Genomic DNA, 56,988 nt, shown 5'->3' with positions numbered 1-56,988 from the left:
TAGATAAATATCCAAGATAAATAGATAGCTGTAGATATCCAAGATTGTAGTTGGAGACTGCTTAGGCAGTTTCCAGAGCCATCTAGATCCAAACAGTCACACAGAAAATATATTAATTGCAACACTGTTTGGCCTTTTAACTCCAGATTCTTATTAACTAATTCTTACATCTTAAATTAACCCATTTCTATTAATCTCACCACAAGCTTGTGGCTTATCGGTAAGTTTCTGTTCTTGGCATCTTTCTGCTTCAAAAAGTACATTGCATCTCTTTTACTCTACCTACTCTCTCTCTATATCTCTTCCAGCCTGACTACATTCTGCCCTGCTGTAGGCCAAAGCAATTTCTTTATTAACCAATGGTAATAAAACATGTTCATAGCTTACAGAGAAGAATCCCACATCATAGGATAACTTTCCTTCACAGCTATAGGTATAGGCTGATTTCTGACAATCAGTGTTGTGGGGAGGTCACTTGTTTGGTTCCCAGCCTCCTGGCTAGCTTAGATCTGAAATAACCACACAGAAACTGTACTAATTAAATCACTGCTTGGTCCATTAGCTCTGGCTTCTTATTGGCTGACTCTTACATATTAATTTAACCCATTTCTATTAATCTGTATGGCCACATGGCTGTGACTCACTGGGTAAGATTCCCAGCATCTGTCTCCTGTGGCTCCATGGCATCTCTCAGACTCTGCCCTTCTTCCTCCCAGCATTCAGTTCAGTTTTCCCCACCAACCTAAGTTCTGTCCTATCAACAGGCCAAGGCAGTTTCTTTATTCATTAATGATAATCACAGCACACATACGGGACCCCCACATTAAATCAGGGTAGTTTTCCACACCATGAAACTCTGGGTGGCCTGGAACTCACTATATAGACTAGGCTCATCTAGACATCAGAAAGATTTGCCCTTCTTGTCTCCAATGTACCTTAATTATAGACGGGTGCATCACAGACAATTAACTTTTTTTTTTTGGCTTTTCAAGAAAGGTTTTTTGTTGTTGTTGTTGCTGTTGTTGTTGTTGTATGTGTGTGTAGCCTTGGCTGTCCTGGAACTAGCTCTGTAGTCCAGGCTTGCCTTGAATTTCCAGAGATCCATATGCCTCTGCCTCTCAAGTATTAGGATTAAAGATATGTACCATCACTAAGGGTAATGTACTAATATAATTTGGTTTTTTCATTGGTTTAAGAAGAGTGAGTGCCTGAGCCTGACTTGATGGGGGTAGCAAAGACACAGGCTCTGGTCCTAACTCCAGTAACAGAAGAAGACTCCCATCAAATGCAGCCTTTCTGTCTTAAGGTCTTTTGTCTTCCAACTATGAGCAATATTGTTTTTCTTTATCTTTGTATTATAATCCATCAAGGGACTAGAGCACAGTACTGTCTTTATTCTACAGATGGTTGAAACCCAGGTTCACATAGATCGGTGGAATTTGAATATAATTAAGTGTAACTGTTCATCTTACTCATCCCATTATTCTAATGACTGATTAAATGAAGTTGAAGCCAACTAAACCAAGCATGGTGGCACAGACATGTAGCCATGATACCTAGAATGTAGAGGCAGGAATGTCAGGATTTCAAAGTCATCCAAAATGAGAATGGTCAGTAGGGTATCGTGGGAGGCCCATTGAACCAAGGGAGCCCGTGATTTGCTCAGGACAGTGTCCATAGTCTTTACTGCAGCCCTAGAACTTCAGGGCTGTGTCACCAGCAAATGTTAGCTGAGGTATGTGCCAATCCAAGTTTTCTATTCTTGATAATGTTTTCTGTCCAAGTCAACCTAGATCACTTAAGGGTCAGAATCATGTTTCTCAATTAATAAAATTCCACAGTTGGATGAATTAGCCTCAGGTAGGGATGAGATCCCTATTTGTGTATCTGAAACAACATGTTCATTTCTGAAACCATAACACAAAACCAACAGAAATGGACACAGCAGGTTTTATTCATATATTTGCACAGTCACACATACTTCACAAGGAAGGAATTAGAAGGGGAAAAATTTGGGAACAGAGGGAGAGGACAAGGAAGGAGGAAAGTGGTGCAATACGTTTTCATTAAAATGTATAAAAATAAATTTTAAATGAAAATGCAACTTAGCTTTTCATTAAAAGAATGAGATAGCTTAGCAATTAAGAGCACTGGGAGCTGTTGCAGAGGACACAGGTTACATTGCCAGAAACCATGATTGCTAACCATCTCCTGTCATTCCAGTTCCAAGGGATCTGATTCACTCATTTGGCCTCTGCAGGAACTGCACACAGACACTTGTGGGCAAATACCCATATACAGAAAACAAAACTTTAAAAAAATAAAATTCTGTACAATAATCACAGACTTTAGATAAACATCAATCTCGGCTGACCATCAAAGAAGCATCTGTGGCCTTTCTCTGAGCCAGCTTGCTTGGAGGCAAAAGAAGGCTTATTCTGAGGTTAGAATGGCTCAGAATAGCTGTTGATTTAAGAACAATCACAGTGTGGATAGGTGACTTTCCCATAATATTTTTTAAATTTTGTGTTCTGTCCTTTGTATGTGTGTGGATTGTAGCATCAAGACATCTTTTAAATGTATCTTTTAGATCATATATTAAGATCTATATATCTTCTAAATCATATGTTATGATATATTTTTATTTTGATCATAATGTATAATCTAAAAGATTGTTTCGCTCTGTAAATCTCTATCTGCCTAAGTGGCAAGACTTGCATTCTCCTGTCCCTATTTAAACTGTTCAATATATAACCTCAGGCCTGAACCTAAAAAAGACTTAAGGAATGCAACGTATGTGAAATGCAAAATCTGGGCCAGGTTGTCTCCTCTTTTAGCATTAGCCACCACTGAATGCATACTGTTATTAAATGAATTTATGTCTATTAAACTTTAAGGGTGTGAATGATTTATCCCTGGGAAGACATATTAATTCTAGAATAGCAGTACCTCCAGCATTGTAGAAAAATGTTTCTGAGACAAACTTTTTTATGTTAGATCAGGTAGCCTTGATCCCACACCATTGCTCCCCAGAGCAATGACCTTGTTGTCCTTGTGATTAAACTAACCAAATTCTTAGATTAAAGAACTCAACCACCACTGAGCTCTAAAATTAAAAATTTGAGTCATGTAGTCAACTGTCCATTTCAGTAACAGGAAAAGGATTTGTATGTGGAACATGGCGTCTATCTTCAGACCAGTATAGGAGGAATAGTTTATTGCATACACTGTAGTTAGGCAAACAGCTGCTGGAGTCACCATTATGGAATAGGACCTGATTATGATAGGATCAGTGATTTTGTAATTTCCCAGCATGTCTTAATCTATGTCATGCGAATGAAGGCAGGCTAGATTTGGGGTGTATAATTTAGGAAGATTAGCTTGAGTAATAAATATTGAATTTCTAGCAAGGGAACTCTTCTATGCTTATATCTTCAAGCCTGCCTGTCATGATTATATCCATTAGCTGTAGCTGTGTATTTCAGGTACCAGGTCTCAGCAGCTGACAGTGCACATAGGAGCATGGTGAAGTAATATTTTTTTAAATGTCAGTCTCTCTATCATGGAATGTTTTTCTTTGTTCCAAAGTCAGTATAACTGTGTTTTTTCAATTATATTTATGTTGTTAAAAAAGATAATTGCTATTTTCACTTTTTAAATTTTATTTACTTTAAATGCGTCAGTGTTCTAATCTGTTTCCATTCCCTGTTGTTTCCGGGTCATTAAGAATTTTTTCCCATTTTTTTCAAATGCTGTTGATTATTATTTCTGTCTCTGTAGCTTAGACTTAGCTCACACTATGTATAGTGGTTGAGAATTGCTTTGAACACCTACTCCTGCTTCTGCTGCCCAGAAAGCAATCCTGCAGCTGCTTCAGGACTGGGCCTTAACTGGTCAGTGAGAAGGAAAACAGACAAGTAAATGAGTGTCCTCCAGCTTCTCTGGATTTTATTGCACGTTTGCAAAGAGGGACCCATGTAAGAATTGAGTTCACTGTCAAACTGTAAAGAAGGTGTAGTCCCAGCACTGAAAGGGATGGGCAAGAAGGAGCATGAAAGTTTCCCCCCTTAGATCATAGCTCACATTAGAAATAAGTAGTGAGGTAATCAATTTTAGATGATTACTAAATGTTCTGACTGGCCATGTCTTGCGTCCACAGAGCAAGGAATCAAGAATCTGGATAAAAGAACAGAACTTATCATGAAACCAAATTACAACTGTTAACACTAGGTTGACCAAAATAGAACTGAATAAAATGGTGTGTCCCTGCCTAAAAAAACCTGTTATTTTACATATTTAAGATGTGCAGTCTAAGATAAAATGTGTAACTAATATTTTGTGCTCTCTAATATAAATCCCTAGTCTCTGGAGCGCATGATCATACAGCCGTTTTATGAATAATGTTTTAGAATAATTTTGTGGATTATAATTACATCATTTCCATCATCTCTCTCTTGCCTCTGAGCCCTTCCATAGATACTTCGTTGTTTTCTAATTCATGGCCTCATTTTGCTTTAACAAGAGTTACTGTTTGAATGTGACCTATGTTTGGCTTCAGGACTTCTGAGCTCTGAGGGAAAGGGTTGGTTACACTGGTCGGTGACTCTGTAATGGATTACATACACAAGGGACCCTGTATCTTGGAAGAGGAAGTGCTCTGAGAGACTGAAAGACTTTCTACTAAAATACAAATTTACCAGACTAGGGCCCTGTCTTCCCCTAGGGTGGAATGGCAAAGCTGGGAAGGGCTGTGCTGGCCTAGTCATTTGATTTCTGCTCATCCTGTAGGGGAGCGGCTACTGTCTTGCAGCCCAGCTGGGTAATACTAGCTATTGAGGGACTCTGGGCAAGCCTAGCAATCAGAAGCACCTGTGGGAAGTAGATTGTGAGCCATGATGGAGCCAATAGGGAGCCATGAAGGGTTTTTTTTTTTAACCCTAAATTGACTAGTTGATTTCTACCTCCAGGTTCTTATCCCAACTCCTTCTGAAGAGGTAACACTAACTACCTTTGTGGGATTGGGGCAATGACTGATCTGGTTTATTCTAGCTGAATTTGGGATATCAGGTAGCAGTATTGTGAGACCCTTCCAGAGAGACTCTTGTAAAAACCATACTCTCAGATGTAGACAGAAAAGGAATTTCTTTACTTTTGTCTGGGAGGAACTAAAATGTCCAAAGTCCATAAGACATTCTTGATGAGCTCACAATAGTCCCCATCTCTTAGATGTTTCCCTTTAATCTCTACAGATTGGTCTCCAGAGTGATGAACCCACAACCAATTTTCACACCCTTTTATAGCTGTTTTATCAGCCAAAAGTCAGCATGATGTCCTTCCCATGTAGCTTCTGAATAGAGAAAAGATATTTAGCATCATTTAATTTGAATGTTAAAACAATAAATGCCTTGTCCTTTTTTTTGACTTATCAGTGCCTTTAATTCTAGTCCTAAGGGGTCTGGCACCCTATTCTGTGCTTTATGGACACCTGAAATCATACTCTAACCTTCACACATACAAGTAAATAAAAGAAATCTAAGTGAATTCACAAATTATTTCCTAGACATAACAAAGCATTTGAACAAATAGTTCCATTCTTCCTGACTCCATTCAGGGTTTCTTCTAATAGACATCCACAATGCAGCCAGAGACAGTAACAAAAGAAGAAATAAGTGGAGAGTCTTTAAATAGGATGCTGCCTTCATGTCTGTGAACTCTCCGTGGGACCACTCACTTCACTTCTCTCCTGTGACTAGACCTAACATCTAGGGTTATGAAAGTTCGAGGTAGTAGGTATAAGTTGTCCCACAAAACTTGACTCATTTTGATAGAAATGTAGATATTTTATTGGATGGTCAAAAATGATCTTCTATCCATGATTTTGCCTATTAACTTGCTTTTGACGAGTTCAATTTGTAAATGTGGTATTTGTTCATCTTGTATCTAAACAGTCTATGGAAGAAGATGAGTGTCTTTTTGAATGTTGTCTACATTCTACAAATGTATGTAGATTGCCCCTAAGAAAGAGGTTATTAGAAGTGAATAGAAGACTTTTAAAGTTTGGAGTAAGGGCATTTACCACTGATTTTAAGAGTTCATATGTGTAAGCGATACTTTTCTGGTCAGAGCATGTCTCTAAGCAGAAGCTACCAGAGAAGATTAAAAACTTGTTCACGGACTTTCGATTTCCAAACAGGTAAAGAGTGCCTGGCACTGAGAGGTTACTCTTATAGGACCACACAGTGACCACAAGTGTTCAATAAACAGCAGTTATAGCACATAACAGATAATCCAAGATGGTAATGCCATACAATACAGCTTATGAGTGAGATATGGAATACTGTTCCCTGACATTGACAAATATTCCTTACATTAAAATAATAAATACCTCTTTTCATTCACCTGGAGAGAGATAGGTCAGTATTTGTTACAGAAAGAGAAATCATGTTAAAACAATGGTGGGACAGTTTAAAGATCAATTTAATATTATTTTGTCCCATTGGATTCTTCCATGGAAAGATCATAGAAAAATGTAGAAAAGGTCAGATGAGTTTAGGTTCTTGTAAAAGGCTACAGGAATACCCGACTTAAGAAGTGTGAGCTATCTATCCTCACTACTACTTTTAGAAGTTGTTTCAAAATGGTATCACGTGACATCTAGAACACTAGCTAAACTATCTATGTACTTAATAAACTATGAACTTAAAAGGTACAATGAAGAAATGGATTTGAATATATCAGTTTCTTCACAAACATTATTTTATGCTTTTCAAGTGCATGTACAATGGTTTGTTATTAATGTCCTGGTGTGTGATTTAAGAAGTTGTGTGAAGTCGGGCAGTGGTGGCTCATGGTTTTAATCCCAACACTCAGGAGGCAGAAGCAGGCAGATCTCTGTGAGTTTGGGGCCAGCTTTCTCTACAAGAGCTAGATCCAGGAGAGGCTTGAAGTTAAAGGGAAACCTGGTCTCAAACAAACAAACAAACAAACAAACACACAAACAATCAAACAAAGAACAAAAGAGAAGTTGTGTGATGCTGCTAGGAATTGGTGATAATATATGGTGGTTGGATAAGTGGTGCTTCAACATTCCAAGTCTTAAGAAAATATCTCTGTAAGATGACTGGGAATTAGGAAACAAGAAAAGAAGTATTTGGAAGCATTGTGGAAAAACAGAGCTCCTTTCAGTGACCCTAAATTGAAGTAGTAAAAACATATGAAAGTGTTTACATATTGCCCACTTTTGCACTAGACTTGACATATTCTTTTTTCATTTTTTTTATTTTTCCATTCGAAAATTTACACTTCCTCCCCTCCTCCCATTCCCCTCCCACTCCCCCTCCCTCCTTAAGAGAGGGCAGGAAACCCTGCCCTGTGGGAAGTCCAAGGCCCTCCCTCCTACATCCAGGCTTAGGAAGCTGTGCATCCAAATAGACTAGAGTCCCAAAAAGCCAGTACATGCAGTAGAAACAAGTCCCAGTGGGTTTATCAATGGCTTCTCAGTCATTCCCCCATTGTCAGCCACATTCAGAAAGTCTGGTTTGATCACATGCTTGTTCAGACCCAGTCCAGCTGCATTTGGTGAGCTCCCATTACAACAGGCACACTGCCTCAGTGGGTGGACAAACCCTTCGCGGTCCTGACGTCCTTGCTCATCTTCTCCCTCCTTCTGCTCTTTAACTGGACCTTGGGAGCTCAGTCGGTTGCTTTGATGAGGGTCTCTGTCTCCATCCATCGCTGGATGGAGATTCTATGGTGATATTCGAGATAATCATCAGTATTGATAGTGGGGCAAGGCCAGTTCAGGCACCCTCTCCTCTGCTGCCCAAGGACCTAGCTGGGGACATCCCCGTGGACACCTGGAATCCCCTCTAGAGGCAAGTCTCTTTCCAACCCTAAAATGGCTCCCTTAATGTAGATACCTTCTTCCCCGCTTCTATATCCACCCTTTCTCAATCTCCACCCTCCCACTTTTCCAAGCTCTCCCCAGTCTTTCCCTTCTTCCTTCTCTCTCCCCTCCTCCCCTTCCCAACCCTACCCCTACTCTCACCCCCATGCTCCCAACTTTTGCACCATGATCTTGTTTGCTTCCAATTTCCACGAGGATCTATATATGTTTTTTTGGGGGGGTTCACCTTGTTATTTAGCTTCTCTAGGCTTGTGAATTATAGGCCTAATGTCCTTTGTTCATGGCTAGAGTCCACTAATGAGTGAGTACATACCATATTCATCTTTTTGGATGCAACCACTTTGGAAATCAGTTTGGCAGTTTCTCAGGAAATTGGGAATCAACCTCCCTCAGGATCCAGCAATACCACTCTTGGGAATATACCCAAGAGATGCCCAATCACAATACAAAAGCATTTCTTCACATTTCTTAAACTATGTTCATAGCAGCCTTATTTGTAATAACTAGAACCTGGAAACAATCTAGATGCCCCTCAATGAAGGAATGGATCAAGAAAGTGTGCAATATATACACATTAAAGTTCTACTCAGTGGTTAAAAAAAACCGAAAAAACCTATGCCCTGAACTTCTTTGCTGTGGGAAGGCATTTCATGTGCCAAGGTCTGATGTCTCACATCTGGACAACATCTTTTGATCAAGAAGAAAGTATTAGTGAGATTTGTTATCTAAATAACATCCCATGTAGACTTATACCTAATGTCTGTAGAGTGCAATGCCTTGGGTTGTTACCAATTTTCTTCTTGAGTACTGAAGAACAATGCAGGTTGCCAAAATTAATCTTTCTTTCTGTGTTGTCAAGTCCAGTTGAGCAACTAACTAGTCCTCAGAGGTCACTTGGGCTTAGAAGGAATCTCAGACTCTTCAAATCTCTCTTTTATCATTTGTCCATCAATGTGAGAATACTGCAAAGACTGTGCTTTATGTACTAGGGCTTCCTTTGAAGTCTTGAGGAAATATTTTCTACATTGATCCTCCATTTTAAACTTGATAATGTTTCAGATTCATTGAGTCGGTTCTCCATGGCCTCCATGAACTGGACAATAAGTGATCAATGGCATTTGTTTCTAGGGACCTCATTGACCTTGTATGGAAAGGGGAGAAATATTCCCCCTTTCAGTCCCTATAACCATATTAGTATAGGCTCTAAAAATGATTATTAAACACCTAGAAGATCAGTTTTACTCCAGTTTTGTACTTTTAACTACTTTATAATATTTTAATAGCCAGATACATCTTAATAAACTTTGTTTGACATCCATTTTAGCCAGTCCTTGAAACAGTTGATATCTGACCTTGCCAGCTTTAATAAATACATGATCTCTAAATCTCATCCTTTATATACCTTAAACAACTTACTTAGACCCTCATAGCTTGCAAAACCTTTCTAGACTTGTTTATTCTGGAGCCACCCAGTCATCATTATCTTCATATATCTAAGTCCTTTTTTATCATTAAGGGCATTTACACATTTATGTTCTTCTAACATGTTCTTTTATGTACTGCTTCCTTTTTCTAATACCATGAGAAATAGAAACATTGCCACATATGTCTATGATCTGTCATGAGATTTTTCTCCCCTGTGGAGGGGGAGGGAGCAATGTCTATCCCAACTGTAAGTCCCAATGAAGATGCAAAGTACAATTTCACCAAAGTCCATCCTGGGGAACCAAGGAGTTTATTGAGCTTACTTACTGAGCGTGGTTGAAAAGACATAAGGATTTTGATACGGTAGTGATTTTAGTCAAAATGACCCCCAATGTCCCATGGAGAGTGGCACTATTAGAAGCTGTGGCCTTGATGGAGGATATATGTCATAGTCACTTTCTGCTACCTGTTGATCTGGATGTAGAATTCTCAGCTCTTTCTCCAGTACTGTGTCTGCCTGTATCCACCTTGCTTTCTGCCGTGATGATAATGGACTAAACCATCTGGAATTGTAAGCCAGCCTCAATCAAATATTTTCCTTTCTAAGTTTTGCTGTGGTCATGGTGTCTCTTCACAGCAATAGAAACTCTAACTAAGATACCCAAAAGCAGACACACAGGAATGTCTCCACCCAGTATGTACAATGGCTCTCCCATAGCTGCCATATGTGGAGCTTACCTTCTCTCTACTCTTCCACTGTCCATATACTCTCTATAATATTACTTTTCTCAGTGGATGTAGGAAGTAAGCCTGATAGGACTCAAGGTAAATTCCCACTTGTAAAGATGGCTTTCTCATAGGTGCATATACAGAATCTACATCCTCCCAAGTCTTTCCCAGGCTGTGTACTCTGCTCATCCCTAAAACCACAGGGTCACATATCATTAGTGATGAATTGTATACATTTGCCTGGCAAAGAGACTGTACACTTGATGGAGGGGATACCTTCTTTCATGATAGAATATCAGCAGTCAGCAAACCTGGACATGGTCCTCCTTTGTAAGCAGACACAGTTGATCACAGGAAGGTACTGATTGTCTTAAGTTATTTCTGAGTAATAACAGTTAAATGAAAGAAAGCTGAATCAAAACTATTTATTTTATGAATTTCTAAACACTTTGTGTATAATGGATGTAATATTCCTTCAAGTCGTCGTTTGCTTCTTGTTGCTGTGATAAAGACCACAATCAAAAGCAACCTAAGGTTGTCTAGTAACATGGCTTAGTGGGTAAGAGCGCTAGTTTTTTCAGTGGAACTGCATTCAATTTCCAACTGCCACATGGTGACTCACAACTGTCTGCAATGTCAATCCCAGGAGGTCTGATGCCCTCTTTTGGCTTCCAAAGGCACCAGGCGCATAGTCCACAGAGATACATGCAGTCAAAACACCCATACACATAAAATACAGACAAACAAATAAATAAATAAAATTTAAAGGCAACCTAGAGAGGAAAGAGTTAATTTTAGCCCACATCTTACAGTCAACCATGAAGGGAAGTCAGGACAGGAACTCAAGGCAAGAACCTAAAAGCAGGAACAGAAGGAGAGGCCATGAACCACAGTGGTTTTGTCAATCATATTTTAAATAAACGCTGATTGGCTGGTAGCCAGGCAGGAAGTATAGGTGAGAAAACCAGACAGGAAGTAGAGGTGTGGCAATGAGAACAGGAGTATTCTGGGAAGAAGGAAGCTCTTTCCACAGTCCTGCCCAGACTGCCTAAGAAGCAGGAAGTGACTTGCCGTGCTGAAAAAGGTACTGAGCCATATGGTTAACATAGATAAGAATAATGGGTTAATATAAGCTACAAGAGCTAATAAGAAGCCTGAGGTAATGGCCAATCAGGTTATAAGTTATGGAGACCTCTGTGTGACTTTCTTTGGGACTTGCCGGCTGTGGGAATTGGGCAGGACAGAAACCCCAACAAGCAGGACCTAATGCTACAAACCACTGCTTACTGACTTATTCAGCTTGCTTTCTTATAAAACCCAGGAACTATCTACTTGGGCTGGCACTGCCCACAGTGAATCTGGACTGTCCCGCGCTATGGTCTCGCCAGCAAGAACGACGCGGGGCACTTAGGATACTTCTGCAGTAAAGCTTTAATGCCTCTTGAGAGGGAGAGCATCAGCTTCCAAAGCGGAGACCCCGAATGAGGGGAACCCAGCCCTTATAAAGGAAACAGTCCTCGCTTCTGACGTATCACTCTTGGATTGGTCCACTGCCCATTATCCCAGATGATGCCTCGGGAGTAGGCAGGGACGCAGCGGTAGAGAGTTACCAAGCACGTGCGCTGGGATTAAAGGCGTGTGCTACATCACCTTGAACTCACAGAGATCTGCTTGTCTCTGCCTCCCAGGCATTGGGACCAAAGGCGTATACTACCACGCCTTGAGGTCACAGAGGTCAATCTGCTTCTGCCGCCCAGGCATCAGGACTAAAGGCGTGTACCGCCACACCTTGGGGTCACAGAGGTCAATCTCTACCTTTGTTCCTAGAAGCAATGGAGAATGTGGTCCGGCCCTCCACACTGGACCCTCCCACATCCATCACTAGTAAAGAAAATGTCCTACAAGCTAATATGATGGAGACAATTCCTCAGTTGGGATTCTTTCTTCCCAAATATGTCCAGGTTTGTGTCCAGTTGATAAAACCTAAACAAAACTCTTAACAGGCACAGAAACTGTTTCAGTGTGTCTTGTCTCTCTGTAGGCTTTAGGTTTTCATGTCAACCTATGAACATTTAGTCTATAATCTAAGCCATCAGGAGGCTGAGGCAGGAGAATCAGGAGTTCCAGTTTAGTCCCGGCTAAAATGTCAGACTGTGGAGATAGGGTGTGTGTTTTCATTTGGTCAAAGAGTATATGAATGTTCTAAATCTGTTAAACTTTAAATTTCTAATCCACATAAAGATTGATTTTCATAAATAACCAGCTGTTTTCCCCTAGAGTTACAGACAACCCTTCTCATTGGAGGCTGTGGTCAGGTCCAGGGCTTGAGTAAGCACACCTTACCAGGTAGATAAACGCCAAGATCCATCAGCTTTAAATATGACAGCCATTCTCCAGAAGCAGTCAAATCTATTCCTGAGCTCCATTTCTGTCCTGACGTTTTTTTCCCTTTATTATTAGTGACAATTTCCACTCTTGGGAATTACTTGGATATGATAACTTAAAAACTTGATTCAAAACAGAAGTCAAGTTGTCTGCGCACCTCTAACTTTGTCCCTTCTCACTTCACTCCTCCTCTCACAGGAGCCCCTGGTCTTGAACATGTTTCTTCTGCCTTGAGCGATTAGATGTTAAAACAAATTTCCATGCCCTCTCCTACCAGACTCGCACAGATACAAACTGAGCTCTCTCGTTTCCTTATTTCAAGCATTCTCTATTTTAATGCTACTTTGAAAACCAGCTTAACTTTTTATAGCGGTTTTATATTTGAAGTAAAAATGATCAAGAGAAACAAAGACTTCTCATGTCCCTGTGCTCACCAACACACTCTATGACTTCATAGTTCACACTGTAATTTTTAGTTACTAATTATTTGCAAAATTGTTTACTACCTTTCTTCTCTAAAATGGAGTGATTCGTTCTCATAGGAACACAACAGCATTTCCACGAGGTTCGGCAGCGCAGAGCTGTAGCTGCTGCAGTGAGTCAGCAGTTACCTTGGAGCTGCATCCTTTCTTCTCCACTCCACCAAAGAGAGCAATCTGTATGGACACTAGGCAATTCATAAAGTAACACACGACACAGTCCCCTCACCCAGGAGTTTCGGAGTTTCTGGACAGTGTCTTTCATCTTCTCTTTACAGTTCTCTACCTTCTTGGGCGAGTCCACAATTGTACTCTTCAAGCTGTCTTGGGCTTCTTTCAAAAAAATCATTGACAACTTTAGTTCATTCTGTTGAGAGACATTTTCACCAATCAGGACAGACAACAAAATTGGTTACTGCTGTTTGAATAATCCAACAGCGTTGCTCATGCCTGCTGTAACTGGGTAAAACTGAATTTCGACCACCCTGGCCTGCTTAATGGCTCTGGCTACAGATCAAACTCCTTTGTATAACACTTAACATCCTCAGGGGCATCTCTGAGATCAGCAACCTGTTCCTAAGTATATCCATGGATCCTAGAAAATCTCTCATCCTCTACATCCCTTCCATAAGGAACACGAGTACACACAATGGTAAAGTCATAATTTTTTAATTAATTGCATACCCTGGCTGAAGTTTCAAAAAGTTACTTTTGTTCTTCTGGTACCCAAAGTAGTAATAGTACCTAAAGGGTAGGTGTGTGTGTGTGTGTGTTGTTTGTGTGTGAAGTGCATTCCTATATGGTTAACTTTGGGTATGTTTTATTCTCTTCATACCTTTCCATGTATTGATGTTATTCTTTCTTCTTTTATAATAGTTTCTGGACTTAAGTTGAAAAAAGTTGCCAGGTGGTGGGACACCTTTGAAGGGAAAAGGTGACAGAAAACTACTGACAGTCACACAGCTCAAACACTGCAGGATGCTCAAACTTCAAACGCGGGGTAGCAGAGGGGATGCTTACCAAGCGCTTGGTTTTCTCTGAAATATCTGACTTTTTTTGGGCATGCCCCTCCTGCAGCACCGTCTAAGAGAAAAAAAATTGTGCTTATAATGATTCGAAACCCCAAAATTAAACCACTAGCTACTTCCTCATTCAATAAAGGTAAGAAGAAGAGGAAGTGAGAAGATCAGATGGTGCCAACTTTCTTTATCCTCAGGCCTGATGGGGAGGCTTGCAGAAGCACAAATGGCTTGAAAAAGCTTTGGACTGGTGAGGCTCGCTGCTACATCCATGGCTGTCTCGCCAGTGTAGCAGAAATGCTGACTGGGCAGGCAAGTGTTGCCAGAGGATTGGGATTTGTGCTCCTCGGAGCTGTGTGTTCCTGACAGTCCCTTGGCAATCAGTTGTGGTGTAATACCACCTGAGTTGCCGTTTGTACTGACTCGACATGGCTGTCCTTGGAAGCCATATGTGTTTCCTTTTCTTTGTCTTTATGTTCTTTGTGATCCTTGCATATTGCTAACAGATCAGACTATTCCAGGCAGTTGCGGATACAAACAAGACTGCTAAGGACATTTTTGAATTTTGCCCCACTATTCATTAAAGCCTTTGAGGAAATAGCCAGTTCTGGAAATAGGGAAGTCATCATTAAAATAATTCCTTAATGATGTGGAGCAAAAGGAGTTGCTCTTATCAGGAGAAACCTTAGAAGCCTTCTGTAAAAAAACAGCTGGAGCAACACTAAATGTTTGCCTGAGTAGTACATGCAGGAGGCCTATGCAGCCTTCATTATGGCCAGAATAAACGTAGGCTAATTACAACATCTGTCCCTGAGAGTCGGGGAGGGAAGAAAGTTGAGATTTATGGTATGAGACCAGTTTCAGACAAGTTTGAGATCATGTCTTTAAAATTTCCTAGCAGAAAGTTTTCCCAGGAAGATAGTGGCCTTCTACTCTCACACCCCAAGATATTCTGAGTACAAGGTCACTTAGCTCAGCCAGACGCCTGGTACAGACTGGGCAAAAGTCCTTGTGCCCAAGTCAAAGCATTTTCAAAGATTCTTTTTGTAAACTGTTTTATGCTTTTTTTTAATGATCTGATGATGTATGCCTTTGCCAAGTTCTTTGTTTGTAAAAATATAAAAGCCTCGCACTGAAAAAGTAAAAATGCAGCAGCATTTTCAAAATACATTGAGAGTGACTGTCTGTCAATTTCCTCCGCCGTATCCTGAAATCTTCCGTCCTTCGTCATATTCCCTCATGGTCTGAGTGGCTCCCCTGAACCGGCCCATAGCAGCTTGCTTGTAACTGTGCATGTGAGGGTGATTTTGGAGACAACTAACTCATGAGGCCTCTGACCTAATGGATGGATCAAACCTGAACAGGCTGTCAGGAGGCTGCAGAGTTATCTGCCTGAGAAAGCAGGCCCCATTCCCTTGGCATCTGGGAGCACTCCTTTTGGCTTCCTGTTCCTATTCAATAAGCTACTCTGCTATGCTTTCCTGTCATGATGAACTGAACCCTCTGAGACTATGAGCCCAAATAAACCTTTCCCTTGTCTAATGCTAATACTCTAGCAATTAAAAATAAAGAACTGCATAATCTGCCCTAGCAACACCGTAACACTTCAAAAATTAATATGCAAATTGTTCCTTTTTAAACAGTAACTTATTAGGTGTTTGTGGAATCTACTGAGCAGCACAAAACCTCAGACAACTTAGAGTCACCTGAGACCTGAAAATTATCATATTTTTCTCATTGATTTGCACCTTTTTCTTTTTTTTTAAATCACAACAAACCTCCCAAACCCCAGCTTCACAGAAATACAGGGAAAGTACCACAAGCTAACCTGAAGTTGGGAACTAAGTATTTTGAGCTAGTGTAAGTTAGCTGTAGAACACTACCATATTTCCCATAAATACATAAACTGACCAACGTCCTTGAGCATTTGCTGCAGTGCCCAGGGTACAACAGCTGCACAGCAGAATGAAACACAAGAGAATATTCAAGAATTCTGTGCATCCAGAATGCATATAGCCTGGCAACACAGACAGGTGCAGCAACATGTTGATGGCTTCTTCAATAACTAAAAACCAGCTGTGCGCCCCTCCCTAGCCACATGTTAAAGGGCCCACAATACCATTTTCTGCCTAACCCCCTGGTTCAGCAAGTACTGCAGCTCCTGAATGTCATCCATATACTGCTTGAACTCTTCTTGCTCTTCAACTGGAACAGAACTAAACACAAAAAAAGATCAAAACAGTGTGTGCATTCTTAAATTTGAAAGATGCCTTTGATAATGAAGTAAAGAGTTTGATTCCTTGTTTCTGAATTATATACCTTCAAGATAACCATTTAATAGATGACTTTTATAATCAGACGAAAGCCTTCAATTTTATACCATCTCACACCCATCCACTGCACATGCACACACCCATCCTCTTTCCCTCCCCCAGAATGACCACAGTATTCCTATGATGTCAGTGCTAGTTTCCCTAACTGGGCCTTCCCAGTGTGGGACCAGCCACTCTCCTACGCTATCATCCTTTCCGTTAGCACCTACTTATCTGTACTTAGTGGTTCTGTCTTAGCTTGACACAAGCTATAAGTCATCAGAGGAAGGAGCCTCAGCTGAGGAAATGCCTCCTTGACACCCAGTTGTAAGGCATTTTCTCATTTAGTGAGCAGCAGGGGAGGACCCATCCGAAGGTGTGTGGTGCCATCCCTGGGCTGCTGGTCCTGAATTCTATAAGAAGGTGGGCTGAGCAAGTAATGAGAAACAGGTCACTAAGCAGCACTCCATCTATGTGTCAGCTCCTGCCTCCAGGTTCATGCCCTGTTAAGAGTTCCTGTCCTGAATTCCTTCAGTGATGAACAGCAATGCTGAAGTGTAAGCCAAATAAACCCTTTTCTCCCCCAACTTGCTCTTTGGTCATGGTGTTGCCTTGCAGCAATAGAAACCCTAACTATGACAATATCCAAAGGTTCAAATTTTACTTTAGACTATCTAAGGTATTATGGCATGGGAAGTCCTGCTGTATATGGGTTGCTTTTACTGGTTAATGAATAAAGAAGCTGCTTTGGCCTGTGATGGGGCAGAGTAGAGCTAGGCGGAAATGATACCTGTTTTGTTATATATAATTTTACTTTGTTAAAGTTAAAACCTCCCCTTTTATTTAAACAAAAAGGGGGAAGTGGTGTGGGAAGTCCTTCTGTCTATGTGTTCCTTTTATTGGTTAATAAATAAAGCTGTTTTGTTCAGTAGCCTAGCAAAATAGGGCAAGGCGGGTGTTCCAAGCAGACAGAGAAGGAGAAAGAAGGTGGAGTCAGTGAGAAGCCAAGTAGCCCCAGTAGGGACAGGACTTTACCCAGTAAGCCACAGCCAAGTGGCAATATACAGATTAATAGAAAAGGGTTAATTTAAGATATAAGTGTTAGTTAAAATTATGCTTAAGCTATTGGCCAAACAATATTACAAATAATATAGATTATATGTGGTTATTTTGGCTCTGAGCATCCAGGAACAAACAAGCAGGCTCTCCCAACAGTTTTAGCCATTTATTTTGATTCTGCCTTTGTCTGTGTTTCTATAAAGTTAACATCTATCCTCTCAGTCTGTAAGAATTCTTCACATACTATGAACACACTATGAGCCTTGCCACCAGCTTAGCAATGCCTTGCATCATACGCTGCAGACACTCTCTCCCAGCTCTCATGGTCCTGAGATTTAGTTTGTGATTTCTTTTGCTGCACTATTGTATGCAGAAAGAGGGGAGCCCTGTGAATGCACTTGCTCTTAACAGAGAGTGCCAACAGCAGGCATGGGTCTTATGGAGGCAAGATGATAAGATTTTAGAGTGGGAGGAGCCAGAGCAACTAGAATTGCTGAGACTTGAGAATTCTGGCAGTCTCAGAGAAGCTGGTTCTCATCAAGAACCAGAATGAAGATTCTGAAGTACATGGAAATGACATCAGGCCTTATGCTGGGCACTTAACTTTGTTGTTCTCTTTAACTGCTACAACCCTACTTTAGAGGGATACCCAGTTTCATAAAGAACTAAATATTTGCAATGCTCCATAGTAAACAGGTCAAAAATCTTTGCTCTTTAAAAACCTCCAATCACAGGCTAAGAGTGGCAGCATGTGTCTTTTATACAAGTACAGGGGAAGATGATGAGCTCAAGGACAGCCTGGGTTGTCAAAACAGTAAAAAAAATAGAACCTGATGAGACCCCACAGACATTACATCCTCACGGATCCTCAGATAAGACCCTGATAATTTCATCGCAAAACATAGCCAAGAAAAGCAGTTCTTCTGACTAGAACTATATGGTCTGTTTCATTTCAATTGCTCCAATCTTACTACCTCCGAGTTTAATCTTAGAGTCCTTCCTACAAAAATACCTTTTTTCTAAAGACTTGGCAGTTGTTTATTAAAGTATCTGATGTCAAGCACACCTGTAAACAACCTGTACAGAATCGGCAATTTCCAAGTGTCATTTGGTCTTTCATTATTGTTTTCACCTTACTAAAGAGTCTCATGTAAGCTATTATGATGCCTAAAATTCCTTTGTAAGTGAGATCATTTTTCTGTAACCCTTTAGATTTGTTGGAAATAAAGTCCAACACTTCTTAACCTTGTGAGCAGAATGCACTATGAGCAGACCTGCTTACCAACAGGAACCAAACACTGTCTTAGCTTTTAACTCACCATGTAGAACGGCTCCACCCAGAGCCCATACACTATTTGCAAGGCTCTCATGTAGATCGTGTACAAGACGTCAGGCTACAACAGAAAAACAACTGTCAATGTCTCAGGCAGGAGCTGCACCATTGCCATCCTCACCGTCAAATGCTGTAGTTGGTGAATGCCAAAAAAGAAAAGGAGAGAATATTACCCCCTTTCCCTCAAAATATCTCATAATTCCTCCAAATTCTAAGATACCTTATATAACATAATAATTTGTTCATATGGAGTGAATAAACAAGGAAATCGGTTACTTATGAATGAGGATTATTTTATCAAAATCCAACCCAAACAATTAACCTAGCCCAGACAGGAAAGATGGGTGGGTCTTCCAGGGACTCTGCCAGGGATGTGGAAATGCTGGAAACCTCAAGATTTTATTTTCACTTTTTGAAGAAAGATCATTCAGATTAACCCACTGTTATGACCAGAAGGTCACTTCAGATTTAAGTTTAGCTACAATGCTTGGAATAATGGCTATTCTATTAAAGGAGAAATAGCAATATTTAAAAACCTTTTCTTTTATGTCAGTAGATCCCAAATCCGGGCTCAAGAAGCTGTTTGCTCTTCTGTATTCAGGTTTATTAGGGGAACAGAAAGGCCTGAAACATGGTGAGAACGTGGCAATGCTGACCTAAAGCTACATGACTTACCTCAAAGACCAATCATTTGCTCTGAGGCCATTCTTCCCATTTCAAAAAACCAAAGAACACTGTGATGAACAATTTTGTATTTGATATGATAAAATAAACCTTCCCATATTATAAATTCAAGGCCAACACAGGGAATGGAGGGAGAATTGGGATTTTGTTGTGACACATAAACAGCTCATTTTTGCATTTAATAACCAAGCATATAAAGAATAACACCTGTCAGAATAAGTCAATTCCCACCTGGGGCATAATACAAGAAAATTAATCTGTGTGCTTCCAAAGAAGACTGTTTTTAAGCATGCGTGTGTAGGATGCCACTTGGAATAAATCCTGTCAAGGTCTCCAATAAATGATACTCTTATACCACCACGTCAGTAATAGAAAAATTTAATATACTTTAATTTATCTATAGCTTAAAGCTTTTTTTTTTAAGGAAAATAACTGTATTAAAGAACCAAGTTCCCACTGGGCCTGTAGAAGTTGCCCCACATATAAACTTAATGTTACTTTAAAATTACACCAGGTGAGAAATTTTTCTCTAGATCAAAAATGACTGGCCACCCCAAAACACAGCTCTTAAATAACGTCCTGGCTCTCAACCCTTCAAAACAGCACAGAGCGCAGGAACTCTAAAGGCTGCTCCCTTTCACTCTAGTGTGTCCCTAATAACTAGAAGGTACTTGCCCATGTTACTGAGAAAGCTGCTGCAACCTCAATACTGATCCTATTTTTAGAGAATGCAATTGCATAGGATGCATTAATCCCTATTTACAGGACACTACTTCCAAAACCAAGAGGAAAGCTGTGATGTCCCTTCTAAGCCTTTTCTGCTGCACAATTAAAGACTACTTCCTTACATGTGGCCACTACTTTATGAGACTATGTTTTGTAAACCTCACCATTTTTGATAGATAAGAATACATCTTTTCCCACTTCTTCAACAAAAATCAGTACAGACTTTTTCTTATAATGGGACTGGTTTCTGGCAAGTATCAGGCAGGCAGATAATTAATTATGTAGTGGACACCACTAGGCATCTAATCATAAATTCTGACACTACTTCCAGGTCAATAAGATCACAACCCACAGGTTGAGGGTTTAACTCTCACACTGCTCCCCACTGACATGATGGTCACAAGACCAGGCTGTTTTACTTATGCTTCTGATAGTATACTACACATGGAAGTTCCTACCATGCCCTCCTTGGATCTGATTCGTCTGCAAGAGCAGCTAAGGCATAAGAAAATACCCCAAGATATTATGAGGGATGAACACTAGATGAAGAGACAACCAGGGCCAAGTATAAGGGAGGAACTTGGCGCCTCTATGAATCACGAAGTGTCTGACTGTACCAGAGTTTCTCAAAATCAGCTCTCTGGAATTTTTATAAAAGTTTTATCATGTAGGTATGATTGATTTTATCAATGCCAGCAACTTCCAGTCTCTCCTGTCCCCAGGACCAGGGAACGGGGGCTGAATGTCCTAATCCTATAGGATTACCTTAATTTTCTGGTTAACCATCCCCCCATCCTGCCACCCTTTTCCCACCCATACCCACTGGCCCAAATGATCAGAGGCTACCAGGCAACTGCTAACTATTAACTTACAAACGTTCACTTATCACTGACGATTCCAAGCATTTTGGGATCTGTGCACCAAGAATTTTGGACAATGACAAAATGTATATTTCACACTATCATACTGTCCTATTTAAATTACCCCTGAAATACTACTTTGTCAGTATCTTCCCTTGTGTTAGTCTATGTTTGTATGTGTGTGGGTCCGTGTGGACCAGAGGCAGTCTCTGATTTTGTTCCTCAGGTGCTGCCCACCTTTACTTATTTATTTAGATATATTTATTTACTTAAAGATATGGTCTCACAGGCCTAGAAGTTCCTAAGTAGGCTAGGCTGACTAACCACCAGACATTTGCCTGTTTCTCTCCATCAATGCTGAGAACCATTGGAGCACACACAGAACTTCAAAAAGAAAAAGAAATATGCAGGTTCTAGGGTTGACTCGGGTCCTGCCTTTCCTAAGTGAGATATTTCCCGAGACAGTCGATATCTTCTGAAAACTTAATACCAAAAGAATTCAACACTCTGGATACAGTCAGTCCAGTGCTGAGTATTAATAAATACAGCAAGGAACCATCTCGACTGACTGTGGGTAACTGTAACACTCATGTTGAAATGCATTGCGATCCTGTGAAAAGAAACTCTAAGAGCCTCGGCAAGGGCTACTTACATGAGTCTGGATCTCCCCTGCACTCTTCTTACATCAGTATTTGGACTGTAAGCTATTTTCATTTCTACTACTGAATTTCATAATTGCAAACTTTTTTTTGGAGATAGGATCATCTTAAATCTGGATTTGAGCCTTTCACACATTAGTCATCTACTTCAGTATAAATTATAAATGTATGTGGGAAGTAAATTATCCTACCCCAAGTATAGTTGCTGTGTTTCAAAAAACTACAGACCTCTGCAGATTCAGGAAAGGCTCGGTAAGGTCCTTCTGTAGAAAGAAGTTTCTAGATGTTTCCATTAGAAATGTGTAGATGGTGGCAGAGGCTTCTCCACAGTTCAGTTGCTACTCTGCAGAGGAAAGTACTTTGCACAAGAAAAGGCTGAATTTCCAATCCCTGCCCAGGTACAGATCACTACAGGTGGCAATGACATGGTAGACGGTGGGTGGGGCTTGATGTGCGGCCCAACAAGCTTGTCCCCAGGCCTGCGGAACCATTATATTCAGGGAGCTGGCTTCTAGTCGGAACTACGACTCCGAAGGACGGGGTGGGGTGCAGCAGCTAGGGGGCGTAGTTCCGGGGCTGTGTTATGCGGTTGTTAGTGCCTTTCTCCGGAACGTTATTGCTGGCTTACTGGTTAGCGAGCAGACGGTTTCTGGCCCCTCTAGTAGGCACAGGGAGTGACAGTGAGTAAAGGATGTTTTGTTCTCAACTGAATCAAAAGCATTGTTCAGAATGCTGGCGTAACGATCACAATGTCACTGTCCGATAAACATTGATGGGGTCAGGTTCTGCCTTGGATATTTGTACACATCATTTCACTTAATATTCATGAAAGCTTGACATGGGAACGCGAGTGGATGGATAGAGATTGCTATTTTGCCTTAGAAAGAACGCTCTACGTTAAAGAGATTGCGTAAGTGACCCAAAGCCGCCCACCGTGGTTCAAAAGTAGTCTAGCCGGAATTTGGGTATAGTCCTCTGTAAGCAAGACTTTGAGAGATGGGAGATACCTAATAAATAGTTCATCTGATCAGCTCCTCCCTTACATTTAAGAACACTGCTCCGAAAGAAGTAATTTGGAACGATCTGGAGTAAAACTAAGTTTCTGAATCTTAATTTCTTCTGTCTCTGATAATCCCTCCCCTGGAGCCAGGCACCACAAGTGCTTTCTCCAGACTAATGTATTAGTCCCGTCTGCTTCATAGAGTAGCATTAAGATTCAGGGAATTATTTCATATAGTATGCTAAATAAAGTGTCTGGCAAAATTGTGAGTGCTCAATAAGTATTAGCTGTATTTTGACCTATATTTTTTGCATAATTTGTAGTAAAAAAAAAGAAGTCACCACAAATGGTAAGTGCTCAAAATATCTAAAACATTTAAGTGTCCAAACAGGAAACAAATGAACTACACGAAGACCAAGAGTAGAAAGACTATATGGTCTTTCCCAGAAGAAAACGGAGATGAATGTGTGGTCAAAGCTATTTGAGGGAGAATTTTTATTATATATTTAGCAGTTGGTAGTGTGTTAGAACTTAAATTGTTAATAAAATACACTAATGGTTTGTTCAAATTTCTTAATTACAAGGATAAAACTTATTTTTTCCAAAAGTTAGTTACCTAATGCTGGCTATTTAAAGAAAAATGGGTTTGTGTGTGTGTGTGTGTGTGTGTGTGTGTGTGTGTATGTGTGCACGCGCGCCAATGACTGTGTGCAGGCAGATGTACATGAGCACATGTAGAAAACCTTGAGTGACATCCTTGGAGACACCATCTACTTCTTAGAGATAGGTTCTCTAATTGGCCTGCAGCTCACCAGTCAGACCAAACTGCACCACCAGTGAACTCTAAGGGTGCCTACCTCTCCCTCCCCAGTGCTGGCATTTCAAGTGTGTACCCCCATGGCTGAGTGCCGCTGAATTAGCGCAGGCCTCATGCTTGTGAAGCCCTTTTTATCTTACTGACCGAACTCTCGGCAGATGAATGCTTGTCTTTGAGGTGAAAGATGGAACTGCAGGACTCTCGTACTATCTAGGGTTCATTTGTCATTATGAAGACACTAACTATTGTAAATTCCAGCACCAAGATGCTTCTCGGCAAATGATGGAATTACGTCACTATGATCAAAAGTACACATTCTGTATAAAAGTGTTTGATGTTCTTCAGACAGTAAACCCCATAATCTAGGAACACACTATCCTCACAGTATCAGTTGTTGTCTGCTTGATCATATGACTGACCAGGAGCAGTGGCTTTTTGTCACACCCCAGCATTTAGAGAAAATATTGTCATGCTTATTGGAGCCTTTTGAAATTTGAAGTCATCTCTACCGAATGGATATTTTTTGGTGTTACAGAAAAGTCATAAATAAATGAGATTGACATGGCTTTTTTTTCTCCTCCTCTATGTCCACACCCATACTCTGCCTACCCTTTCATTTTCCTTTGAGCCTTTCTTCTTGCTGTTATGTTTCTAAGCAACATCCTACCCCAAATCCCCTCCAACATAAAGCCCACCTCTACAGCCTGATATGGAAGGACCCCCCCATGACTTTGACATTATATACCTATCCACTCTTTTCCATTCTACCCACCTATTTATGAGCCTGTTTTTTTAAATATACTCTGAGGCATTTCCTCATTTGTGTTGACTGTCAAGCTCCTCTTCATTCTTACTTATTTTTCAGAGATCATCAAGAAGCCTTTCTTCAGCTTTTATTCTGAATTAGTAGATTTCTCCCCTTGTTTTCATGACTTTCCTTGTTTACTTAAAAATACTAATTGAGTTCCAAATCATGTGACAAGCTTAGGGAGAAGAAACCCAGGTAGGGGTCATTGTGTAGTGATCCAAGTAAATGCAGATGGCCTACAGTAACGGGGCACTACCAACATGGGCAGGAGCAGATCCAGGCAAATTTAGGAAGTGGGTGTGGATGGACTTGAGATTAATTGTGAACCCAGACTCAAAGTGGGAGAAATCAAGGACAGGGGCAGTTTTCTATCAGTTGTCCACACCTTGATACAAGACCCTGTACATTACATATATTTAGTAAATACCTAATAAATGAGTGAGTTTTCTTGCTTAAGCACCATTTCAACTGAGGTGCTATTTTACTGTTTTGAGTAACATTGAGAGGTTCATTTGGGAGGCGAGTGATGGTTTCATTTTTAAATAGATCTACCTCTGGATGCCTGTGAAACACACCTGATAATGTCATATCCAGATAATGACAATCAGTTACATGATGTGAAACTCGGGGGACATCAGAGATGAAGTTTTTCCATACCAAAAAACAAACAACAAAATCCACTTCATATCATCTTGATCTATTTGTATCTGTCTCCAACTCCTCCAGGCTCAATTCTAACATTCTAGGTTCCCCAGCATCTAGCCCAGTGTTTGTTATTGAATGGAAATTCTCTTAAGAACAATAACAACCCCTCTTTCCCTTTTTATTTATTTCTTGTGTGTGTGGAGGTCAGAGAACAGCTTTCAAGAGTTGCTTCTCTCTTTTCGCTGTGTGAGTTCCAGGGAAGAAAAAGAATCATAGGGTTTAGTTGAGTTCCTTTACCCAGTGAGCCATCTTCGCAGCCCAAGAGCCTCTTTGTAATACATGGTGCCTCTACCACAAGAAAGAAACAGTAAATAGCCTCAAAAACATGTTTAAAAATTAAGTGTACTTGATTTTTTTGCCCTCCTCATGTGCTCACATTTTCTATGATAAATAATGACTAAATATATCCCATTCAGTTTTTACAATATGAAAGCAATATCCCAATATTTGATATGCAGTAGGATGTTGCAATACTGTCTGCTCATATTAGTATTTTGACTATGTCACATTGTGGCTGATTTCTAAATTCTGTGGTGGTATCTTTCATAACCTCATTCAGGTTACTCATGAATCATGAATAACTGTCGCCTTAAAAATGATGACCATCCATGAATAGTGGTCTGAAGTGAAATTTTAAAAACTCATTTTAGAGCCAGGTGGTGGTGCACACCTTTAATCCCAGCACTTGGGAGGCAGAGGCAGGCAGATCTCTGTGAGTTCGAGGCCAGCCTGGTCTACAAGAGCTAGTTCCAGGACAGGCTCCAAACTACAGAGAATCCCTGTCTCGAAGAAAAAAAACAACAACAAAAACAACAACAGAAAACAAAACAAAACAAAACAAAAACCAAAAAAACATTATATATTAAATATGTCTGACAGAAAACTTTAAATTACTCATTATGCAGAAACAATGAATATAGGGATATGTACAAAAGCATGCACATGCAGGAATGTGATTCCACACTTGTCAAACATCTCATATGAGAGAAATCACCAGTGCATCTCACCGGTGAGCCGTTTGTGGCTTGCTACTCTTACAGGTAACACAGAAAATACAGAACTCTTTATTCTTGGGTGTCCTAATATACTTTGAGTATATTTGCTAGTTGATTTTGAATAAATAGGTAAGATGTTTAATTATTTGTTACATTCTTGAATTAGCATTATAGTGTGTAATTTCATATAAATAGCTGAAACATAGCTACACTACAAATATAGCACAATTTAACATGGAAAATTCCAGTAGCATATTTGTGTGGTCAGTACATTCACTGGGTGGCGCTGCTGTATTGATTTTAACCTTACTGAGAATTCCATTTCAGTTTGTTTTAAATAAACAATCAGAACTACCATGAAAATTAATGGACACAATGTTCTGGATTATAAAAAAAAGAATCTAAATTTATGGGCTTTAAAGTACATGTTTAGAGTCCCAGCTCAAGAAATAAACTGGCATTGAATTCAGAGTTCTGCATTTTATTTTTCTTTAATCATTCCAAGCTTAGTAACCTGTTTGCCTCCTCAGCCATGTTCATTTTTATTGGAGGATTTGGAAATAGAGTTATACATTTGAAACGCTTTAGGCAGCATTTGTTTTCAGGATGGTGTACTCTAGAGCTGTAAAAAAAGCCTTTGCTGCTGCTGCTGAACTCTAAATAAATGTAAGAAAGCACAGATCTGACATTGTGCTCTAATCTCGGAGAATATATGTCTCAACTTTCACATGAAGTTATATTATTTTAATGTAGTTAATTAGGGACCCTTCTGGATCATCAGTCAAACAGATTTGATATCGTGAAAAATACTTGCTCAATATGATTATTAATTCAAACTTTCTATTCTGGTAAATTTCCAGTTTTGAATATGTGATAATCCCTGCTTGCCTTTAATTTCAGTATTCTCCAGGGAGAGATAGTCACATCTCCATGAGTTTGAGACCAGCCTGGTCTACGTAGTACAAGCCTGGTCTACATAGTGAGTTCCAAACCAACCAGAGCTATACAGTGAGACTTCCTCTCAAATCAAAAAAATAAAATAAAATCAATATATTCTAATTTTAAAGTTAGGTATTTATGTCAGTAATTCTTATGTCCACAGTCCTAGCACCCAGAAGGCAGGAGCAGGGGACCATTATAAGCCTGAGGTTAACCTGCTCAACAGCAAGTGCCAGGAGACCTGGTCTCAAAGTAACAATAGAGTAATCAATTATTACATAAATTTCACAAGTGTGCCTTATCTTATAGCTGGGGTATATTGTATACCTATAAACTGTGTACTCGTGAACAGCAGTCATCTATTTCTTACTGCTAGTGTAGCCTCTTAGCCCTGGAAGCTAGACAGTCTAAGGTCAACAGGCCAGGAAATCCAGTGTCTGGTGTGGGCTGCTTCCTGACTCATAGTTGGCCCTTGGTAGGGATATGATTACATGATGGAAGGGTCTTCCAATTCATCTCAATAATGAAGGCTTTACCCTCAGGAAGTGATTGTATTTCAAAAGACCCATCTCCGGCTCTGCAAAATCACGAAATTCTAGACTGGGTGTAGAGCTCATACCTGTTACCCTAGCACTTGGCAGGCAAAGGCAGGAGGTTTGGGACTTTAAGGTCAACCTCTGGTACCCAGCAGTTTGAGGTCATTCTGAGCTGCATGAGACTATGTCTTTCAAAATAAATTAAAAGATAATCAAGTTTCCAGTTAATTAATCAGCCTTATAGAATCTTTAGCTCAGGGGTGCATTATTCTGGGAGCTTTACAGGCTGGGGGTGCCGTTTAACTGGATCCTTTGACCTAATTATCTTCCTCTCTGTGTTGGTCAGGGGATCCATCTTCCACTGGCTCCTGGGTGGATTCACAAGGATATCCTTGCCTTCTGAAGTGTGTTGAGTATGGCTTTCTGTAATAGTTATTACTAACTTTCATTTTCTATCTTCTCTAGGAGTGCCTCAAACTTGCTGTGCACCAGAGGATGACCTTTAGCTGCTGACAGGCGTGACCTCCACCAGACTTAGAATTTCTTGATTGTGCAAGGCTGGAATATTTTAGATTCTGAGCCAAATTTTTTTGGTTTATCTTAAATACCCTTAATAGCCATTCATTGTCCAACTCAATGCATGGCCTAAAATCCCTGGGACTATCATAGAAAACATCCCCTACTCTAGGGCACAGCATCGTTGGAGAGAGAATGAAGTTATGGGCTCCCTCACTTCTTTTTTTGTCTTAAATTCATTCCAGCTTTAGCCATTTGTTGCTTGTGTCTGTTTCAGGTTCTATTCATTCACAAAAGTCCCTCTACAGCTTTTCTCTGAAAGTATGTGAAACAAAGACATATAATAATACACTTATTCCACATGGAAGGTTAATTCCCTTATGAAAGCCAGTTTTCTTTGAACAATTCTTGGCTTTTTTAATTTTGGGAAATAGTTTTTACTTTTGTTATATTATTCCATTTTTCTTTATGTATCTGTCTCTGTGTGTATGTGTGTGTCCATGGAAACCAGAAGAAGATGCCAGATGCCCACAGGATGTACTTAAAAGCCGTTGTGAGTTGCCTGTCTGTGCTGGGGACTGAGCTCTGATCCTTCAAGAGCAGCAGTGCTCTGCACTGACAAGCGTCTCTCCAGTCCCTGCCTGAGGTATCTTAATCACATTAATTTTGATTAAGTTTCACAGGAATGAGCCTGATATGCTACAAATGTTCCTACCCTGACAACGGGTTACTTAGATCACTTTTCTTACCTGGCCATAGCAGGCATATTTACAGTCACGTGGGACATGAGGTATATTTCACCCCTCTTATGCTGTCATGTTAGATTCGGCAGGAATCATGGTAACAAACCACACAGATGGAAGAAGGCCAAGCTGAGACCTTCAAACTAACACTCCAACCAACCAGAAATAGCAGACATCACAAAGAGTTTGCATGGTAAATCTAGTGGCTGATTAGGTGAGTCTGGCCAGCCAAGAAGCCTCAGAGATCTGTGTGTCTTCACCCCCTCAGCACTGGAACTTCAGGTATGTGTCACCACACCTGGCTTTTTACATAGTTGCTGGGGGTGAACTTCATGCCTTCATGCTTATGTGGTGTGTTTTACCAATGGAGCTGTTTCCCTAGTCCCATATACAGATCTTCTGAACCTGTGCTGAACACAGATCATGGCTAGGTATCAATATTGAATCCAGTGATACTACCCACCCTTACTTTTGAAGCAAAGGTCATCTCACCTTCCAGTAAATTCTAGCAGTTTCCTAAGGTGAACAAATGAAAAAAATGCAAGGGAGCAAATGAAAAAAAAATCGCTGAACTGGAAAACATGCAGGACCAAGCATGGTGATGTATCCCTGCAATTCCAGCTCTTGAAAAATGGAGAGGGAAATGTGGAAAGTTCGAGACTCACCTATTATTTCCTGTGTGACTGAAGTTGGCCTTGAACTTTTTAAGATTAGGGAAAGGCCATGGCCATAGATATCCTAACATCTACTGCATTCTAAGTGGCTTAAATAACATTAATTTATTTTCCCACAGCAATAAGTACCAACTCACAGTATCAGGAAATCAGCTACTCCTGAGAACTATATGGATGAATCTTTTCCCTTTTTTCATCTTCTTGTGTGTTTCTGCCAACCTTTGACATCCCTTTGTTGATAACCACCTTCATTTCTGCCTTCATCTTCATGTGGCATTCTTTCATTATGTGTGTCTGTGTCCAAATTTCCCCATTTACAAAGACATCAATTGTATTAGATACAAACCACCCTAACAACCTCTTTTTACTTTATGTACAAAGACCCTACTTCCAAGTATTCAAACGCTGAATTTTGGAGGTTAGAACTTCAACATGTCTCTTGGAGGAGGGTGTAATCGAATCCATAAGCATAGTTCACAACATCATAAGCCAAAGGTCTTCTTGGGTTGATTCTCTAAATAGTCTGAAGGTTCAAGCCAGCCAGGACACATGTACCAGGCTCCGCAGAGTAAAATTTTGCTCTCCCTCTTTAATTGAGTACTAATTACTCATTGACATGCCGAGTAGATGTGATTCATTTTATGTTTCTTAGAAACGGCTCTTTAAAAACACTGTCTGGATATGTTCAAAGAGAACAAATGGGAATCAATTGAATTAGTGGCGCTTCAGCCCTTGCACATTAAAGGTTTCAGCAGAAATGGTGGCTCTTCCCAACTTACTTAACCAGCAGGGCCTGTGAATTAGAAAGCTGCACAGAGAACATACAGATATAAAGTGGGGGGGGGCAGTGTAACAGTTAAGAAACATTTAAAAAAATGTGTGCTCAAGTCTCAAACTTCTGATAGCATAAGAGTTATCCTACAGTTAACCATATTTAAGATGTATAGCCCGCTCTTCATCACTTTGGTTACTGGCTTACATGCCAGCACTAGGAGGGCCCATATTCTTCAGTTTTGTAGCACTGTGCATTGAGCGAAAGAAGACTAGTATCTACAGCTATGAACAGGTGATTGACAGTAAAGTCAAGGCATGCAGTTGAGAGAAACTTAGTAGGAAGGGATGCCAACAAGAGGCGTCTCTGCCATATTCCTCCTTGCTCATCTTCCAGATCTCTAGGCTCACTGCAGATCTCCTGATGGAGCACAGTAAGAGGTTCTGAGGAGGGCTTCACAAAGAATGTGGAAGAGTCCTGGCAGTGGTAACGCACGCATTAATCCCAGCATTTGGGAGGCAGAGGTAGGTACTTCTCTGTGAGTTTGAGGCCAGCCTGGTCTACAACAGCTAGTTCCAGGACAGGTTCCAAAGCTACACAGAGAAACCCTGTCTCGAAAAGCACACACACACAGACACAGACACACACACACACACACACACACACACACACACACACACACGAATGTGGAAGAAGGGCAAGTTTGTAAGCACAGGAGGAATGTCTCACTCTGGTTTAGATATTCTGATGGCTCGAACTTTCCAATATAGCTTAATTTTAGGGTTTTAAATTATCAAAGTAAAGCAGAGTTGTACATTGGCCTTTAAGAGACACAATGAAGTTTACTGAAAATAAAATAAAGGGACCGAATCATTCCTAAGGCTCCCTGGGATTGCATGTAATGTTTAGGGTAGGGTACGAAATCTCTAGAACAGTTCATGATGCCACAGGACGAGAGAGGGATTTCCCCACCCAGAAAAGCACTGCAACAGGAGTGTGGGGAAGGAAGGGATGGGGTGAGGCCTCTTTAAGAAGTAACCATCTCCCTAAGGAACCAAGATCTCTGTTTTTATAGACATCAACCTCAAAGGAACCATGGAAAATTAATGAAGTCACTCAAAGCTGAAATGTGATTAATACCTCAGACTAGTGTGTGAATGCTGTCATGTGACCAGGTCTGATTTGAATGCATCTCTTCCCTGGCCCCAACTTACCAGAAGAAGGAAGGCAGAGAATGAGCAGAGGGTGCTGTGCTGTACTCCCTCATCATTTCAAAGTAGACACGGCCGTGTTTCAGAAGTAAAAGTGACCAGAATATCACGGTACCTAAGATGTCATGGCAGAAATGAGAGTCGGAGCTGTAAGGTAGCCCAGCTGGAGACTAATTAGAAGAAACAAGGTTGGTAACATTCTGTGCATTGTGAACATTCCTGAAACTGATCATCCTGGTCTCAGGGGAGACAGTAGAGTGAAATGCCAGACATAGTGTGTTTAGACACAGAGTCGGAATCTCTCTCTGTCAGGCCTGGAACTCTCTATGTAGCCCAGGCTGGCTCCACTCAGAGCATCCCTCCTGCTTCCGCATCCCAGTGGCTCTAGAGCCACCACACCCAGTGTTGTCAGAGTTGAAAGCTTCTTGTTGCCTAAAATATTCTTATCGACTCTCCCCAGTGTTTGACTCAAATTCTCCAACAATTGTTGCACTAGCTGTTAAATACCCAGGAATTCTCCTATCTAAAAGCTAACAGAAATACTTATTTGACTAATTTAAACTTATTTCTTGTTAGGCAGATATTACAATGGCATTGGCGGTGTAAATACAAAGAGGTATTTTGTGTAGTGTGCATTTATAAACAGCTGCACCACTGTACCGTACTAGAAGGTCTACGCAGTGTGGTTAGCCACAGGAGGAAGTGACTGACCTCAAGAAGCCAGTAGAATCTTTATAGAAAGCCCAAAGGGCATTCAAGCTCGTCTTTAAAGGAGCGCCATGGAAGGCAGGCCAGCCTTTAAACTTCTGTTCAGTCCAGTTCGTACAGTTGCTTATCCACATAATGAGTAGAGGATGAAAGGAGGAAGCTGGAGAAGAGATCTTGTCTGAACATCCTGGGAAAGCAGCAGGGATCCTGGGAGAGAAGCACTGCTGGAAGGTGGAGAATTGAGATAGTGGTCAGCGTCCCTTTGCCCAGTCTTCCCTCCCTGCTCATCAGGGTATCCCAGGCTTTTCTAGCGGGGGAGAGAAGTTCAAGACAGGGTTTCTCTGTAGCTTTGGAGCCTGTCCTGGAACTAGCTCTTGTAGACCAGGCTGGCCTCGAACTCACAGAGATCCACCTGCCTCTGCTTTCTGAGTGCTGAGATTAAGGTGTGCGCCGCCACCACCGCCCAGCATCCCAGGCCTTTTAATATTGATGTTGCACTTAGTGGGAACTATTTGGCAGTGACCAAACATATCAGTCACAGACTCTTAAAGACTTCACAATTTGAAAAAACATATATAGGCCTGTAGAGAGAGGTACGCACCAGTAGGCTACGACTTGATAGAGCTGATGATGCTGATGTTCAAGACGAACACATGAGCACACAGTGGTACAGCACATCTACATTCTCTCAAAGCTTCAAGAGCTCTTCTGGAATGCTTGTGTTTTAAACAGCTTTAGTGCTGATGATGTAGTTGAACAGCAGCTAGTTATGTTGTTTGGAGAAAGTCTCTGGAGATCTTAAAAAATCAATACTAAAACTAGAAGTTGGAATGAATTACCATTTTCCTAGTATCATCTCTAAATAACAAAGCCCTCAGATCACTTCATTCATTATCAGTGATGATGCTGCTGTCCCATATTGAACGCACACATTTGAAATGCATTCTTCAGAATATTACAGGTGAGGTGCCAGATAAAGTACTGGACTGGTGAAATTCAATTGCAGATAAGGTATGAAGATTTTTCAAAACAAGTATGTTTCACGTGGTATTTGAATTTTAAAATTATACAGATATTATACTTCAGTGTTATATATTTTAAATAAAATTTGACTATATATTCCAAATTATTTTAAGCCCTGTATTCTTACTTCCATATCAGCTTTCCTTGGGAAGGCAGATACTGGACGATCAAACAGTGAGTCAGCCATAGCCCTCCAGAGCCAAAGGAAACTCATAAAAATGACTTGACTGAGTAAAAGGGATTCCCTGGTAAGAACTAAACTGGGAGGTGCTGTGTAACTTCCCAGGAAGCCATTAACAGCCACAAAAGCAAGAGGGACCTCTCACTAGGCTGAGAAAGCTGGGGAGGTTAAGACACACTGTGAAGGGAAGCAGAAAGGTTACCCCAGAGAGTGCAGGGTCTTGAGGGAGAGTGGAGGCCAGAAGTGGAAAGTCAGAGGGTAGGTCTGTGCAGCTTGACTATGGCCTGGGGGAAAGGAACAACACCAAAGACTGGAAGCTAAGGTGGGGCCCAACCAAGGGAGCCAGGCCAGAGCTACAAAGGGTGGAGGATGGAAGGCTGGATGAGGTGAGGAGCTGGTCTTGGTGCTTTTTGATCTACGATGTAACTGCACACAAGTATAAGGGTGAGGGTGGATCACCCCTAGCTCTTCACTTCTAAGGAGACCTCAGGCCATCAGTGTGTCTTTGGCGTGTATCTTAAGAATTGTATTAAATAGAAAGGAAGCATGATGAAGTAAGAAAATCACAAACTTAGATGTAAAAAGATCATGAGTTCAGATTGCATACCACCTCCCCTTCCTGATGTCATTTCCTGTCTCTGCAACTCACTTAACCTCATGTGTAAAAGTGACTAAGAATGCTCTGGCTATGCCTAGAAATTGTGAGTAACTTTTGGCACACAGTAAAGGCTCACTACATTACCAAGTGAGTTGCCATTTTACCTATTACTGAGTTCCTTTCAGCCACTAAAGAATCTTACTTGATATGACAAATATACTTGATAGGTAGATAACTTTGTTTCAAAAATACTCACTTTCCTCTTTATAAAGAAATGGTGTTCAGGAGGTGGATGTAGCTCAGTAGTAGGCATGTGTTCAGCATACCTCAGACCTAGGTTAAATCTCAGCACCATAATGACAAAAACAGATGGAAAGAAGGTGGTAGGATGGGGACAGAGGGGAAAAGAGGAACTTTTTAATGAAGAATAGCATACCTATTTGGACTAAAACCAAAACAAGACCAGAAAACAGAAGTAAATATTCAGAATATTTGATCTGGATAACTGCCTTAAATTGATTTCCTCAACACCAAATACATCTAGATTTCATTCCTAACAGGAAACCAGCACAGTCAGAGTAGAGGTCCCAAGAGGACCTTGTGCCTTTACTTCTTTCTGAAGGGAAACTCAGAACTGAAACTTAATTATCTAGGATCTGACTAAACCAGCTGAAAGCGCTAGCCAGTGGGTGAGTCAGGGCCTCACACATGGAGAGAATTGGATGAACTTAGCAGAACACTTGGACCTGACACCTGGGAAAGTCAGGATGATGACAAGCACACAGTCACAGGAGAGATTATTCTCTGTAAATACTTATTCTGGGATTCGTAGAGCTGGCTCGATGGCTAAGAACACCTGTTGCCTTTCCAGAGTAACCAGGTTCAGCTCCCAGAGTCCATATGGGGATTCACAGTCATCTATAACTCCAGCCCCTGTGGATCTGATGCCCTCTTCTGGCCTCTGCAGGCACTGGGAACAGACATGGTGCACATACATAGACACAAACAAACACTCATATACATAAAATACAATAAATCTAAAAAACTATCAAAGATCTTTCTGGCTAACTGCAAGTGTTCTTGGCTTTACTCCTGCCCCAAACTCCACCCCGCTCACCTCTGTTTTTATAAAATAGGCTACAACAACTAAAAATGTTGTCTACTTATCCAGAATGTTCTGTGATGTCAAAGGTGAAAATCACCATGACTTAAATTGTGTGTGTATCAGCTTCAATTGTATGTTTATAGACAATGTCCTCCTACTTTGGCATTTTTCATTCAAGAACAAATTCCCAGTAGCTCCTTTTATTCATCTTTCTCCTTGGCATGTCTTGATGGATGTGTAGAACAGGTTGGCAGCTGAGGAAGAAGTGCCCTTTGCCTTGTCTTTCCCACCAGCCTTGCGCTTTGATTATTCCAATGCTCAGCAACTTGAGCTATGTCCTTGATTTCCCCCCACACTTTGGGCTCAGGCTCAGTAGTCATAATTGGAGCACAACTGGGACCCAGCAGAGTTCTTCATCACGTGAAGCAGACATATGACCCTATCTGTCCCAGAAGACTGGATCTTTGGCCATTTGCTTGGGTATTACTTTTGCATTGCTTCCTCCTTTTTCTTATTAATTCTGGACTTGTGTCCGTAGGGAACTCAAATTGATTACCAATGAAATGAAGGTAGCCTTTCCCTCTGCCAGTATGAATCACCTTGAAACTGACGAATCGTGTTGAGGCCGATGACAGCTGTCTCTTGGTATTGGGGAGAGTGTCTTCAGTCTCACAACAGCTGCATGAAAAGAGAGACTGTAACTCAGAGGACAGTCAGCATCCACCAATTTCATCCAGTGATTTGCTATAGGACTCTAACCACATCAAGAGACATTTTGAAGGGCAAGTGCGAGGGAGCAGCTGAAGGGTTTAAACTCTCAGAGTCGAGTTCTGATCAGTTACATTCAGGGCAGAAACATCTCAGGCTCCAGGTCTGGAATCACTGAAAAGATGGCAGCATCAGAACTTGGCGCTCATTTGTGTTCTCTACCACAAAAGGACTTTGTCTTATCAGATAAGGACGACAAGGCCATGCCTTTCAATGTGTCTCTAAGTCTGAGTCTGTCATGAAAGAGAAAACCCGAGTCCCACTGTTGGGGGCACTGGGCAGTCACTGACCCTCTCCCTTCTATGCACCTTTTTGCCCTGAAGAAAAGAGAGAATTTTGCTGGTTGCCTTATGAAACAAGGTAATGGAAGGGAAGACGAAGTAAGCACTGAGAGTGGAAAACTTGGAAGTAGAACCAGATATTTTAAAGTAATCTATGATTTTTAAAAAATTATCATGAGTCATTTTTGGAAAGGTCAATTTCTACCATCTGAAAATAGTCACAGCTGTTTTGTCCTTAAATCACTGAATATACCAAGAATGGAAAGGATCTGTGTTTTCCTATCTTTCTTGTAAGAAAGAGTTACTTCTACTTAATCAAAATAACATGGTGATTTTTATTCAGAATTCACAGTACAGGCCAAGCGAAAACAAAAACAAGAATGTCTTTCTAGGAGGAGTTCTATCCAAAGAGGTGAGTGGGTGCTCTCCGGGGCGGTCTGTCCCGGAAGAGAGCACAACCCCCCCCCCAGCTTCTGTGGCAGGGTCTTCCGGTGTTCCACGGGACTCCTCCCTGCCCCCACTGCCATAGCCCTTTTGTCTCCTCTGTCCTTGGAATATCAGATGTCCCTGTTTCAGTGCTGAGGAGTTCTATCCAGAGAGTGCTGAGGAGTTCTATCCAGAGAGTGCTTTGGAGTTTCATCCAGAGTGGAGGAGATGGGGATGCACCAATGCAAGAATTCCTCCAACAACATAAAAAGCAACATGACATCACCAGAATCCAGGGAGCACGAAACTAGAAGAATTGAGCACCCTACTCCAGAAGAAATAAAAGAAATTGAATCTAAGTGAATCTTTATGAAAATAATAGAACTTAAACAGGAGGTGAAAATCTGCCATAAGGAATTGGAAGATAAGTATAACAAAAAGATTGAGGAAATGAGTAAAGAAATGGAAGAGAATTATAACAAAAAGTTTGAAGAAAAGAGTAAATTCGTAAATGAAATTCTGGGAAATCAAGAAAAAAACAATCAAACAGGTAATGGAAACAGTTCAAGATTTGAAAACTGAAATGGAGGCAATGAAGAAAACACAAACCGAGGGCCGGCTGGCTATGGAAAATCTAGGTAAACGAACAGAGACTTCAGAAACAAGCATTACCAACAGAATACAAGAGATAGAAGAAAGAATCTCAGACTCTGAAGACACCATAGAGAAAATAAACGCTCGAAGAAAGAATCTCAGATTCTGAAGACACCATAGAGAAAATAAATGCTCTGACCAAAGAAAACAGCAAATCCAACAAATTCTCATCACAAAACATTCAGGAAATGTGGGACACAATAAAAAAACCAAATCTAAGAATAATAGGGGTAGAAAAAGTAGAAGAATTGCAGATCAAAGGTCCAGAAAATATATTCAACAAAATTATAGAAGAAAACTTTTCCAACCTAAAGAACGATATCCCTATGAAGGTTCAAGAAGCATACAGAACACCAAATAGACTGGATCACAAAAAAAAATCCCCTCGCCATATAATCATCAAAACACAAAACATTCAGATTAAAGAAAGAATATTAAGAGCTGCAAAGGAAAAAGGTCAAGTAACTTATAAAGGTAAACCTATCAGACTTACACCAGACTTCTCTATGGAAACCATGAAAGCCAGAAGGTCCTGGATAGAGGTACTGCAGAAACTAAGAGACCATGGATGCAAGCCCAGACTACTATACCCAGCCAAGCTATCGTTCACTATCAATGGAGAAAACAAAATATTCCTGGATAAAAACAAATTTAAACAATATGTAGCTACAAATCCAGCCTTACAGAAAGTAATAGAAGGAAAATCACAACCCAAGGAATCCAACATTCCCAACACCGCCTAACATAACTCAGACATCTAGCGACCCTTCACAAGCACAACTCAAAGAAGGGAAACACATACACTCTACTACCTCAAAAAAAAAAAAAACCCGGAGGCAACAATCACTGGTCATTGATATCACTTAATATCAATGGACTCAATTCACCTATAAAAAGGCACAGACTTAGAGATTGGATATGAAAACAGGATCCAACATTCTGCTGCTTACAAGAAACAAACATCAACCACAAAGACAGACATCTACTCAGAGTAAAGGGTTGGGAAAAGGTTTTCCAAGCAAACGGACCTAAGAAACAAGCAGAAGTGGCCATTCTAATATCTAACAAAATTAACTTCAAACTAAAATCAATCAGAAGAGACGGAGATGGACATTTCATACTCATAACAGGAACAATTCATCAGGAGGAAGTCTCAATCCTGAATATCTATGCCCCTAATATAAAGGCACCCACTTATGTAAAAGAAACACTTGAAGAACTCAAGGCAGTCATCAAACCACACACACTAATAGTAGGAGACTTCAACACAGCTCTCTCACCAATGGACAGGTCAATCAGACAGAAACCTAACAGAGAAATAAGAGAATTATTGGAGGTATTGAATCAAATGGACTAAACAGACATCTATAGAACATTCCACCCAAATAGGAAAGAATATACCTTCTTCTCTGCAGCACATGGAACCTTCTCGAAAATTGACCACATACTCAGTAACAAAGAAAACTTCCACAGATACAAAAAATATTAGTAACCACCTGTGTCTTGTCAGATCACCATGGATTAAAGTTAGAATTCAACAACAATGCTACCCCCAGGAAGCCAACAAACTCATGGAAGTGAAACAGTCAACTACTAAATCACCCCTGGGTCAAGGAAAAAATAAAGAAAGAAATTAAAGTCTTCCTTGAATTTAATGAAAATAAAGACACAACATACTCAAACCTATGGGACACTATGAAAGCAGTGCTAAAAGGAAAGTTCATAGCACTAAGTGCCCAATTAAAGAAAATGGAGAAAGCACACATTGGAGACTTAACAGCACACTTGAAAGCTCTAGAAAAAAAAAAGAAGCCGATTCACCCAGGAGCAGTAGAAGACTGGAAATAAACTGAGGGTTGAAATCAACAAAATAGAAACAGAAAACAATCCAAAGAATCAATGAAACAAAAAGCTGGTTCTTGGAGAAAATCAACAAGATTGACAAACCCCTATCCAAACTAATCAAACGGCATAGAGAGAACATGCAAATTAATAAGATCAGAAATGAAAAGGGGGGCATAACGACAGACACAGAGGAAATTCAGAGAATCATTAGATCTTACTACAAAAGCCTGTATGCCACAAAATTGGAAAATGTAAAAGAAATGGACATTCTTTTAGATAAGTATCATATACCAAAGTTGAACCAAGACCAGGTGAACAATCTAAATAGACCTGTCAGTCGTGAAGAATTAGAAGCTGTTTTCAAAAATCTCCCTACCAAAAAAAAAAGTCCAAGACCAGATGATTTCAATGCAGAATTCTACCAGAACTTCCAGGAAGAGCTAATACCTACACTCCTTAATGTATTTCACAATATAGAAACAGAAGAGTCATTGCCAAACTCTTTTTATGAAGCTACAGTTACCCTGATACCAAAACCACACAAAGACACAACCAAGAAAGAGAATTACAGACCAATCTCACTCATGAACATCAACGCAAAAATTCTCAATAAAATACTGGCAAACTGAATCCAAGAACACATTAGAAAAGTTATCCATTATGATCAAGTAGGCTTCATCCCAGAGATGCAGGGTTGGTTCAACATACACAGATCTATCAATGTAATCCATCATATAAATAAACAGAAAAAAAAACCATAGGATCATTTCATTGAATGCCGAAAAAGCATTTGACAAAATTCAACACCCATTTATGATAAAGGTGTTGGAGAGACTGGGGATACAAGGATCATACCTAAATATAATAAAAGCAATATACAGCAAGCCGACAGCTAACATCAAATTGAATGGAGAGAAACTCAAAGCAATTCCACTAAAATCAGGAACACGACAAGGCTGTCCACTCTCTCCATAAATCTTCAATATAGTGCTTGAACTTCTAGCAATAGCAATAAGACAACATAAGGGGATCAAGGGGATTCGAATTGGAAAGGAAGAAGTTAAACTCTCGTTATTTGCAGACGATATGATAGTGTACATAACCGACCCCAAAAACTCTACCAAAGAACTCCTACAGCTGATAAACACCTTTAGTAATGTGGCAGGGTACAAGATCAACTCCAAAAAATCAGTTGCACTCCTATACACAAAGGATAAAGAAGCAGGGAGGGAAATCAGAGAAACTTCACCTTTCATAATAACCACAAATAGCATAAAATATCTTGGGATAACTCTAACCAAGGAAGTGAAAGACCTATTTGACAAGAACTTTAAGTCTTTGAAGAAAGAAATTGAGGAGGATACCAGAAAATGGAAAGATCTTCATTGCTCTTGGAGTGGGAGGATCAACATAGTTTAAATGGCAATTCTACCAAAAGCAATTTATAGATTCAATGCAATCCCCATCAAAATTCTTCACAGACCTAGAGAGAACAATAATCAACGTTTTATGGAAAAACAAAAAACCCAGGATAGCCAAAACAATCTTATATAATAAAGGAACTTCTGGAGGTATAACCATCCCTGACTTCAAACTCTATTACAGAGCAACAGTATTGAAAACAGCTTGTTATTGGCATAAGAACAGAGAAGTCGACCTATGGAATCGAATAGAAGGCCTGGATATTATCCCACAAACCTATGAACACCTGATTTTCGACAAGGGAGCTAAAGGTATACAATGGAAGAGGCATAGCATCTTTAACAAATTGTGTTGGCATAACTGGATGTCAACCTGTAGAAGAATGAAAGTAGATCCATATCTATCACCATGCACAAAACTCAAGTCCAAATGGATTAAAGACCTCAACATTAATCTGACCACTTTGAACCTGACAGAAGAGAAAGTGGGAAGTAGTCTACAAGACATAGGCACAGGAGACCACTTCCTAAGTAGAACCCCAGTAGCACAGACAATAAGAGAATCAATGAATAAATGGGACCTCCTGAAACTGAGAAGCTTCTGTAAAGCAAAGGACACTGTCAGTAAGACAAAAAGGCTACCTTCGGACTGGGAGAAGATCTTCACCAACCCCTCATCAGACAAAGGTCTGATCTCCAAAATATACAAAGAACTCAAGAAACTAGACACTAAAACTCTAATTAACCCAATTAAAAAATGGGGTACTGAACTGAACAGAGAATTCACAACAGATGAACTTCGAATGACCAAGAGACACTTAAGGTCATGCTCAACCTCCTTAGCGATCAGGGAAATGCAAATCAAAACCACTTTGAGATACCATCTTATACCTGTCAGAATAGCTAAACTCAAAAACACCAATGATACCCTATGCTGGAGAGGATGTGGAGTGAGGGAAACACTCCTCCATTGTTGGTGGGAATGCAAACTTGTGCAGCCACTGTGGAAATCAGTGTGGCGGTTTCTCAGGAAACTGGGAGTCAACCTTCCTCAGGACCCAGCAATTCCACTCTTGGGAATATACCCAAGAGAGGCCCTATCATACTACAAAAGCATTTGTTCAACTATGTTCATAGCTGCACTACTTGTAATAGCCAGAACCTGGAAACAACCTAGGTGCTCCTCAATAGAAGAATGGTTAAAGAAGGTGTGGAACATAAACACATTAGAGTTTTACTCAACGGTAAAAAAACAATGACATCTTGAATTTTGCACGCAAAGGGATGGAAATAGAAAATGCTTTACTGAGTAAGGTAACCCAGACCCAAAAAGAGGAATATGGTATGTACTCACTCATAAGTGGATTCTAGCCTTAATTATCTTTGAGCCTATCATTCGTGATCCTAGAGAAGCTAAATAAGAAGGTGAACATGAAGAAAATCATATAGTTATCCTCCTGGATATTGGAAGTAGACAAGATTGTCAGGCAAACTTGGGTGCACGGGGGGGGGGGTAGGTGGGTAGAAGTAAGGGCAGATGGTTAGAGAGAAGGGAGAGTTGGATGATTGGGGATGGCTTGGGGGAATGGGATGGGAGGGAGGGAGGCAGGGAGGTATATATCTCAACTAAGGGAGCCATTTTAGGGTTTGCAAGAGACTTGATTCTGGAGGGGTTCCCAGGCCCAAGGAGAGGTTCCCAGATTGCTCCCTGGGCAGCAGAGGAGAGGGTGCCTGAACTGGCCTTGGCCCATAACCATACTGATGAATATTTTGCATATCACCATAGAACCTTCTTCTGGCGATGGATGGAGATAGAGACAGAAAAACACATTGGAACACTGGACTTAACTCCCTAGGTCCAAAAGAGAAGCAGATGGAGGGAGAATGTGAGCAAGGAAGGCAGGATCAGAGGGAACCTTCATCCGATGATGGATGGAGATAGAGACGGAGACCCACTCTGGAGCACTGAACTGAGCCCCCAAGGTCCAAATAAGGAGCAGATGGAGGGAGAACATGAAAAAGGAAGTCAGTACTGCGAGGGGTGCGTTCACCCACTGATACAAGGGGACTGATCTAATGAGAGCTCACCAAGGCCAGCTGTACTGGTACTGAATGAGCACGTGATCAAACAGGATTCTCTGAATGTGGCTGACATGGAGGTTGTCTGAGAAGCCATTGACAATGGCACTGGGTCTTGTTTCCGTCTGCACATACTGGTTTTTGGGATCCTAGTCGGTTTGGATGCTCACCTTCCTAGACCTGGAGGGAGGGGGGAGGAACTTGAACTTCCCACAGGGCAGGAAACCTTGGCTGCTCTTAGGACTGGAGAGGGAGGAGGAGAGGGAGTGGGGGGAATGGGAGGGTATTGGGAGGAGGGGAAGAAGTGGAAATTTTTATAAATAAATGAACAAAAAAAATAAGCCTTCTGGGATGTAAAACAGCAAAGACTATTCCAGGTTCCCTGACACACGTGTGCCCTCAAGTATGATATAAGTGTGCAGTTGCACCACCACATGCACGCCTTTCTGCCTTTAAGCCAGCAGCAATTGTCCCTTCCTTCCGGGCGGTACAGTCCAGCCCTCTTGTATAGGCCTCTTCATTTTCTTTGCTTCCATCTTGCTAGAAAGTTTACATCTGGGTCCCTGAACTCCACCCCACTGTCGCTGGCCCATCATCCCATGAATAAATCTTCAGTCTGCTTTTAATGAGAAGATAGTGGTCTGGAATGCTTAATTTATTCATCGCCACAAATTCTACATTCATCCACATCATCTGTTCCAGGCATCACCAGTGACTCTTTGTCTGTAATGGTACCATTAAAATGTCCATCTGCGAGCCAAAGCCACCCCTCTCCCTCCATACTTTGGCTCTTTTTCAAGCTTTACCTCATTCCATTTCTGACAGGAATCTTTTATCTATGACTCCCAACATTTTGGAGTGTGCACCACTTGTCTCATTCTTAAAAATGTTTATCCAACTCCTAGATTCTTACCTAGAGATTTATGTATTTAGTATCTATCTGTTGCTTTCTGTTTTTAATTTAATATTAAAATTTTACTTAAATAACTTTAAAAAAAAGAAAAAAACCCAAAATGAAATATAGATAAGAAATGCACCTATGGTTTCTGGTGGGGTTACTAATGATATAAAGGTGTTCTGAAACAAGCTTTGTTGTTAGAGTTTAGTTCCTTCACATTTTTTTTCTGTGCTGTAAAAGTTATAATAAATTTTCTTTATGAAGTTACTTGAAAAAAAGAATACAAAATGAGATTATAACATTGTTAAATAAGTGTATAAAATTGTCTTATAATATAAAATTGTATGTGTAGATGGAATATTTAAATGTATAATTTTATAGTCTAATTTTTATCATGATGTTTTCATATAAAAAATCTCTTATTTTCTCAAAATATTAGATTACTCAGGTACTACATGTTGTGGTTTTGTATGTATGTGTCTTTTATCTGAAAAAAGAGTGTATATATAGTTCAATAAAGTAAAGTAAGTTTCAAGTCTTAGTCTCTGAGCCTGACTTTTCTCCTAGTACTCATAAAATTCTTTATATTCATAAATGTATCTATAGTTATAGATAGTATGTCTTTGGTAAGTATATAAATGCATTTTTAATTTATTATTATTATTTTTTATTTATTAAAAATTTCCACCTCCTCCCTGCCTCCCTTTTCCCTCCATCTCCCCACCTCCCCCTCCCTCTCTAGCCTTAAGAGCAGTCAGGGTTCCCTGCCCCGTGGGAAGTCCATGGTCCTCCCCCCTCCATCCAGGTCTATAAAGGTGAGCATCCAAACAAACCAGGCTCCCACAAAGTCAGTCCATGCAGTAGAGTAAAAATCCAGTGCCATTGTCCTTGTCTTTTCAGTCAGCCTTCATTGCCAGCTACGTTCAGAGTGTCCATTTTGATCACATGTTCCAACACTCCCAGTCCAGCTGGCCTTGATGAGCTCCCATTAGATCAGTCCCACTGTCTCAGTGGGTGGACACACCCCTCGTGTTCCTGACTTCCTTCATGTTCTCCTTCCTTCTGCTGCTCATTTGGACCTTGGGAGCTAAGTCCAGTGCTCCAATGTGGGTCTCTGTCCCTATTTCCATCCATTGCCAGATGAAGGTTCTATGGTGATATGCAAGATATTCATCAGTGTGGCTATGGGACAAGGCCAGTTCAGGCACCCTCTCCGCTGATATCCAAGGAACAATCTGGGGACCTCTCCTTGGACCTGGGAACCCCTCTAGAGACAAGTCCCTAGCAAACCCTAAAATGGCTCCCTTAATTAAGATATTTACTTCCCTGCTCCCATATCCACCCTTCCTCCATCCCACCCATCCCATTCCCCCAAGCTTTCCCCAATCCTCCCCTTCTCCCCTCTCTCTACCCATATAAATGCATTTTAAGGCAAGGTGTACACACAATACAAAAATGCCTAAGGTGAATAAATTAGCTCAAATTAAATAAGATTTTCAACTATTTCAAAGCCTAAGTAATTGTGCAAGAAAATTGCAATGTTAAAACCCATATAAGTTTTTTTAATGTCAATGAATTGTGTTTCTGAATAATGATGTTATAAAAGTTACATTTTGGGGTACCAAGATGGTAAAAGCCCTTGCTGCCCAAGACTGACTGCCTGAGTTTGATTCTTAGATCTCAGGGTACAAAGTGGAAACTCACTCCCAGAAGTTGTCCCTCTGACCACACAACTCATATGCATTCTGTGCCATTCAGATACCCACACTCGTCCAACTCATTCACATACACACAACAATAATACATAAAACATTTTCAAAGAACTTACATTTATAAGTTCTAAATAGCTCAGATGTATTCTTTAACACCACTTTTCTTACTCCTGGCAGAAATAATTATTCTGATGATTTTGAGATGGATGAAATTATCTTACTGTTGCTTTCTCTTTATCCTACTGTTTATAACCAATTTGGCTATTTAAATAACACCCACAGCACTGATTTGAAAAGAAAGCATTTCAGTCCTCAGGCTCACGAAACCTCTATTCTGTAACATGCTGGGGATAGTATTTACTTAAAAGGCCTGATTGATTTTTATGTCATTTTGTGAGTCGTCAATGGACACAAACTTCTCTTTCTGTTTGATTGTAATGACAACCTTGTAATACCTTCATTGCTCTCCCTCAAATTCACAGTCTCCTTTATCACAAATTGTTGCTGCATGCATATTTACACATGTACATCCATTTATATTTCTAAATACATAAATAAAACCAGATCAGTCTGTATACAATTTTTTAAAGATTGATCTTTATTTTTAATTGTGTTTATGTGTAGAAGTATTGGGCTGGAGAGATGGCTCAAGGTTTAAGAGGGAGGACTACCTGCTCTTCTTAAGGTCTTGAGTTCAAGTCCCAGCAACCACATGGTGGCTCACAACCATCTGTAATTCAATCTGGTGCCCTCTTGAGGAAGATGCCTGACCGTCCTCATCAACTTAGACAATGAAACCCAATACAGACAAGTTCAATAGAACTGCCATACAAAGCATGCTTGAGCGGAAGCAGTGGGCACGTGTGTAGATGTGGGTGCAAATGAGTTTGGTTGCACCTGGAGACCAAAAGAGGGTGTTAGGTTGCTTACAGCTGGAGTTAACAGCAGTTTTGAGTTGCCTGACATGGGTGCTGGCAACAAACTTGAATCCTTTATAAAAATAGTAAGTGTTCGTAATTGCTGAGCCACTTCTCCAGCCCCTTAATATTGTTTTAAATCTCCAGCTTAGTAATAAATCGTTATAGTAGTGATAGAAAAATAATCACCCCATATATTACTCACATTTCCTTCCTTCCTCCCTCCCTCCATCCTTCCCTCCTTCCCTTCCTTCCTTCCTTCCTTCCTTCCTTCCTTCCTTTCTTTCTTTCTTTCTTTCTTTCTTTCTTTCTATCCTCCTTTCTCCCTGTGTGTGCTGTGTACTATTTTTCCCTTGGATAGGGTTTCTTCCTCTCCCTTTGTAAGGATTTCATCTATCTCTTTAGTATTCAATTTGTTGGTAGTTTTAAAACACATCAGCTTTGTTACTCCTGTCTAGAACTTCTAATTAAGCCTGTTTCCATTTCTAAATTCAAATTTTGTAAGGTGGGAAAAATCAGATTTTTGCCAGGTCAATCACTGAAGTAAGCCCCTCTTGTCAGATCACCAGTATTCATTCTGTCCAAAAGACAACAGTCTTGGAAAATGTTCACTGTTCGTTACAAGGTTGTAATGAAAACTCAGTGATTTATCCTTATTATACAGATGAAGAAATTCAGTATCCAGAGATAGATCTTGTTTAAAGCAATTTATTTTGTTATTTAGTGTCCTAAAAGGAAAGAATCACTTGGTCAAAACTCTGTATCATCTTTACCCCTCCAAAGCCATTGAAAGACCCCAACCCTAGTCTCCAACTTAAGATGTTTTTATGATTAACTAGGCCAGGGCAAAACAGGATATTTGTGGGCAGCAGAAGCAGTCATGAGACAGGTTGCACCTGCCAAAGAGGTAAAAACAGGATACCTGTGGGCAGCAGAAGCAGGAAGAACACCCAGTCCCTTGTGCAATCTATCGAAACCCAAGGGGGCAGAATCTGGCTTAATCTAGACTTGTGGTTTTGTCCTGATGTTGACCCCATATGTTGATTTGAATTGACCAATGATGTTGCTGTTGCTATGCTTCCCGTTATGTAACCCTGAGACCCTATAAATGCTTGCTGAGAAAATGCTCGATGTGCTCAGTCTCTATGGAGGTCTGAGTCACCCGTTGGTGCCTTCATCAATAAAAAATCCTCTTGCTGATTGCATCCATTGGCGTGAGTTACTGAGTCTGGGGGATCCTACGACATGAACCCTAGGAATTAGGATCTTTCACCATGATCATCTGTTTATCTGTTTTTTACCACTGGGAAAAGAGTACAAAGTAATGTGTTATCATTTGTCATTTCTCAAATCTCTCTCTTTCTCTCTCTCCCTCAGCCTCTCTCTACTGTTTTGTTATTACAGGTGAAACAGATTAAAGACAATAGCAGTCACTAATGCAACCCACCCTGAAGGGTTTATTCTGCTAGGCTTTGCCAACCTTCCTTGGCTGGAGCTCCCTGTCTTCATTATTCTTCCGGTAACACATCCCCTAGCCACGTTTGTGAATATTGCCGTATTTCTAGTGTCCACCTTAGAACCCCATCTTCACAGTCCCATGCATTTCTTCCTCACAAACTTCTCCTTTCTGGACATGTGCTACACCACAAGCATTGTGCCTCAGATGCTGTTCAACCTGGGAAGCTCCAGAAAGACCATAAGCTATGTGGGGTGTGCAATTCAAGTTTATTTATTTAGTGCAATGGGGGGCACAGTGTCTTCTTCTGGCTATTATGTCTTTTGCTCTCTATGTGGCCATCTGCAGACCTCTGCACTACTCCCTCATGAGCCATTGTGTATGCTCTCTGTTAGTGTGTGCCTCGTGACTCTCTGGAATTGCCTGTGCAATCCCAGAAGCCACACTTACTTTACAGTTGCTTCTTTGTGGCATCAATACACTGGATCACTTATTATGTGAGATTCCTGTTCTGATCAAGACTGCTTGTGTTGAAAAAGAGACAAATGAACTGGCGGTTTCTGTGGCATGCATTTTCATACTAGCTGTTCCGTTATGCTTAATACTTGTTTCTTATATTAGTATCTGATGTGCTATACTTAGGATTAAGTCTTCTGAGGGAAGGACAAAGGCCTTTGGTACGTGTTCCTCTCATCTTATACTAGTTTCCTTATTTTATGGCCCAGGAATAAGTGCGCACCTTCAGCCTCCCTCCTTTATCTCAAGGGACCAACCCAAGTTCATGGCTCTTTTCTATGGTGTGGTGACTTCTACACTCAACCCATTTACAATTTGAGGAATAAGAATGTAAAGGGGGCATTAGGCAATTTGGCAAGAAGGATTTTATGTTCTAGGTGATAATATAACAAATAAAATTATTTAATAGTTAGATTATGTTTTCCTGGTTGAAATTTTTAAACCTTAATAGTATTTTATCATTTATTCTTTGAAAAGTTTGTACATATATTCAAGGTATTTTTATCTTATTTAAGCCCCATCTCCTCACTTCAAATCCCCTCCAGGATCTCTTAATCTCTTTTCTTCCTGACTTTATGTCTTCTTAGTTGTAACAGCCTCCTGAGTCCAATTAATGCTGACCAATTAGTGCACGGGTGTGGAGCTATCTCCTGGGTCATGGGCAACCTACCAGTGGCCAGACTCCCAAGTGATGATTTCTCCTCTAAGCAGTCACCAACTGTCAATTCCAATATCATGTTACATGTTTTTCTAGTGAAATATCACATATTCTTTATAATGTTAAAATATAATGTGTTTGGGAATATTAACAAGGGATCTTTTTAAATATATGAAAATAGTTTTTGTGTTTTGATTGAACTGAAATAATAAATATTTAATAGTTTATAACACACAATAAAATTACAAACTGGTTAATGTATTTACAACAACAACATGATAATCATTTATTGGTGCACTATTCATTGATATCACCTGAGGCATTTTCATCATGCGGAGGAAGCTTGGCCCAAGTATGTGAACATCCCAAGTACCCTGTGCATTCTTGGCAAAAAGTGGTATATTATGATCACACACAATTGCTTTAGATAGTAGTGTATTTTAATACTTTTTAAAATATAATTGTATGATTTGGTGTGGGTTATGTGGATGTGCACCTGTCATCGCACACATTGAGATCAAGGACAACGTGCCTAAAAGAGTTCTTTCTTTTCACCTGGTTCATCCTTGGAATTGAACTCATGTTCTTAGGCCTGGCCACAAGTACCTTTACCTAATGAGCCTTCTTTTTGTACCACTAGTGAATTTTAATGTTCATGATGATTTTTTATCATCATGATATTTTTAAGTTCATTTTCATATGTAGTTATTTTTGTGTGTGTGTTTATCAGTATCCAAGGAATTTTATTTACATATCAAAATATGTTGGACAAAGATATATTTCTTGACATCCCTGCCAAATACTACGAAGAAGAGTATTTGAAATCAGTAAGAGAGCAAAGAAGTAATGGTAATGACCGGCAACCTGAGGAATACTTCTATGCATTGATCATAAATAATCAGAAATGTATTTTGAATATAAAAGAATAAGTTTGAGAAATAATTATAGTTTTGTAATGAAAATATAATTAAATATTTCAGTGATTGTAATGAATTCCTTTTGATTAATTCAATTTGGGGATGCAAATGCTGATCATCATTTGCATCAAAAGTGGAAGGTGGAGCTAAAGAGATGCCCAGCTGTTGATAGCATGTACTGCTCTTGCAGAGTACAGGTGTTCTGGTCCCGATATTTGTGCCAGTTTGACACTCCAGTTCTAAGAGATCTAGTGCCGTCTGTCATTCTCAGACACCTACACACATATATATGTGCTGATGACAGACATGCACACATACACATGAATTAATAAAGATAATTTTTTTAAAGTTATAAGTGTTAAAATTTAACTTTAGAATTCACACTAAAATTCTAAAATCTTCTGTTAAAAGGGAAAGGTATCAGAGCTGATTACTTCATGAGACTCTTATGAAAAACATCCTATCCTTTGCACCTTTCTTTCTTCTACCACAGTGGACACAGTCATATTCATCACAAAGACACACAAGTAAAGAAAAGCCCAGAAGCTAAAGGTGTGCCCTTCCAAGGCAGTAAATACTTCAGAGCATTTTCTTCTACTCCCAACTTTCATAATCATGAGAAGAAATTGCTATGACTTATACATGATGCAGTGCTGAGTATTTTGGCTATAGAGGCACAGTGCATTAGGAAGCTCCAGTATCATCACAGCAGTAGGTGTAGTACATGAGATCAAACCAAGAACTTTGCAGTTTTTAGATACTGAATTGATTGATTGAGCAGTCAGTGTATTTTCTATTTAGAAAGGACTGTAAGAGAAACAAGAGAGAGTTTTTGTTAAATGTTCTAGGAAGCTTTATGAGTTGATCAAGTCCTAATTGAACAGAATAAGGAAAGGGAGTTCTTGTCCTGAATAGTAATTGGATGAAACCCAGGGCCACTCTTAAAAAGGGCCACTTAGAAGTAGCTAGTGTTGGTTTTAGTTATCAAAAGTCTTGGTAAATACATTTACCAAAATATGTTTAGATTGTAAAAATTTTAATTAACTTTAAAATCTTATTCCTGGTATGGCTGGGGGTTAAGGTGTTAGGGTTAGGCGATTAGGGTTAGGGTTAGTATTAGGGGAGGGTTAGGGTTTGGGTTATAGTTAGAGTTAGGGATGGGGGAAGTTAGGGTTAGGGATAGGGGTATGATTAAGGTGTTAAGGTTCAGGGTTTTGATTTAGGGTTAGTGTTAGGGGTTATTTTAGGGATTGGGTGATGGTCAGGGTATGGTTCAGGTTGAGGGCCAAGGCAGAAGTTAGCATTAGAGTTAGGTGGGCCTTGGATTGATGCTCTATGTTAGGTTTAGGGTTCCACTATTTGACCAGGACAAATAATCACCATGATGTCTGTGCATCCCTGAGAGTATTGCTTGGCGTCTTGACCACTGTTGTTGGAGAGCTCGTAAGGTCCTACCTTCTCAAGTTTTCACCTCACCTCCAAAGCCAAAAGTGACAGGAGCTTGGCTGCAGGTTTGTACCCTTTCCCACTGTAATGCTGAAGGAGTGACAGAGAGGGTCTTCACTGAAGATAAGGAATCACTGTAATGATGATGGAGTTACAGAGAGGGCCTTCACTGAAGACAAAGCCTCAGAACTAGTGAGGAGATGTGCTGGTGTCTACCACCTCTCTTGGAATGTGGGAATGGCCTTGGGTTCACTTATTTCCCCAGAGGCTGACCAGCCAGGGTCCCTGTAGTCAGATGGGACAGGAGTCAGTTTATCTCCACTGATCTTTGTAGGATGAGCCTCCTTGGAGACTAGAGACACCCGGTTAAGCGATTGTTAATAAACCCTCTTGCTTCTTGCATCTGCTGGACTGGTTAATTGAGTTGCGGGGTTTCTCCCTCTTGGGCCTGCATCCAGTGGGTGAGGGTCTTTCACTCTTACCAAAGATGGCGTTGAGGATTTTGCCTTAACCAAAATGGCAGTTATTCACATGTTTGTCTTTTTCCAGAACTGTTGTAATCTGGAGTTACAAGTTTTTACAGATTTTAAAGCAAGCACACATACACACAGAGACATAAAACAAGCATACTGTGGTCTCATTATCTACACATATGTTAACAGACAGACAAAAGTTTTTTTGTTCTTTCTTTCTTTCTTTTTTTTTTTTTTAGGAAACCATTGTCAGCTTAAAATCCAGATGTAGGCTGCAGTAGCCAGGCAAACACACAGCTGTTTCCATTAAAGACCAGATTAGCAGATGCTGTAAGGGAGAGCAAAACCACAAAGATGGAAAACCTATGCAGTTTTAGAGTGGAAGGATCCATTGTGGAGAGAATCCCAGCATGATGCAAATAGCAAACAGCTAGAGAGGCAGGGAGGAGGAGCAGGGAAGGGGAGTGGGAGCACAGCATCCAGAAACCATGGGCATATGAGGGTCTTGTTTCTTTCACGCTGGCAAAAATTTTTAGGCGTTAAGGGACCTAAGCCGTCAGATAGTCCCAATTTATAAAAGATTTTGTAAAAGGCAGCCCAAGGGCATTTGGAGATCAGTCCTTGAACTGTAAGCATTTCTTGCTTTTAAGTCTATGCCAGAACTCGGGATTCAAAACCTAGTGCAAAGCATCCACTGTGATAGATTAGACTCTGGGTCAAAAAAAGAGAGGAGTGAGAAATTTCTTGAAAGGATATGTCTTGATGACGGAAGCCCACAGAGACAAGGCAGGCTTTTGTCCCCCAGAATAAGGCAGGTTCTTGTCAAGTCAGGTCAGGGACCTGGCATGGCTGTGGCTTCAACAGGATGGCCCAAACCTTTTTGTCTTCCTGTCGGCCTAAGGCTGACCTCCAGGTATCTGTGACGACAGATATATCCTGTTTTCTCATCATCAGGGACCCATCTGGTCTCAGGGTGATTATGCTGGCCTGAGAACAGCTTGACTTGGTTTGGACTATAGTCGCAACGGAAATTCCACGGAGCAGGTTGGGGGTATCTGCAAGGGCGGATGGGCAGGGGCCTTCTCAATCTCTTCTGTCGTGACTGTTGTGAAGGCTAATCTTGGAAGTCAAACTGGCTACAAGTGGAAAACTGGTGAGTCACCTTGTGTCAAGGAAAAGGGGAAGTGCCTCTGGAGAGCAGGAAGATAGCAGGCTCTGCTATTGGAGCCAGGGACAAGTGCTATGGAAAGGCATCTCTGCTGATTCAGTAAAGGGTTTTCAGATGAAAGGCAGGGTCTGGAAACATTGTGCTGTGACTTTAAGCACAGTGTAACCCCATGGGAGGTGCTCTTGTCACTCAGGCCTCACTAGCCAATCAGGTCCTCTAGGTGACCTGTCAGTCCGAAATTGTGCCGGGTTCTTCCGGCCCTAATTTCAAACTTTCAAGAGAAGCTGGCGCCGTGGTTTTGTGCTGTGCTTTGAGTGTTGCTGCAGGCAGCTGAGCAGGGAGCGTGGAAAAGCTGGAAAATTACGACATGGTGAGCTTGGGGCTATCCCCAGACTGGGAGGAGCGGCTAGGTGAGCTACGGGAGTCAGTGTGGTTCATCTTCCTGTGGCTGTGTGGTAGCCAGTGACCAGATGCAGAGTTCAGTATATTTTTGCCTGGGCTCGCATCATCCAGCGTGCTTCTGTTGGTCCTTAATACTCCAGCATGGTCTGAGTGGTCCTGCATGTTCTTTGTATTTCCTGGGCCAACTGGCAGTCTCTGAGCAACTTCACTCTCCTGACTGCGTCTGTGCAGAGCATTGGGAGCCGGACTGTGCTTTGAAATATCTTAGTTGATATCACCATGAAATGCCGGTGCTCTTAGTGCGTGTATTGACACTCTGTAACACAGATTTGCCAAGGTCGGAGAGTCATGATCTCTCTATTGTCTTCTAGAAGTTCTGCACTTTGAACATTTGACATTTAGGTTTAGGATCCACCTGGAGTTAATTCTGTGGAGCTTGTAAACAGTATCTCCTGTATAGAGAGTAGCACTCCGCTGCTACTGTGATGTAGAAGAGTAGGATTGATGATATAAGGACTTACCAGTTCTTAAGTCACAAAGTAGAACTCAGGGAAGGGTGAGCTGCATTCCTCCAAAGCTAAGTGGTATGCTAACCGCACAGGTTAGAGATTAGTATAAGGTGTAAATGTTTGTTCCCCAGGATTAACCAGCTACAGTCCCAAACAAAGGAGATAACCCTGTTTTCCAACCAGCAGAAATACCCATCCCTCCATTAAAAAACCATCCTCTTAATGCTGCTCAAGAGACCATTACAGGGTCACAACCCCATTAAGTCCTGTTGTGCCATAAAAGTATATTAATTCTAGAACATTGGCATGTCTAGTCTTTTTGAAAAGTGATTTGGAGTCAAGGTCTCTTACGTTGATTGAAGTGTATTCGAACCCAGTCTGTAGCCCCACAAGGCATTGCCCTTCTTGTCCTCTTGACTAAACACTAAACCACGGATTGCATGTCTGCAGCACCACAGCGTTCTAAAATTCCCAGTTTGAGCCACATAGTGGACTGTCCATTGCAGAACAGGGAAAGGGTTTGTGTGTGGAGCATGGCTTCTCCATTCAGACAGAAGAGGAGGAACACTGCCGGGAGGAAACAGATTAGATAATAGCTAAGTCACAGACTGGAGCTGAAGGCAGTGAGTTGCAGGGCTCTCCATTACAAAGAAGGACTGATGGGGCATGGTGAGTGACTTTCTCTGTAATTTTCCTGCATGTATTAATTCCTTCCATGTGAATGAAGACAGACAGAATTGGTGGGTGTACAATTTAGGGAGAGTAGCTTGAACTACTGAGTTTTCAGTTTCCAGTTAACAAAGCTATGCAGATGTGTACACTCCTGGTTGACACAGTTAAGTCAGCTGAGATGTTTGAGAAACAGGCAGTTGAATGTAACTCCATGTGTTAGATTACAGCACTCAGTGGCTAACATTTTACATGGAAGCTGAGGAACCTCTACCAGTGCTGGTCTGTGCCCAGTGTTTCACAACTGACCTCCTGTGGGCATACCACACCTAGTCTGCCACTACAGTCTCTTATTAATGGCATTCTCTCTATCAGGGAAGGACCTACTCTGTATCATAGTCACTATAGATAAGTGTTCTTGCTACTCTTTTTATCATTTTAAAACATCAATTATTGGTATTATTTTTAACGTTCATTTTATTTAAATGCATTGCTGTTTTATTCAATGTTTCCAAGTTAAATAATTTCATTCTATTTTTTTCTTAAGTGCTGTTTATTTATTTATATGTTTATATGAGTTTAGAGCAGAGTTTTTCAACCTTGGGGGTCACAGCTCCCTTTGGGGGATCAAATCACCCTATCACAGGATAGGTCTAAGCCTATCAGAAATGACAGATATTTATACTATAATTCATAAGAGTAGCAAAAATATAGTTATGAAGTAGCAGTGAGCATAATTTTGTAGGTGGGGGGGTCACCCCTTCAGGAGGAACTATATTAAAGAGCCACAGCACTAGGAAGATTGAGAACAATTGGTTTATACTAATGTCTCCTGTAGATCAGGTTTGCATCATACAATGTAACTGAGAACTGCTTTGAACACCTAATCCTGCCTCTCGTACCCAATGCTGGGAAGACAGTCCTGCAACTCCTTCCAAGCTGGTCGTTGACTGGTCTGTGGGAAGGAGAAATAGATCAGTGAATGAGTATCCTTCAACTTCTGTAGATTTTAATGTGAATTTACAAGTGAAGTGGGACCTGTGGAAGAACTGAGTTCACTGACCAACTGTTAGGCCAGTGTAGTCATAACAGACAAAGGATGGACAGGAAGGGTGGGTAAAAGCTCTCCTGCTGTGACGGTAGTTGACATTAGCTGTGTGTAGGGAGGCAATCAATTTTCGATGTTCCATAAATGTGCTGACTGGCCATTTCATGGATCCACAGACTATGGATGCAAGAATCTATATAAAGAATTGAACTTATCATTAAACCTAATTACTGTAGTTACAGTAATTCAAGTAAAGTGGAGCTGGATAAAATGGTGTGGCCCTGCCTTGCATGACTGTATTTTCCAGGTTTAGGATGTATACTCTGAGAGAAATGATGTAAATAGTGAAAGCCCCTGAGGACCCCCTCAGAACCCGCAGCTGGCCTGTTCCCATGAGAACATCCTGTTTGCTGTTGCATCTGCTGGCCAGGATTATTGAGTCTGGGGACTTCCCTTCAGGACTGGGCCTTGACTGGTCTGTGAGAAGGAAAAATAAACCAGCTATTGAGTGACCTCCAGTATCTCTGACTTTTAGTGTGTGCTTATAAATGAAGAGTCATCTGTGCAAGAGTTGAGCGCATAGACCAAGCTTGAAGCTGATAGGTTCACAGTGTGGAAAGGGAGGACAGGACAGTGGTTGAGAGCTTTCCTACTTCAACAGTAGCTGAGATTAGCAATGTGGACGTAGGTGATCAATTTTAGATGTTCCATAAATGTCCTTATGGTCACTTCTTGGTGTCTGCAGACCAGGACAAACAAGAATCTGGATAAAGGACTGACCTTATCATGAAGCCAAATTGTTATAGTTACAGTAGTTCAACCAAAATAGATCTGAGTGAAATGTTGTGGGCCTGCCTAATAGGACTCTTATTTTACTGGTTTTAAATATACACCCTGAGATAAAAGGTTTGAGAAATCTTTGATTGCTCTAATACAAGTCCCTAGTTTCTGGAACACATGGCCATAAAGCCTGTTTCAACTTTGAAAATAATTTTTTTGAGATTATAACTATATCATATCCACATTCCTTTCCCAAAGCCTTACCATGACCTATTATTATCTTCTAATTCATAGCCTGTTTTTCTTTAACAACAGTTGTTAACGTGACCTGCATTTGGCTGCAGGATTTCCCAGGTGTGAGGCGATGGGTTGGCTGCACTGCACATTGAGTGTGTAATGGAAGGTGCACACAAAGGACCCTGTGCTTTGAATGAGGAACAAGAAAGTGTATGAATGTCTACTAAAATGCAATTTTTCTGGACTAGGGCCCTCTCTACTGCGCTGGAAGGGCAGAGCGAGAAGTGCTGTGCTGTCTGAGTCATTTGATTTCTGATAACCCAGTAGGGGAGCTGATAATTGTTGGGTCCAGAGGGGTCGCGCAAAGATGAGAACACCACCAAGTCTAATAAACCAGAAGCAAACTTTATTCCAGAAACCAGATCCTAGGAAAACCAGAAGCAATCTTAAAAATAAAAAATAAAAATAAAACACCACGGGGCACAGAAGCTTATCAGCTAGCTGAGACCACAGCCAGTGATGGTGTTTGTTAGGCTGGGGCAAAAGGCCGGTTTCTGAGCCCACTTTTTATAGTAGGGGCACCAGGCATTATCTCTGAACAAGAGAAGTTTTACAACCTTGCCCTGACCCTTGGGTTGGTCAGCAGAGACCCTAAAGAGGGGAGTGAGTGCTAATGTCAATGGGTAATTAGGCAGCCCTCATGAAATATGTTTCAGGGGAGATTACAACGAAAGTCACTAATTGCAAGAAAACAGATATCTTTAGCAATAAGTCAGAAAAGGGGCTGCTTGTAATACTAGA

General features: G+C 40.7%; 1 pseudogene; it reads left to right on the top strand.

Annotated features, from left to right (window-relative positions):
* The first annotated feature begins 22,430 nt into the window (after positions 1–22,430).
* Positions 22,431–48,261, top strand: LOC125412362 (olfactory receptor 2B11-like; annotated as a pseudogene).
* The last annotated feature ends 8,727 nt before the right edge of the window (positions 48,262–56,988 follow it).

The sequence above is a fragment of the Myodes glareolus genome, chromosome 5, assembly GCF_982192425.1.
Source record: "Myodes glareolus chromosome 5, mMyoGla1.1, whole genome shotgun sequence".
NCBI lineage: Eukaryota > Metazoa > Chordata > Mammalia > Rodentia > Cricetidae > Myodes > Myodes glareolus.
The sequence above is the reverse complement of the archived record's forward strand: the minus strand, read 5'-3'. Positions and strand labels throughout refer to the sequence as shown.